This window comes from Coregonus clupeaformis, unplaced genomic scaffold (assembly GCF_020615455.1).
Source record: "Coregonus clupeaformis isolate EN_2021a unplaced genomic scaffold, ASM2061545v1 scaf0902, whole genome shotgun sequence".
NCBI classification, from domain to species: Eukaryota; Metazoa; Chordata; class Actinopteri; order Salmoniformes; family Salmonidae; genus Coregonus; species Coregonus clupeaformis.
In genome coordinates this window covers 139832-211920 of record NW_025534356.1, presented here as the reverse complement: position 1 = coordinate 211920, position 72089 = coordinate 139832, and the positions used below count along the sequence as shown (strand labels likewise).

Genomic DNA, 72089 nt, shown 5'->3' with positions numbered 1-72089 from the left:
TAGACTAGGTCCACACTGCTCCTACACGGTGTACCAATACCTAATGTAGATGGACCTTCAGAAACAATTCATACCCCTAGACTAGGTCCATACTGCTCCTACACGGTGTACCAATACCTAATGTATATGGACCTTCAGAAACAATTCATACCCCTAGACTAGGTCCATACTGCTCCTACACGGTGTACCAATACCTAATGTAGATGGACCTTCAGAAACAATTCAGACCCCTAGACTAGGTCCATACTGCTCCTACACGGTGTACCAATACCTAATGTATATGGACCTTCAGAAACAATTCATACCCCTAGACTAGGTCCATACTGCTCCTACACGGTGTACCAATACCTAATGTAGATGGACCTTCAGAAACAATTCATACCCCTAGACTAGGTCCACACTGCTCCTACACGGTGTACCAATACCTAATGTAGATGGACCTTCAGAAACAATTCATACCCCTAGACTAGGTCCACACTGCTCCTACACGGTGTACCAATACCTAATGTAGATGGATAGGACCTTCAGAAACAATTCATACCCCTAGACTAGGTCCACACTGCTCCTACACGGTGTACCAATACCTAATGTAGATGGACCTTCAGAAACAATTCATACCCCTAGACTAGGTCCATACTGCTCCTACACGGTGTACCAATACCTAATGTAGATGGACCTTCAGAAACAATTCATACCCCTAGACTAGGTCCATACTGCTCCTACACGGTGTACCAATACCTAATGTAGATGGACCTTCAGAAACAATTCATACCCCTAGACTAGGTCCACACTGCTCCTACACGGTGTACCAATACCTAATGTATGATGGACCTTCAGAAACAATTCATACCCCTAGACTAGGTCCACACTGCTCCTACACGGTGTACCAATACCTAATGTAGATGGATAGGACCTTCAGAAACAATTCATACCCCTAGACTAGGTCCATACTGCTCCTACACGGTGTACCAATACCTAATGTAGATGGATAGGACCTTCAGAAACAATTCATACCCCTAGACTAGGTCCATACTGCTCCTACACGGTGTACCAATACCTAATGTAGATGGATACCTTCAGAAACAATTCATACCCCTAGACTAGGTCCATACTGCTCCTACACGGTGTACCAATACCTAATGTAGATGGACCTTCAGAAACAATTCATACCCCTAGACTAGGTCCATACTGCTCCTACACGGTGTACCAATACCTAATGTAGATGGAACCTTCAGAAACAATTCATACCCCTAGACTAGGTCCATACTGCTCCTACACGGTGTACCAATACCTAATGTAGATGGACCTTCAGAAACAATTCATACCCCTAGACTAGGTCCACACTGCTCCTACACGGTGTACCAATACCTAATGTAGATGGACCTTCAGAAACAATTCATACCCCTAGACTAGGTCCACACTGCTCCTACACGGTGTACCAATACCTAATGTAGATGGACCTTCAGAAACAATTCATACCCCTAGACTAGGTCCACACTGCTCCTACACGGTGTACCAATACCTAATGTAGATGGACCTTCAGAAACAATTCAGACCCCTAGACTAGGTCCATACTGCTCCTACACGGTGTACCAATACCTAATGTATATGGACCTTCAGAAACAATTCATACCCCTAGACTAGGTCCATACTGCTCCTACACGGTGTACCAATACCTAATGTAGATGGACCTTCAGAAACAATTCATACCCCTAGACTAGGTCCACACTGCTCCTACACGGTGTACCAATACCTAATGTAGATGGACCTTCAGAAACAATTCATACCCCTAGACTAGGTCCACACTGCTCCTACACGGTGTACCAATACCTAATGTAGATGGATAGACCTTCAGAAACAATTCATACCCCTAGACTAGGTCCATACTGCTCCTACACGGTGTACCAATACCTAATGTAGATGGACCTTCAGAAACAATTCATACCCCTAGACTAGGTCCATACTGCTCCTACACGGTGTACCAATACCTAATGTAGATGGATCCTTCAGAAACAATTCATACCCCTAGACTAGGTCCATACTGCTCCTACACGGTGTACCAATACCTAATGTAGATGGACCTTCAGAAACAATTCATACCCCTAGACTAGGTCCATACTGCTCCTACACGGTGTACCAATACCTAATGTAGATGGATCCTTCAGAAACAATTCATACCCCTAGACTAGGTCCATACTGCTCCTACACGGTGTACCAATACCTAATGTAGATGGGACCTTCAGAAACAATTCATACCCCTAGACTAGGTCCATACTGCTCCTACACGGTGTACCAATACCTAATGTAGATGGACCTTCAGAAACAATTCATACCCCTAGACTAGGTCCACACTGCTCCTACACGGTGTACCAATACCTAATGTAGATGGACCTTCAGAAACAATTCATACCCCTAGACTAGGTCCACACTGCTCCTACACGGTGTACCAATACCTAATGTAGATGGACCTTCAGAAACAATTCATACCCCTAGACTAGGTCCACACTGCTCCTACACGGTGTACCAATACCTAATGTATATGGACCTTCAGAAACAATTCATACCCCTAGACTAGGTCCATACTGCTCCTACACGGTGTACCAATACCTAATGTAGATGGACCTTCAGAAACAATTCATACCCCTAGACTAGGTCCACACTGCTCCTACACGGTGTACCAATACCTAATGTAGATGGACCTTCAGAAACAATTCATACCCCTAGACTAGGTCCATACTGCTCCTACACGGTGTACCAATACCTAATGTAGATGGATCCTTCAGAAACAATTCATACCCCTAGACTAGGTCCATACTGCTCCTACACGGTGTACCAATACCTAATGTAGATGGATCCTTCAGAAACAATTCATACCCCTAGACTAGGTCCACACTGCTCCTACACGGTGTACCAATACCTAATGTAGATGGACCTTCAGAAACAATTCATACCCCTAGACTAGGTCCATACTGCTCCTACACGGTGTACCAATACCTAATGTAGATGGACCTTCAGAAACAATTCATACCCCTAGACTAGGTCCATACTGCTCCTACACGGTGTACCAATACCTAATGTAGATGGAACCTTCAGAAACAATTCATACCCCTAGACTAGGTCCACACTGCTCCTACACGGTGTACCAATACCTAATGTAGATGGACCTTCAGAAACAATTCATACCCCTAGACTAGGTCCATACTGCTCCTACACGGTGTACCAATACCTAATGTAGATGGACCTTCAGAAACAATTCATACCCCTAGACTAGGTCCATACTGCTCCTACACGGTGTACCAATACCTAATGTAGATGGGACCTTCAGAAACAATTCATACCCCTAGACTAGGTCCACACTGCTCCTACACGGTGTACCAATACCTAATGTAGATGGATAGGACCTTCAGAAACAATTCATACCCCTAGACTAGGTCCATACTGCTCCTACACGGTGTACCAATACCTAATGTAGACGGACCTTCAGAAACAATTCATACCCCTAGACTAGGTCCATACTGCTCCTACACGGTGTACCAATACCTAATGTAGATGGACCTTCAGAAACAATTCATACCCCTAGACTAGGTCCATACTGCTCCTACACGGTGTACCAATACCTAATGTAGATGGACCTTCAGAAACAATTCATACCCCTAGACTAGGTCCATACTGCTCCTACACGGTGTACCAATACCTAAATGTAGATGGACCTTCAGAAACAATTCATACCCCTAGACTAGGTCCACACTGCTCCTACACGGTGTACCAATACCTAATGTAGATGGACCTTCAGAAACAATTCATACCCCTAGACTAGGTCCATACTGCTCCTACACGGTGTACCAATACCTAATGTAGATGGACCTTCAGAAACAATTCATACCCCTAGACTAGGTCCATACTGCTCCTACACGGTGTACCAATACCTAATGTAGATGGATACCTTCAGAAACAATTCATACCCCTAGACTAGGTCCATACTGCTCCTACACGGTGTACCAATACCTAATGTAGATGGACCTTCAGAAACAATTCATACCCCTAGACTAGGTCCATACTGCTCCTACACGGTGTACCAATACCTAATGTAGATGGACCTTCAGAAACAATTCATACCCCTAGACTAGGTCCATACTGCTCCTACACGGTGTACCAATACCTAATGTAGATGGACCTTCAGAAACAATTCATACCCCTAGACTAGGTCCATACTGCTCCTACACGGTGTACCAATACCTAATGTAGATGGACCTTCAGAAACAATTCATACCCCTAGACTAGGTCCATACTGCTCCTACACGGTGTACCAATACCTAATGTAGATGGATCCTTCAGAAACAATTCATACCCCTAGACTAGGTCCACACTGCTCCTACACGGTGTACCAATACCTAATGTAGGACGGACCTTCAGAAACAATTCATACCCCTAGACTAGGTCCATACTGCTCCTACACGGTGTACCAATACCTAATGTAGATGGATCCTTCAGAAACAATTCATACCCCTAGACTAGGTCCATACTGCTCCTACACGGTGTACCAATACCTAATGTAGATGGATGACCTTCAGAAACAATTCATACCCCTAGACTAGGTCCATACTGCTCCTACACGGTGTACCAATACCTAATGTAGATGGACCTTCAGAAACAATTCATACCCCTAGACTAGGTCCATACTGCTCCTACACGGTGTACCAATACCTAATGTAGATGGATAGGACCTTCAGAAACAATTCATACCCCTAGACTAGGTCCATACTGCTCCTACACGGTGTACCAATACCTAATGTAGATGGACCTTCAGAAACAATTCATACCCCTAGACTAGGTCCATACTGCTCCTACACGGTGTACCAATACCTAATGTAGATGGACCTTCAGAAACAATTCATACCCCTAGACTAGGTCCATACTGCTCCTACACGGTGTACCAATACCTAATGTAGATGGACCTTCAGAAACAATTCATACCCCTAGACTAGGTCCATACTGCTCCTACACGGTGTACCAATACCTAATGTATATGGACCTTCAGAAACAATTCATACCCCTAGACTAGGTCCATACTGCTCCTACACGGTGTACCAATACCTAATGTAGATGGACCTTCAGAAACAATTCATACCCCTAGACTAGGTCCACACTGCTCCTACACGGTGTACCAATACCTAATGTAGATGGACCTTCAGAAACAATTCATACCCCTAGACTAGGTCCACACTGCTCCTACACGGTGTACCAATACCTAATGTAGATGGATCCTTCAGAAACAATTCATACCCCTAGACTAGGTCCATACTGCTCCTACACGGTGTACCAATACCTAATGTAGATGGACCTTCAGAAACAATTCATACCCCTAGACTAGGTCCATACTGCTCCTACACGGTGTACCAATACCTAATGTAGATGGACCTTCAGAAACAATTCATACCCCTAGACTAGGTCCATACTGCTCCTACACGGTGTACCAATACCTAATGTAGATGGACCTTCAGAAACAATTCATACCCCTAGACTAGGTCCATACTGCTCCTACACGGTGTACCAATACCTAATGTAGATGGACCTTCAGAAACAATTCATACCCCTAGACTAGGTCCATACTGCTCCTACACGGTGTACCAATACCTAATGTAGATGGATGACCTTCAGAAACAATTCATACCCCTAGACTAGGTCCATACTGCTCCTACACGGTGTACCAATACCTAATGTAGATGACCTTCAGAAACAATTCATACCCCTAGACTAGGTCCAAACTGCTCCTACACGGTGTACCAATACCTAATGTAGATGGATCCTTCAGAAACAATTCATACCCCTAGACTAGGTCCACACTGCTCCTACACGGTGTACCAATACCTAATGTAGATGGACCTTCAGAAACAATTCATACCCCTAGACTAGGTCCACACTGCTCCTACACGGTGTACCAATACCTAATGTAGATGGACCTTCAGAAACAATTCATACCCCTAGACTAGGTCCACACTGCTCCTACACGGTGTACCAATACCTAATGTATATGGACCTTCAGAAACAATTCATACCCCTAGACTAGGTCCATACTGCTCCTACACGGTGTACCAATACCTAATGTAGATGGACCTTCAGAAACAATTCATACCCCTAGACTAGGTCCACACTGCTCCTACACGGTGTACCAATACCTAATGTAGATGGACCTTCAGAAACAATTCATACCCCTAGACTAGGTCCATACTGCTCCTACACGGTGTACCAATACCTAATGTAGATGGACCTTCAGAAACAATTCATACCCCTAGACTAGGTCCATACTGCTCCTACACGGTGTACCAATACCTAATGTAGATGGACCTTCAGAAACAATTCATACCCCTAGACTAGGTCCACACTGCTCCTACACGGTGTACCAATACCTAATGTAGATGGACCTTCAGAAACAATTCATACCCCTAGACTAGGTCCATACTGCTCCTACACGGTGTACCAATACCTAATGTAGATGGACCTTCAGAAACAATTCATACCCCTAGACTAGGTCCATACTGCTCCTACACGGTGTACCAATACCTAATGTAGATGGATCCTTCAGAAACAATTCATACCCCTAGACTAGGTCCACACTGCTCCTACACGGTGTACCAATACCTAATGTAGATGGACCTTCAGAAACAATTCATACCCCTAGACTAGGTCCATACTGCTCCTACACGGTGTACCAATACCTAATGTAGATGGACCTTCAGAAACAATTCATACCCCTAGACTAGGTCCATACTGCTCCTACACGGTGTACCAATACCTAATGTAGATGGACCTTCAGAAACAATTCATACCCCTAGACTAGGTCCACACTGCTCCTACACGGTGTACCAATACCTAATGTAGATGTATAGGACCTTCAGAAACAATTCATACCCCTAGACTAGGTCCATACTGCTCCTACACGGTGTACCAATACCTAATGTAGACGGACCTTCAGAAACAATTCATACCCCTAGACTAGGTCCATACTGCTCCTACACGGTGTACCAATACCTAATGTAGATGGACCTTCAGAAACAATTCATACCCCTAGACTAGGTCCACACTGCTCCTACACGGTGTACCAATACCTAATGTAGATGGACCTTCAGAAACAATTCATACCCCTAGACTAGGTCCATACTGCTCCTACACGGTGTACCAATACCTAATGTATATGGATAGGACCTTCAGAAACATTTCATACCCCTAGACTAGGTCCACACTGCTCCTACACGGTGTACCAATACCTAATGTATATGGACAGGACCTTCAGAAACAATTCATACCCCTAGACTAGGTCCATACTGCTCCTACACGGTGTACCAATACCTAATGTAGATGGACCTTCAGAAACAATTCATACCCCTAGACTAGGTCCATACTGCTCCTACACGGTGTACCAATACCTAATGTAGATGGATAGGACCTTCAGAAACAATTCATACCCCTAGACTAGGTCCATACTGCTCCTACACGGTGTACCAATACCTAATGTAGATGGACCTTCAGAAACAATTCATACCCCTAGACTAGGTCCATACTGCTCCTACACGGTGTACCAATACCTAATGTAGATGGACCTTCAGAAACAATTCATACCCCTAGACTAGGTCCATACTGCTCCTACACGGTGTACCAATACCTAATGTAGATGTACCTTCAGAAACAATTCATACCCCTAGACTAGGTCCACACTGCTCCTACACGGTGTACCAATACCTAATGTAGATGGATAGGACCTTCAGAAACAATTCATACCCCTAGACTAGGTCCATACTGCTCCTACACGGTGTACCAATACCTAATGTAGATGGACCTTCAGAAACAATTCATACCCCTAGACTAGGTCCACACTGCTCCTACACGGTGTACCAATACCTAATGTAGATGGACCTTCAGAAACAATTCATACCCCTAGACTAGGTCCATACTGCTCCTACACGGTGTACCAATACCTAATGTAGATGGATACCTTCAGAAACAATTCATACCCCTAGACTAGGTCCATACTGCTCCTACACGGTGTACCAATACCTAATGTATATGGACCTTCAGAAACAATTCATACCCCTAGACTAGGTCCATACTGCTCCTACACGGTGTACCAATACCTAATGTAGATGGATAGGACCTTCAGAAACAATTCATACCCCTAGACTAGGTCCATTCTGCTCCTACACGGTGAACCAATACCTAATGTAGATGTACCTTCAGAAACAATTCATACCCCTAGACTAGGTCCAAACTGCTCCTACACGGTGTACCAATACCTAATGTAGATGGACCTTCAGAAACAATTCATACCCCTAGACTAGGTCCACACTGCTCCTACACGGTGTACCAATACCTAATGTAGATGGACCTTCAGAAACAATTCATACCCCTAGACTAGGTCCACACTGCTCCTACACGGTGTACCAATACCTAATGTAGATGGACCTTCAGAAACAATTCATACCCCTAGACTAGGTCCACACTGCTCCTACACGGTGTACCAATACCTAATGTAGATGGACCTTCAGAAACAATTCATACCCCTAGACTAGGTCCACACTGCTCCTACACGGTGTACCAATACCTAATGTAGATGGACCTTCAGAAACAATTCATACCCCTAGACTAGGTCCACACTGCTCCTACACGGTGTACCAATACCTAATGTAGATGGACCTTCAGAAACAATTCATACCCCTAGACTAGGTCCATACTGCTCCTACACGGTGTACCAATACCTAATGTAGACGGACCTTCAGAAACAATTCATACCCCTAGACTAGGTCCATACTGCTCCTACACGGTGTACCAATACCTAATGTAGATGGATCCTTCAGAAACAATTCATACCCCTAGACTAGGTCCACACTGCTCCTACACGGTGTACCAATACCTAATGTATGATGGACCTTCAGAAACAATTCATACCCCTAGACTAGGTCCATACTGCTCCTACACGGTGTACCAATACCTAATGTAGATGGACCTTCAGAAACAATTCATACCCCTAGACTAGGTCCACACTGCTCCTACACGGTGTACCAATACCTAATGTATATGGATAGGACCTTCAGAAACATTTCATACCCCTAGACTAGGTCCATACTGCTCCTACACGGTGTACCAATACCTAATGTAGATGGACCTTCAGAAACAATTCATACCCCTAGACTAGGTCCATACTGCTCCTACACGGTGTAATACCTAATGTAGATGGATAGGACCTTCAGAAACAATTCATACCCCTAGACTAGGTCCATACTGCTCCTACACGGTGTACCAATACCTAATGTAGATGGACCTTCAGAAACAATTCATACCCCTAGACTAGGTCCATACTGCTCCTACACGGTGTACCAATACCTAATGTAGATGGACCTTCAGAAACAATTCAGACCCCTAGACTAGGTCCATACTGCTCCTACACGGTGTACCAATACCTAATGTATATGGACCTTCAGAAACAATTCATACCCCTAGACTAGGTCCATACTGCTCCTACACGGTGTACCAATACCTAATGTAGATGGACCTTCAGAAACAATTCATACCCCTAGACTAGGTCCACACTGCTCCTACACGGTGTACCAATACCTAATGTAGATGGATAGGACCTTCATAAACAATTCAGACCCCTAGACTAGGTCCATACTGCTCCTACACGGTGTACCAATACCTAATGTAGATGGACCTTCAGAAACAATTCATACCCCTAGACTAGGTCCACACTGCTCCTACACGGTGTACCAATACCTAATGTATATGGATAGGACCTTCAGAAACATTTCATACCCCTAGACTAGGTCCACACTGCTCCTACACGGTGTACCAATACCTAATGTATATGGACAGGACCTTCAGAAACAATTCATACCCCTAGACTAGGTCCATACTGCTCCTACACGGTGTACCAATACCCTAATGTAGATGGACCTTCAGAAACAATTCATACCCCTAGACTAGGTCCATACTGCTCCTACACGGTGTACCAATACCTAATGTAGATGGATAGGACCTTCAGAAACAATTCATACCCCTAGACAAGGTCCATACTGCTCCTACACGGTGTACCAATACCTAATGTAGATGGACCTTCAGAAACAATTCATACCCCTAGACTAGGTCCACACTGCTCCTACACGGTGTACCAATACCTAATGTAAATGGACCTTCAGAAACAATTCATACCCCTAGACTAGGTCCACACTGCTCCTACACGGTGTACCAATACCTAATGTAGATGGACCTTCAGAAACAATTCATACCCCTAGACTAGGTCCATACTGCTCCTACACGGTGTACCAATACCTAATGTAGACGGACCTTCAGAAACAATTCATACCCCTAGACTAGGTCCATACTGCTCCTACACGGTGTACCAATACCTAATGTAGATGGACCTTCAGAAACAATTCATACCCCTAGACTAGGTCCATACTGCTCCTACACGGTGTACCAATACCTAATGTAGATGGACCTTCAGAATTAATTCATACCCCTAGACTAGGTCCATACTGCTCCTACACGGTGTACCAATACCTAATGTAGATGGACCTTCAGAAACAATTCATACCCCTAGACTAGGTCCGTACTGCTCCTACACGGTGTACCAATACCTAATGTAGATGGACCTTCAGAAACAATTCATACCCCTAGACTAGGTCCATACTGCTCCTACACGGTGTACCAATACCTAATGTAGATGGACCTTCAGAAACAATTCATACCCCTAGACTAGGTCCATACTGCTCCTACACGGTGTACCAATACCTAATGTAGATGGACCTTCAGAAACAATTCATACCCCTAGACTAGGTCCATACTGCTCCTACACGGTGTACCAATACCTAATGTAGATGGACCTTCAGAATTAATTCATACCCCTAGACTAGGTCCATACTGCTCCTACACGGTGTACCAATACCCTAATGTAGATGGACCTTCAGAAACAATTCAGACCCTTTTGACTTCTTCCACATTTTGTTGTTACAGCCCGAATTCAAAATATATGAAAAACATTTTTTCCCCCCTCACCCATCTACACACAATACCCCATAATGAAAAAGTGAAAACATATATTATTTAGCTTGATGAATACTACACAGATTATCTCAATGAAACAAAACGACTCAGTTCAAGGGGTTTCAAGGTTATAATTAATAAATGCCCATTATATTCATCCATTTAATAATGTACATTTCGCAATATCCAAATCATAAATCCATCCACATTTTTGTTGTTGTTGAAAAATCCTAATCATGTATGCAATCAAATGTATTTATCAATATCCAAATCATATATCAAGTCAAATTCAAACGGTTTCAAAGTTAGAATCAAGAAAGGGTAAATTCCATCCATCTATATAATAATTTACATTTTCCAATATCCAAACAACACTTAAGGCCAATATCCATAATAAAACAACATTTAAGGGTTTGTATCCAATCACCAAGTTCATAATCAAAATAAAACACACTTATTTATCTGAATTTAGGTATGACTATGTCTCGATATGACAAACAAATGTAGGCCTATTTTTGAGCAGCTTTCATTTATACAATTTGGTTTTGTGTGGCATAAACAAAGACATACATTCAGTCAAAAGTCGGAACACAGCCTCTCCATTCTCTCATGTGATTTCAGGTCCTCTGACTGGGAAAATGTCTTTCCACAATGAGAGCAGTGGTATGTCTTCTCCTCCTGTGTATGTATTCTTTCATGCTTATTCAGATCTCTTAACCGGTTAAATGTCTTTCCATACAGAGAGCCGTGGTAGATTGTCCTGTGTGTGTCCTGTCATTAAACTGGCTTCCAGTTGAGGCTCGGATCTACTACAAGACCATGGTGCTTGCCTACAGAGCTGTGAGGGGAACGGCACCTCCTTACCTTCAGGCTCTGATCAGACCCTACACCCAAACGCACTACGTTCATCCACCTCTGGCCTGCTAGCCCCCCTACCTCTACGGAAGCACAGTTCCCGCTCAGCCCATTCAAAGCTATTCGTTTCTCTGGCACCCCAATGGTGGAACAAGCTCCCCCATGACGCCAGGACAGCGGAGTCACTGACCACCTTCCGGAGACACTTGAAACCCTACCTCTTTAAGGAATACCTGGAATAGTATAAAAGTAATCCTTTTACCCCACCCCCCCCTCCCCATTAAAAAAATAAAGTGGTTGTCCCACTGGCTATCATAAGTTGAATGCACCAATTTGTAAGTCGCTCTGGATAAGAGCGTCTGCTAAATGACGTAAATGTAATGTGATTTTAGGTGCTGTAACTGGGTGAAACGCATCACACTGGGAGCAGTGGTAGGGCTTTTCTCCTGTGTCCTCTTGTGTAATTTTTAAATGGTCTAACTGGTTAAAACTCTTTCCACATTAGGAGCAATGGTAAGGCTTCTCACCAGAGCAATGTTCCCTCAAAAAAATGTAGGCACTGAGCAAATTTGAGGTCTGCTGAGTACAAACTTTAACATTGTGAGAATTCTGTGCAACTTCCGGCGCGCGTTTACTGTGAACACTGAGGCTGTATCCGCTTTAAGTTCCAGTTTTAACAGTGGTCAAGTGGGCTACTGTGGCTATTTGATCATAATGTAGGCCAACCTGAGTGGCCTACCATCAAAAACAATTGGCCTACCAAAAACAGCCAACAAGTGCTCAGCATATGTGGGAACTCCTTCAAGACTGTTGGAAAATCATTCCAGGTGAAGCTGGTTGTGAGAATGCCAAGAGTGTGCAAAGCTGTCATCAAGGCAAAGGGTGGCTACTTTGAAGAATCTCAAATATAAAATATATTTTGATTTGTTTAACACTTTCTTTGGTTACTACATGATTCCATATGTGTTATTTCATAGTTTTGATGTCTTCACTATTATTCTACAATGTATAAAATAGTAAAAATAAAGAAAAAGCCTGGAATGAGTAGGTGTGTCCAAACTATTGACTGGTACTGTGCTCACGGCCGGTCCTGTCTTTTCAGTGCAATAGAATCCTCCTCCGATGCTCTCTGCCTAAAACAAAATCACAGACTAAGTATTGCATAGTTCGATTGTTCTGGTATGTTGCATTGAAAGGGGCTAATATTAGGTTGATTTAATCACAATCCCCACAGTAGAGGGAAACGTTGATAGTGTTAACTAACGGGCCAAAGTAAAAAGTTCAGTGAAGTTCAATCTCGTGCATCTCTACGTGAGCTGCTATTTATTATGCGCTGCAGTACTGGGAAAGCTGCACAGCTTAGAGAGAACTGAGTGTAATTTGTTTATGGATTTTGATGTTTGCTTGGACTTATTGTCTTGCTGGAAGATCCACTTGAGGCCAACTTTCAGCCTCCTGGCAGAGGCAAACAGGTGTTTTGGCTAAAATGTTCTGGTACTTGGTAGAGTTGATGATGCCATTGACCTTAACAAGGGCCCCAGGACCAGTGGAAGCAGAATAGCCCCATAACATCAAAGATCTACCACCATATTTGACAGTAGGTTTGGGGTTCTTTTCTGCTTCTGCATCCTTATTTTGATGCCAAAACGCACTACCGTCATCCAACAAATTGTAAACGAATGGAGTTTGCTAAACGGCATTGGCACTTGGATTAGAATCGGTGGCGTGGTCTGATGACATGAAAATAGAGCTCTTTGGCCACGCCCATGAGAGGTTAAGCTTAGAATAAAGAAAATACACATTCCCACATTCTACTCATCCATTTATAATTAACATTTGAAAATATCCAAATCATATCAAATGAACACATAAGGGTTCATAATTGTGTTCCATCAATATATGATTTCATTTAAACAATATGATTTAATGTGGCATAAATAAAACACACATTTCACAACACAGCCTCTATTCTGTCATGTGATTTCAGGTCCTCTGACTGGGAAAATGTCTTTCCACAACTGGAGCAGTCTTAAGGTTTCTCTGCTGTATGTGTTTTTTATGCTCTTTCAGGTTCCCTAACTGACCTATACTGTTTCCACACTGGGAGCAGTGGACGGTCTTATCCTCACCTGAGTGTGTGTATTCTCTCATGTTTTTTCAGGTTCCCTAACAGGGTAAATGTCTTTTGACACTGAGAGAGCAGTGGTAGGTTTTTTTTGTGTGTGTGACCTCTCGTGATATTTCAGGCCTCTTAACTGGGTAAATGTCTTTCCACACAGGGAGCATTGGTAAGGCTTTTCTCCTGTGTGTTTCTTCTTATGCTCATTTAGGTTCCCTAACTTGGTAAAATCCTTTCCGCACAAGGAGCAATGGTAAGGTTTCTCCCCTGTGTGTGTCCTCTCGTGCTCCTTCAGGTCCCCTAACCACCTAAATTGATTTCCACAATGAGAACAGAGGTAAGGCTTCTCTCCAGAGTGTATTCTCTTATGTTTGTTCAGGTTCGCTAAGTGGGGAAAACTCCTTCCACACTGAGAGCAGTGGTAGGTTTTTTCTCCTGTGTGTATTCCTGTGTGTATTCCTGTGTGTATTCCTTCATGCCTTTTCAGACTTCCTGAATGTGTAAAACTCTTTCCACACTGGGAACATTGGAAAGGTTTTTCTCCTGTGTGTATTCTCTCGTGTTTTTTCAGATACCCTAACTGGGTAAAACTCTTTCCACACTGAGAGCAGTGGTAGGGTTTTTCTCCTGTATGTATTCCTTCATGCCTTTTCATACTTCCTAAATGTGTAAAACTCTTTCCACACTGGGAACATTGGAAGAGCTTTTCTCCTGTGTGTGTTTTCTCATGCTCTTTGAGCGTACATAACCACTTAAAACTCATTCCACACTGGGAGCAGTTGTGCTGTGTTGCTGGTTTGGGAATCTCTGGATTTGGATTCCCTGAAGGACTCTTCCCGCTGTCAGAGTGAGAGTCTGGTTTCTCTCCTGCCAAAGATAAACAGATTATTTTATTAAAACAGAGAGACCTGAATGAAACCTATACATGATTAAACTGTTTTTCCTATGAGGTTTAATCCAAACTATTGACCTCCTCCTTAGGACCATCTGGCAGAACATGTTCTATAAATTAAGATTGGAGACTGTGCCAGACACATGCTGGAACCGACCCTATGAACTACGCTCTAACTATGGATCTAACGGGACTGCCCCGGGAGGAGCTCACTTCAGATCGGTACTTTATGCATCCAAGTTTGATTTTGACCTCTCCGGCATGCTATTAATAAACAATGATTCCATTTAAGATCGACTTTGAGTGTGTCCCCTGTGTAGAATTTCCACGACAATTTGGCGTCAACAAACAGAATGATTGATTCTGCCTGCGGAGCTTTCCAGTGGGGGTCTGCGAGGTTTGTTTATGAAGCGTGAGGAAAATTCCCATCTGACCAAAAGACGACGAGACCCGCCCAGACCCTTACTGTGAGCGGCCCAGGAGGAGGCACATCATCCGCGAACAATTGAGGGATTGCAACTGATTTCAGTAAGTTAATTTAAATGAATTTGTAGTTAAAAAATAAAAATGAATGATAAAACCAATAACATGAACACATAAAAAGGTACCCATAGAGAGAGGTGTCTACGTGGTCTGCAGCCACTAACACTAACACATAATATAGTCTTATAGAGAGAAGTGTCTACGTGGTCTGCAGCCACTAACACTAACACATAATATAGTCTTATAGAGAGAAGTGTCTATGTGGTCTGCAGCCACTAACAATAACACATAATATAGTCTTATAGAGAGAAGAGTCTACGTGGTCTGAAGCCACCAACAATAACACATAATATAGTCTTATAGAGAGAAGTGTCTACGTGATCTGCAGCCACTAACAATAACACATAATATAGTCTTATAGAGAGAAGAGTCTACGTGGTCTGAAGCCACCAACAATAACACATAATATAGTCTTATAGAGAGAAGTGTCTACGTGGTCTGCAGCCACTAACACTAACACATAATATAGTCTTATAGAGAGAAGTGTCTACGTGGTCTGCAGCCACTAACACTAACACATAATATAGTCTTATAGAGAGAAGTGTCTACGTGGTCTGCAGCCACTAACAATAACACATAATATAGTCTTATAGAGAGAAGTGTCTACGTGGTCTGCAGCCACTAACAACATTATAAAATCAATACAATTAAGGCGAGTAATGCATAAAAAGGTGTCCATAGTCTTATAGAGAGAAGGCGATTCACTAGTCTTATGAGAAGACTAGAGCAAGGGTGTAACGGTACCATGGAAAGCTCCGCGGACAGCTGTCTTTAGGCATTTATAAAGAGAAGTGTCTACGTGGTCTGCAGCCACTACTAATAGCATAAGGAGTTATTATATATGTACAGTTGAAGTCAGAAGTTTACATACACCTTAGCCAAATACATTTAAACTCAGTTTTTCACAATTCCTGACATTTAATCCTAGTAAACATTCCCCGTCTTAGGTCAGTTAGGATCACCACTTTATTTTAAGAATGTGAAGTGAAAGAACAATAGTAGAGAGAATGATTTATTTTAGCTTTTATTTATTTCATCACATTCCCAGTGGGTCAGAAGTTTACATACACTCAATTAGTATTTGGTAGCATTGCCTTTACATTGTTTAACTTGGGTCAAACATTTCGGGTAGCCTTCCACAAGCTTCCCACAATAAGTTGGGTGAATTTTGGCCCATTCCTCCTGACAGAGCTGGTGTAACTGAGTCAGGTTTGTAGGCCTCCTTGCTCGCACACGCTTTTTCAGTTCTGCCCACAAATGTTCTATAAGATTGAGGTCAGGGCCTTGTGATGGCCACTCCAATACCTTGACTTTGTTGTCCTTAAGCCATTTTGCCACAACTTTGGAAGTATGCTTGGGTCATTGTCCATTTGGAAGACCCGTTTGCGACCAAGCTTTAACTTCCTGACCGATGTCTTGAGATGTTGCTTCAATATGTCCACATAATTTTCCTTCCTCATGATGCCATCTATTTTGTGAAGTCCACCAGTCCCTCCTGCAGCAAAGCACCCCCACAGCATGATGCTGCCACCCCTGTGCTTCACGGTTGGGATGGTGTTCTTCGGCTTGCAAGTAACCCCCTTTTTCCTCCAAACATAACGATGGTCATTATGGCCAAACAGTTCTATTTATGTTTCATCAGACCAGAGGACATTACCCCAAAAAGTACAATCTTTGTCCCCATGTGCAGTTGCAAACCGTAGTCTGGCTTTTTTATGGCGGTTTTGGAGCAGTGGCTTCTTCCTTGCTGAGCGGCCTTTCGGTTCATGTCGATAGAGGACTTGTTTTACTGTGGATATAGATACTTTTGTACCTGCTTCTTCCAGCATCTTCACAAGGTCCTTTGCTGTTGTTCTGGGATTGATTTGCACTTTTCATACCAAAGTACGTTCGTCTCTAGGAGACAGAACGAGTCTCCTTCCTGAGCAGTATGACGGCTGTGTGGTCCCATGGTGTTTATACTTTCGTACTATTGTTTGTACAGATGAACCTGGTATCTTCAGGCATTTGGAAATTGCTCCCAATGATGAATCAGACTTGTGGAGGTCTACAATTTCTTTTCTGAGCTTTTGGCTGATTTCTTTTTGATTTTCCCATGATGTCAAGCAAAGAGGCACTGAGTTTGAAGGTAGGCCTTGAAAAACATCCACAGGTACACCTCCAATTGACTAAAATGATGTCAATTAGCCTATCAGAAGCGTCTAAAGCCATGACATCATTTTCTGAAATTTCCCAAGCTGTTTAAAGGCACAGTCAACTTAGTGTATGTACACTTCTGACCCACTGGAATTGTGATACAGTGAATTATAAGTGAAATAATCTTTCTGTAAACAATTGTTGGAAAAAAGGACTTGTGTCATGCACAAAGTAGATGTCCTAACCGACTTGGCAAAACTATAGTTTGTTAACAAGACATTTGTGGAGTGGTTGAGTTTTAATGACTCCAAACTAAGTGTATGTAAACTTCCGACTTCAACTGTATGTGAAAGATACATATGGTGCATCTGAAGTAAGGACAGAGAATCGTTGAAGATGCACCGAATGTGTTTGGGAATAGTACTAAGTGAATGTGGATGTGAGAGTTGTGTAAGTGTGTGAAGGACATGTTAAGCTGATTGAAATGTGGATGTTATGGGTAATTTTCTAGTACATATGCTATGACGTGATAAGGGTAAAACATAGTAAACATGATTGATACTTTGTAATCCAGATGCATGCCTGGATAGTGACTATAGTCAATACAGTGTGTAACTGTTCTTTAGTGTGTGTATGAATATCATTTTGAAGAAAGTGTCTGAGTCACGCCACCAATATGATAGGATGGGTGGCAGGTAGCTTAGTGGGTAAGAGCGTTGTGCCAGTAACCGAAAGGTCGCTGGTTCTAATCCCAGAGCCGACTAGGTGAAAAATCTGTCGATGTGCCCTTAAGCAAGGCACTTAACCCTTGGATAACCTCTGGATAAGAGCGTCTGCTAAATGACAAAAATGTAAAATTAAATAAGACTCATCTAGAGAAGCGCACGTAGCCCTTGTAAGGACAATATGTGTGGTACTTGGCCCTTGTAAGGAAACTATGCATGATACTTGGACTTTGGAAGATGGTGGTGGCGTGATGTACATATTTACATTTTAGTCATTTAGCAGACGCTCTTATCCAGAGCGACTTACAGTTAGTGAATGCATACATGTTTTTTTTTTTTTTTATACTGGCCCCCTTGGGAAACGAACCCACATCCCTGCCGGCCAAACCCTCCCCTTTCCTCATATAAGGGACTAACTGTGCAGGATGTATAAACATTACTATGTGTCTGTATGAAAGGAGAGCTCGTAGTCAAAGCAACCAGATGTTCCATGGAGCGGCTCGTAGTCAAAGCAAACAGATGTTCCATGGAGCAGCTCGTAGTCAAAGCAAACCAGATGCTCCATGGAGCAGCTCGTAGTCAAAGCAACCAGATGTTCCATAGAGCAGCTCGTAGTCAAAGCAAACCAGATGCTCCATGGAGCGGCTCGTAGTCAAAGCAAACCAGATGTTCCATGGAGCGGCTCGTAGTCAAAGCAACCAGATGCTCCATGGAGCGGCTCGTAGTCAAAGCAACCAGATGCTCCATGGAGCGGCTCGTAGTCAAAGCAACCAGATGCTCCATGGAGCAGCTCGTAGTCAAAGCAACCAGATGTTCCATGGAGCGGCTCGTAGTCAAAGCAAACCAGATGTTCCATAGAGCAGCTCGTAGTCAAAGCAAACCAGATGCTCCATGGAGCGGCTCGTAGTCAAAGCAAACCAGATGTTCCATGGAGCAGCTCGTAGTCAAAGCAAACCAGATGCTCCATGGAGCAGCTCGTAGTCAACGCAAACCAGATGTTCCATGGAGCGGCTCGTAGTCAAAGCAAACCAGATGTTCCATAGAGCAGCTCGTAGTCAAAGCAAACCAGATGCTCCATGGAGCGGCTCGTAGTCAAAGCAAACCAGATGTTCCATGGAGCAGCTCGTAGTCAAAGCAAACCAGATGCTCCATGGAGCAGCTCGTAGTCAAAGCAAACCAGATGTTCCATGGAGCAGCTCGTAGTCAAAGCAAACCAGATGCTCCATGGAGCAGCTCGTAGTCAAAGCAAACCAGATGCTCCATAGAGCAGCTCGTAGTCAAAGCAAACCAGATGCTCCATGGAGCGGCTCGTAGTCAAAGCAAACCAGATGCACCATGGAGCAGCTCGTAGTCAAAGCAAACCAGATGCTCCATGGAGCAGCTCGTAGTCAAAGCAACCAGATGCTTCATGGAGCAGCTCGTAGTCAAAGCAAACCAGATGCTCCATGGAGCAGCTCGTAGTCAAAGCAAACCAGATGCTCCATGGAGCAGCTCGTAGTCAAAGCAAACCAGATGCTCCATGGAGCAGCTCGTAGTCAAAGCAACCAGATGTTCCATAGAGCAGCTCGTAGTCAAAGCAAACCAGATGCTCCATGGAGCGGCTCGTAGTCAAAGCAACCAGATGCTCCATGGAGCGGCTTTGTTGCGCTATAATAAAGTATATTCTTGAATTCACAAGCTCTGGGTTTTTTTTAGATACTTTTGAGTTAAATATTTCTACCACCATGTTAAGCTGATTGAACTGTGGACAATAAGAGATGGAAATTGAGCTTTTTAAAACGTACTGAGTGAATGAGAGCTGTCAGGGGGAATGTAAACTGAGTTTTCCAGTTCTGCGTGAGATGAGTTTCCCCCCCCCATCTATAACGTTGTCTAGGGGGGGTTTCCGTCCACCACCGCCCATCGTAGTCTGGGACTACTAGTAACAGCACGAGGTGTTATTGAACACGGGGGGTGTTTGTTTTATATGTATAGGAAGCAGCGGTCTGGGACTACTAGTAACAGCACGAGGTGTTATTGAACACGGGGGGTGTTTGTTTTATATGTATAGGAAGCAGCGGTCTATAGGCATTTCTGGGAATTGGTAAATGTGGTCCGGGACCACTGTACCATAGTGTCTGGGAGACTACAGTGGAACCCGTTGAAGATACATATAGGATGCACATGGAGTGGTGTGGATGTGAATACCTAAGATACATATAGGATGGACATGGAGTGGTGTGGATGGGAATACCTAAGATACATATAGGATGGACATGGAGTGGTGTGGATGGGAATACCTAAGTATAGAAGCGGCAAGACTAGAGGGGCTATAGAGCCTATATAGAATATGGAACTGTGGTGACTACAGAGACTACAGAGGAACCGTTGAAGATACATATATAGGATGGATAGGATGCACATGGAGTGGTGTGGATGTGACCTACCTAAGTATAAATGCAAATGTATTTGTGGCCGGAGTCAAAGTAAAAAGGAGTCCTGAGCGAAAGGGACCAATGCCGGCCCGGAGTAGAGGCCCAGAAGTAGAAGGAAGGAGTGCCCTGCTGGGGCCCTGGGTTGTGTCCGGTTAAGTGATGAACTTTGCTATAGCATTGATAAGAAAAAGGCCTTTTAAAGACTATGACCAACAATGTGCCCTGGACCAAATTTGGGAGATCTCAGAAAAACAGAGAGGCTCATGACTATCTTTTGGCAGGTCAAGGGGGCACTTGTGCAATCATTGGCGATGAATGATAAATATGACTGATCTCGCCACTGTTGCTAAGAATAATTCCACACAACCAGAGCGGACGCTTGCAATGTGTATATGTTGTGTATGTGTGTGTATTTTTAATACATTCATAGAAGTATAACCTTTATTATGATAGAATTACCGTACTAATTAGATTGTATAACCCAGAATGAAGGGTTTGAAATGATGAAGTGTCTTTAAGTGTTGATTTCATAACACTTTGCCCTATTTCTTTGCAGTATTATTTTAGTGCCTTGTAGCAAACAGGATGCATGTTTTGGAATATTGTTATCTGAACAGGCTTCCTTCCTGTCACTCTGTCATTTAGGTTGTTATTCCAACGATGGGAGGCAATAAAACTAAAGGATTTACCTGAATTGGTTGAGACCAGAGGGACCTCAAGAGTTAACCAACCCTGAGAGCTCATTCTTTTATACTTTAGCAATGAAGCTAGGTAAGTTGGAAGCTTGTGTAGCAAGGCTTTGTAAATAAAAAGGGAGTAATGAAGTGACCTACGGGACTTTAAATGAGGACCAGCCGACCTTTTGATACAGGATGCAGTGGTGAGTATCAGAACTGTCACCAGTGATAAAACAAATGGCGCCACGGTAGACGGCAACCAAAGGTGTAAGAGCAGTGGCTTCGGCAGTCTAGTAAATGATGTCACCATAGTCAAGAACTGGCAGGAAAGTTGTTGGTACAATCTGCTTCCTGCTGTTTTGGGAGACGCAAGATCTATAAAAAAAAAAGAGGCCCACTTTAAATCTGAGCTTTTTAACTAGCTCATCCGTATGTTTTTTTAAAACATAAAGTCTTTGTCAATCCAAATGCCCAGATATTTATAGGTGGAAATGGGAGAACCATCCAATGAATAAATACACTGCTCAAAAAAATAAAGGGAACACTTAAACAACACAATGTAACTCCAAGTCAATCACACTTCTGTGAAATCAAACTGTCCACTTAGGAAGCAACACTGATTACACTCTTACACCTTTGGTTGCCGTCTACCGTGGCGCCATTTGTTTTATCACTGGTGACAGTTCTGATACTCACCACTGCATCCTGTATCAAAAGATTGGCTGGTCCTCATTAAAGTCCCGTAGGTCACTTCAACACTGATTGACAATAAATGTCACATGCTATTGTGCAAATGGAATAGACAACAGGTGGAAATTATAGGCAATTAGCAAGACACCCCCAATAAAGAAGTGGTCCTGCAGGTGGTGACCACAGACAACTTCTCAGTTCCTATGCTTCCTGGCTGATGTTTTGGTCACTTTTGAATGCTGGCGGTGCTTTCACTCTAGTGGTAGCATGAGACGGAGTCTACAACCCACACAAGTGGCTCAGGTAGTGCAGCTCATCCAGGATGGCACATCAATGAGAGTCTGTCAGCATAGTGTCCAGAGCATGGAGGCACTACCAGGAGACAGGCCAGTACATCAGGAGACGTGGAGGAGGCCGTAGGAGAGCAACAACCCAGCAGCAGGACCGCTACCTCCGCCTTTGTGAAAGGAGGAGCAGGAGGAGCACTGCCAGAGCCCTGCAAAATGACCTCCAGCAGGCCACAAATGTGCATGTGTCTGCTCAAACGGTCAGAAACAGACTCCATGAGGGTGGTATGAGGGCCCGACGTCCACAGGTGGGGGTTGTGCTTAGAGCCCAACACCGTGCAGGACGTTTGGCATTTGCCAGAGAACACCAAGAATGGCAAATTCGCCACTGGAGCCCTGTGCTCTTCACAGATGAAAGCAGGTTGACACTGAGCACGTGACAGACGTGACAGAGTCTGGAGACGCCGTGGAGAACGTTCTGCTGCCTGCAGCATCCTCCAGCATGACCGGTTTGGCGGTGGGTCAGTCATGGTGTGTGGTGGCATTTCTTTGGGGGGCCGCACAGCCCTCCATGTGCTCGCCAGAGGTAGCCTGACTGCCATTAGGTACCGAGATGAGATCCTCAGACCCCTTGTGAGACCATATGCTGGTGCGGTTGGCCCTGGGTTCCTCCTAATGCAAGACAATGCTAGACCTCATGTGGCTGGAGTGTGTCAGCAGTTCCTGCAAGCGGAAGGCATTGATGCTATGTACTGGCCCGCCCGTTCCCCAGACCTGAATCTAATTGAGTACATCTGGGACATCATGTCTCGCTCCATCCACCAACGCCACGTTGCACCACAGACTGTCCAGGAGTTGGCGGATGCTTTAGTCCAGGTCTGGGAGGAGATCCCTCAGGAGACCATCCGCCACCTCATCAGGAGCATGCCCAGGCGTTGTAGGGAGGTCATACAGGCACGTGGAGGCCACACACACTACTGAGCCTCATTTTGACTTGTTTTAAGGACATTACATCAAAGTTGGATCAGCCTGTAGTGTGGTTTTCCACTTTAATTTTGAGGGTGACTCCAAATCAAGACCTCCATGGGTTGATACATTTGATTTCCATTGATAATCTGTGTGATTTTGTTGTCAGCACATTCAACTATGTAAAAAAAAAAAAAAAAAAAGTATTTAATAAGATTATTTCATTCATTCAGATCTAGGATGTGTTATTTTAGTGATCCCTTTATTTTTTTGAGCAGTGTATATACAGTGGGGAGAACAAGTATTTGATACACTGCCGATTTTGCAGGTTTTCCTACTTACAAAGCATGTAGAGGTCTGTAATTTTTATCATAGGTACACTTCAACTGTGAGAGACTGAATCTAAAACAAAAATCCAGATAATCACATTGTATGATTTTTAAGTAATTAATTTGCATTTTATTGCATGACATGAGTATTTGATCACCTACCAACCAGTAAGAATTCCGGCTCTCACAGACCTGTTAGTTTTTCTTTAAGAAGCCCTCCTGTTCTCCACTCATTACCTGTATTAACTGCACCTGTTTGAACTCGTTACCTGTATAAAAGACACCTGTCCACACACTCAATCAAACAGACTCCAACCTCTCCACAATGGCCAAGACCAGAGAGCTGTGTAAGGACATCAGGGATAAAATTGTATACCTGCACAAGGCTGGGATGGGCTACAGGACAATAGGCAAGCAGCTTGGTGAGAAGGCAACAACTGTTGGCGCAATTATTAGAAAATGGAAGAAGTTCAAGATGACGGTCAATCACCCTCGGTCTGGGGCTCCATGCAAGATCTCACCTCGTGGGGCATCAATGATCATGAGGAAGGTGAGGGATCAGCCCAGAACTACACAGCAGGACCTGGTCAATGACCTGAAGAGAGCTGGGACCACAGTCTCAAAGAAAACCATTAGTAACACACTACGCCGTCATGGATTAAAATCCTGCAGCACACGCAAGGTCCCCCTGCTCAAGCCAGCGCATGTCCAAGCCCGTCTGAAGTTTGCCAATGACCATATGGATGATCCAGAGGAGGAATGGGAGAAGGTCATGTGGTCTGATGAGACAGAAATATAGCTTTTTGGTCTAAACTCCACTCGCCGTGTTTGGAGGAAGAAGAAGGATGACTACAACCCCAAGAACACCATCCCAACCGTGAAGCATGGAGTTGGAAACATCATTCTTTGGGGATGCTTTTCTGCAAAGGGGACAGGACGACTGCACCGTATTGAGGGGAGGATGGATGGGGCCATGTATCGCGAGATCTTGGCCAACAACCTCCTTCCCTCAGTAAGAGCATTGAAGATGGGTCGTGGCTGGGTCTTCCAGCATGACAACGACCCGAAATACACAGCCAGGGAAACTAAGGAGTGGCTCCATAAGAAGCATCTCAAGGTCCTGGAGTGGCCTAGCCAGTCTCCAGACCTGAACCCAATAGAAAATCTTTGGAGGTAGCTGAAAGTCCGTATTGCCCAGCGACAGCCCCGAAACCTGAAGGATCTGGAGAAGGTCTGTATGGAGGAGTGGGCCAAAATCCCTGCTGCAGTGTGTGCAAACCTGGTCAAGACCTACAGGAAACGTATGATCTCTGTAATTGCAAACAAAGGTTTCTGTACCAAATATTAAGTTCTGCTTTTCTGATGTATCAAATACTTATGTCATGCAATAAAATGCAAATTAATTACTTAAAAATCATACAATGTGATTTTCTGGATTTTTGTTTTAGATTCCGTCTCTCACAGTTGAAGTGTACCTATGATAAAAATTACAGACCTCTACATGCTTTGTAAGTAGGAAAACCTACAAAATCGGCAGTGTATCAAATACTTGTTCTCCCCACTGTATATATATATATATATATATAGAGAGAGAGAGAGAGAGAGAGAGAGAGACTGATAAAGAGAGTGAGAGTGAGACTGATAAAGGGAGAGAGAGAGAGACAGAGAGAGAGAGAGAGACAGAGAGAGACTGATAAAGAGAGAGACTGATAAAGAGAGAGTGAGACTAATAAAGGGAGAGAGACAGAAAGAGAGAGAGAGACAGAGAGAGACTGATTGAAGAGCGAGACTGATAAAGAGAGAGAGATAGAGGAGATAGTCCATCTGAAACATTCTTGATGTATTTAGTCCGTATTAAGTTAACATTTTAAACCAACCTTTCTGTAAGGTAACGAGGTCAGATTGCAGCTCTATCATAGTCTGGTCAACAGTTGGGGCAATGGCCTTGGGAAAGTATTCAGACCCCTTCCCTTTTTCCACATGTTGTTACACTACAGCCTTATTCTAAAATGGATTCAATAAATTAAAAAATCCTCAGCAATCTACACACAATTCCCCATAATGACAAAGCGAAAACAGATTTTAAAAACAGAAATACCTTATTTACATAAGTATTCAGACCCTTTGCTATGAGACTCGAAATTGAGCTCAGTTGCATCCTGTTTCCATTGATCATCCTGGGAGAACCTTCCAGAAGGCCAACCATCTCTGCAGCACTCCACCAATCAGGCCTTTATGGTAGAGTGGCCAGACGGAAGCCACTCCTCAGTAAAAAGGCACATGACAGCCCACTTGGAGTTTGCCAAAAGGCACCTAAAGGACTCTCAGACCATGAGAAACAAGATTCTCTGGTCTGATGAAACCAAGATTGAACTCTTTGGCCTGAACGCCAAGCGTCACGTCTGGAGGAAATCTGGCACCATCCCTATGGTAAAGCAAGGTGGAAGCATCATGCTGTGGGGATGTTTTTCAGCGGCAGGGACTGGGGGACTAGTCAGGATCCAGCGAAAGATCAATGGAGCAAAGTACAGAGAGATCCTTGATGAAAACCTGCTCCAGAGTGCTCAGGACCTCAGACTGGGGTGAAGGTTCACCTTCCAACAGGACAACGACCCTAAGCACACAGCTAAGACAACGCAGGAGTGTCATCGGGACACGTCTCAATGTCCTTGAGTGGTCCAGTCTGAGCCCGGAATTGAACCTGATTGAAAGTTTCTGGAGAGACCTGAAAAAAGCTGTGCATCTATGCTCCCCATCCAAGCTGACAGAGCTTGAGAGGATCTGCAGAGAAGAATGGGAGAAACTCCACAAATACAGGTGTGTCAAGCTTGTAGCGTCATACCCAATTAGACTCTAAATGAGTAAAGGGTCCGAATACTTATGTAAATGTCATATTTCCGTTTTTTTATAAATTAGCAAAAATGTCTAAAAACTGAATGCACTGTACATCACTGAGCCATCACAATGAGCCATCACTGCAAAGAGCCATCACAATGAGCCATCACAATGAGCCATCACTGCAATGAGAAATGGGACATGAAGTACGTACTTGGAGGAGAGGCAACAGAGAACATGGAGGAGACACGCAACAGAGAACATTTAGTATGTACTGACAACAGAGAACATTTAGTATGTACTGACAACAGAGAACATTTAGTATGTACTGACAACAGAGAACATTTAGTATGTACTGACAACAGAGAACATTTAGTATGTACTGACAACAGAGAACATTTAGTATGTACTGACAACAGAGAACATGGAGGAGAGACACGCAACAGAGAACATTTAGTATGTACTGACAACAGAGAACATTTAGTATGTACTGACAACAGAGAACATTTAGTATGTACTGACAACAGAGAACATTTAGTATGTACTGACAACAGAGAACATTTAGTATGTACTGACAACAGAGAACATTTAGTATGTACTGACAACAGAGAACATTTAGTATGTACTGACAACAGAGAACATCTTAGTATGTACTGACAACAGAGAACATTTAGTATGTACTGACAACAGAGAACATTTAGTATGTACTGACAACAGAGAACATTTAGTATGTACTGACAACAGAGAACATTTAGTATGTACTGACAACAGAGAACATTTAGTATGTACTGACAACAGAGAACATGGAGGAGAGACACGCAACAGAGAACATTTAGTATGTACTGACAACAGAGAACATTTAGTATGTACTGACAACAGAGATAATTTAGTATGTACTGACAACAGAGAACATTTAGTATGTACTGACAACAGAGAACATTTAGTATGTACTGACAACAGAGAACATTTAGTATGTACTGACAACAGAGAACATTTAGTATGTACTGACAACAGAGAACATTTAGTATGTACTGACAACAGAGATAATTTAGTATGTACTGACAACAGAGAACATTTAGTATGTACTGACAACAGAGAACATTTAGTATGTACTGACAACAGAGAACATTTAGTATGTACTGACAACAGAGAACATTTAGTATGTACTGACAACAGAGAACATTTAGTATGTACTGACAACAGAGAACATTTAGTATGTACTGACAACAGAGAACATGGAGGAGAGACACGCAACAGAGAACATTTAGTATGTACTGACAACAGAGAACATTTAGTATGTACTGACAACAGAGATCATTTAGTATGTACTGACAACAGAGAACATTTAGTATGTACTGACAACAGAGAACATTTAGTATGTACTGACAACAGAGAACATTTAGTATGTACTGACAACAGAGTACATGGAGGAGAGACACGCAACAGAGAACATTTAGTATGTACTGACAACAGAGAACATTTAGTATGTACTGACAACAGAGAATATTTAGTATGTACTGACAACAGAGAACATTTAGTATGTACTGACAACAGAGAACATTTAGTATGTACTGACAACAGAGAACATTTAGTATGTACTGACAACAGAGAACATTTAGTATGTACTGACAACAGAGAACATGGAGGAGAGACACGCAACAGAGAACATTTAGTATGTACTGACAACAGAGAACATTTAGTATGTACTGACAACAGAGAACATTTAGTATGTACTGACAACAGAGAACATTTAGTATGTACTGACAACAGAGAACATGGAGGAGAGACACGCAACAGAGAACATTTAGTATGTACTGAAAACAGAGAACATTTAGTATGTACTGACAACAGAGAACATGGAGGAGAGACACGCAACAGAGAACATTTAGTATGTACTGACAACAGAGAACATTTAGTATGTACTGACAACAGAGAACATTTAGTATGTACTGACAACAGAGAACATTTAGTATGTACTGACAACAGAGAACATTTAGTATGTACTGACAACAGAGAACATTTAGTATGTACGACAACAGAGAACATTTAGTATGTACTGACAACAGAGAACATTTAGTATGTACTGACAACAGAGAACATTTAGTATGTACTGACAACAGAGAACATAAAGGAGAGACACGCAACAGAGAACATTTAGTATGAACTGACAACAGAGAACATTTAGTATGTACTGACAACAGAGAACATTTAGTATGTACTGACAACAGAGAACATTTAGTATGTACTGACAACAGAGAACATTTAGTATGTACTGACAACAGAGAACATTTAGTATGTACTGACAACAGAGAACATTTAGTATGTACTGACAACAGAGAACATTTAGTATGTACTGACAACATAGAACATTTAGTATGTACTGACAACAGAGAACATTTAGTATGTACTGACAACAGAGAACATTTAGTATGTACTGACAACAGAGAACATGGAGGAGAGACACGCAACAGAGAACATTTAGTATGTACTGACAACAGAGAACATTTAGCATGTACTGACAACAGAGAACATGGAGGAGAGACGCAACAGAGAACATTTAGTATCTACTGACAACAGAGATCATTTAGTATGTACTGACAACAGAGAACATTTAGTATGTACTGACAACAGAGAACATTTAGTATGTACTGACAACAGAGAACATTTAGTATGTACTGACAACAGAGAACATTTAGTATGTACTGACAACAGAGAACATTTAGTATGTACTGACAACAGAGAACATTTAGTATGTACTGACAACAGAGAACATTTAGTATGTACTGACAACAGAGAACATTTAGTATGTACTGACAACAGAGAACATTTAGTATGTACTGACAACAGAGAACATTTAGTATGTACTGACAACAGAGAACATTTAGTATGTACTGACAACAGAGAACATTTAGTATGTACTGACAACAGAGAACATTTAGTATGTACTGACAACAGAGAACATTTAGTATGTACTGACAACAGAGAACATTTAGTATGTACTGACAACAGAGAACATTTAGTATGTACTGACAACAGAGAACATTTAGTATGTACTGACAACAGAGAACATGGAGGAGAGACACGCAACAGAGAACATTTAGTATGTACTGACAACAGAGAACATTTAGTATGTACTGACAACAGAGAACATGGAGGAGAGACGCAACAAGATTAGTATCTACTGACAACAGAGATCATTTAGTATGTACTGACAACAGAGAACATTTAGTATGTACTGACAACAGAGAACATTTAGTATGTACTGACAACAGAGAACATTTAGTATGTACTGACAACAGAGAACATTTAGTATGTACTGACAACAGAGAACATTTAGTATGTACTGACAACAGAGAACATTTAGTATGTACTGACAACAGAGAACATTTAGTATGTACTGACAACAGAGAACATGGAGGCATTAATACCATCATTGCTGAGTGGGGGACAGCATTAAGGTGACCACTGTCTGGTAGGGGGTTCCACTAGTTACCACAGCCACAAAGTCAAATTAACGAAAACAACAAAAAATATATATTTTAAGGTTAATTTAAGGTTAGGCATAAGGTTAGCTGTGTGGTTAAGGTTAGGTTTAAAATCACATTTCAAGAAGATACATTTGAGAAACGCTTAGACTTTGTGGCTGTGGTAACTAGTGACGACCGGTAGGTAGCCGGGACAGTGGTAGATTGAACTAGAGGTCATACACAGAACCACATCTGAATTGTGAATTCAGATCAATAAATTGCACTTTAAACATGAAGAGAAATTGTACATTTGTCACATAATAATAATAATAAGCCATTTAGCAGACGCTTTTATCCAACGCGACGTACAGTCATGTGCCCATACAATTTTACGTATGGGTGGTCCCGGGGATTGAACCCACTACCCTGGCGGCGTTACAAGCGCCGTGCTCTACCAATTGAGCTACAGAGGACCACATCCCTGGTTTAACAATACATGGGGAATATTTAAACTGAACGTCTAGAATCTGAACAATATGGAACGTTCTGAAAGTTGGCCCAACTCTGCATAATAATAATGTATTACATTCCTATAGCGCTTTTCATAACAGTCTCATGTCTCAGGTTCAGCCTAATGGAACTACCTCCATGTTGAGGATATTTATAAGTTATATTCTCCAAGAATCAATGGCTAGGCCCAGAGCCATATATTAAAACGATACATTATTTCAACAAGTGCAGTTTGTGACCCTGCTTTTAAGACAGTACTCACTGGTGTTAATCAGATCTTCAGTCTCCTCTTCCTCTCCTTCTTCTTCCTCCTCCTCCTCCTCCTCCTCCTCTTCATCTCCCAAAACGTCTTCCTCCTCTTTTCTTAAGATATAATATTCTGGAGAGGAAGAGGAGGGTATCTCTTCTTTCACTATAACACCCTCCTCTTCTTCTTTCAATGTTATAGCCTCCTCTTCCTCCTTTTTCATTCTGAAAGCTTCTACCTCCTCCTCTTCCACTGTGACAGCCTCTATCCCCTCTTCCTCTTTCACTCTAAAGTGTTCTTTCTCTTCTGTCACTGGAACATCCTCTGCATCTTTCTCATTTTTCATTCCGAAAGCATCCTCCTGTTCTTCTTTTACGACAATGTTCAGCCCCAGAGCTTCTTTCTCCGTCCAGCAGACCTCCTCTTCTTTAGCAGGAGGAGAGTAGCTTGGTGAGCTCATGGTCGGGGATGTTAGCTAGATTGCTAGTTACGATTAACGAGTAGCCTGGTGCTAAGCTAACATAGCAAGCCAGCTAGCTACCTGACTAACAACGTAAATGTTAACTTAAATGGGGCAACTAGCTACACGAAAGAAGTTTAAAACACAGAAGGCGTCTACAGAGCTCCAATGTTTGGGCTACGTTGGCTAGCACGCCACCGAGGTGACTGACTAGACCACTGTGAAACGATAAAGTTTACCTAAATACTTCCGGGTCACGGATTTTTAGAATCCCTTCAGCATAAGAGTCCTGTCCTGTATACTTTCTAAATGAATAATTAGGGAGAAAATGATGGGAAATTATATGTGATTTATTTGTTTATTGTTATATTTTTTTAAAATCTAAATGGTCAATATTTGTTTATTTTGTGTGTGTACTCCTATCATTTACTTAGTCTCCTGAGTGGCGCAGTGGTCTAAGGCACTGCATCGCAGTGCTAACTGTGCCACTAGAGATCCTGGTTCGAATCCAGGCTCTGTCGTAGCCGGCTGCGACTGGGAGACTCATGGGCGGCGCTTTATTGGCCTAGCGTTGTCCAGGGTAGGGGAGGGAATGGCCGGCAGGGATGTAGCTCAGTTGATAGAGCATGGCGTTTGCAACGCCAGGGTTGTGGGTTCGTTTCCCACGGGGGACCAGTTTGAAAAAAAAAAAGACTAAAAAAAAAAAAGACTAAAAAAAATATATATATGTATTCACTAACTGTAAGTCGCTCTGGATAAGAGCGTCTGCTAAATGACTAAAATGTAAATGTAAATTTATTGCACCGTACATAATCACCTGGACGTTGTGTCAGTAAAAGGTGGTACCATTCTGCTCGGCAGCATGTATGGCTTCCAAATCCACAGAGTTTACACACAGAGGGGCGTCGCTGCTCATTAAAGAGTGGCCAATCAACTTAAATCAAATATATATATATTAATATTGGCCATAAATATTACACGCTAAAAGTCACAAAGTCAGAAGGCCCGCCTACTCGTGTGATGACACTTAAACCAATTTAACTGTTCTCGGAAAATGACCAATCAGATGAGGGAGTGTGATGACGCGTATGCCGACCGGCTTGCAGGGCAGACAAGAGACGTGCATTTCTTTTATCTATTGATCCATCAATGATGTGGTTATTTAATAACTAAATAATACAACCAACCGTTCTAAATGTAAAGTGGTAATCAGATATTTATTATAGCCTTGTAGTTGCAAGAGGTCAAAACATTTAATAATAATAATAATAATAATTGATTGGAATTACCTGGCACTTTTCTAGAAGTTCCAATCAATTATGATTAAATGTTTTGACCTCTTCCATAGCTTGAAGACCATGCTTTAGTACAGAGACGGAAACTGGTACAAAATACAAAAAAGGTTGACTGCAAGGCTATAATAAGACATCGCCCACGTTATCTGCTTTCCTGGTTTTAAGGTAAATATGAAAAAGTATACAGCAAATAGGGGTGGCAATACAGTCTGCTACCGTTCTCAATGGTTTCCCATCTAGCTTCCATCTAGCTTAATGTAACCAGTTACTGCTCAGTGGGGACCTTGGTCAGAGCAACACAACGGGAGGGTTAAGGTAAATATGAAAAAGTATTCAGTATAGCAAATAGGGGTGGCAGTACAGTCTGCTACCGTCCTCAATGGTTTCCCATCTAGCTTCCATCTAGCTTAATGTAACCAGTTACTGCTCAGTGGGGACCTTGGTCAGAGCAACACAACGGGAGGGTTAAGGTAAATATGAAAAAGTATACAGTCTAGCAAATAGGGCTGGCAGTACAGTCTGCTACCGTTCTCAATAGTTTTCCATCTAGCTTGTCTATACCTGGTGGTTTATCATTATTGATAGATAACAAGTTTTCCACCTCTCCCACGCTAACTTGACCAAATTCAAAACAGCAATCCTTCTCTTTCATTAATTGATCTTTTATACAAAAAAATATGATGGTTCACTGTTCAATGTTGTCATTTCACTTCTGAGTGTTTCCACTTTACTAGTGAAATAGTCATGGAAATGAATGGCCATATCAAAAGGTTTTCTTTTAAATGACTCATCAACTTCAATGAACGATGGAGATTAACTGGGTTTTCTGCCCCTCATATCATTTAAGGTACTCCAAAAGAATATATGTGTTTTATTTAATTTATCTTGGTTTGGTAATATAATTTATTGTTATTTTTGTAAAGTTCAGTCACTAAATGTCTAAATTGACAGTATGTCAACTAATCAGCTGAGCAGCCCGACTTGTCTAAATTGACAGTATGTATAATCAACCAATCAGCTGAGCAGCCCGACTTGTCTAAATTGACAGTATGTATAATCAACCAATCAGCTGAGCAACCCGACTTGTTTGCCCTCTCTTTTGCGTATTCATTTTATTTTATAAGTCAATTAAAGACAGATTCCTATTTACAATGACGGCCTACATTAAACCATACATTTGTTCAATTCATCATCAATCTAAAGGGCTCTAACAGTTTTCAGTTAACGTCTTAACAGCTGCTTGTCAACAATTGGCAAGAATAGTTTTACAAATACTTCCAGTGCTGCATCTGGATTCACTTCCTCATACACATCAGACCAACATACATGTTTTACAGCTTCAACAAAAGAGTCCTGAGAAAACATTTTTTTATAAGATCTCTTATAAATTACTTTACTGGCCACAATGTTATGGTCACTACAGCCAATGGGAACTGATATTGTTATGGTCACTACAGCCAATGGGAACTGATATTGTTATGGTCACTACCAGCCAATGGGAACTGATATTGCTTTGGAGCAAAAGCTAAAAGTAGCTAGCTAGCTGGTAAATGAGTATTTTCCCCAAAGCCCCATTGGGCAAGACCGCTAATACATCCTCCTCTCACACAAAGGCTCAAAATGCTTCTAGCTGCTCCTATTTTAATCTCTAAATTCTTCTAGCTGCTCCTATTTTAATCTCTAAATGCTTCTAGCTGCTCCTATTTTAATCTCTAAATGCTTCTAGCTGCTTCTATTTTAATCTCTAAATAGACCGCTAATACATCCTCCTCTCACACAAAGGCTCAAAATGCTTCTAGCTGCTCCTATTTTAATCTCTAAATGCTTCTAGCTGCTCCTATTTTAATCTCTAAATGGGTCGTTACTATGTGGCAGGGTCGTCTCTCTATCTCCTTTTCGGAAAAGCTCCATCACCGAGTTTCTCCTCGCCGCAGTATTAGCCGGCTAGCCTAACTTTAGCTTGGCTTGCTAACCTCTCTAGCCAAAATTGACGAGGACGCGTGTGGGGCGTTGCGCATGCAAATAGCGCGCATATGAGAACCAATCCAAAAAAAAGTTGGCGTCGCTCAGGGTCGCTAAGAATTTGAGCTAACCTCAACCTTTGAAAAGCCAGAAGTTACCAGTGACCCTGGTGTAGTCATATAGGGAGTGCGTCAGCAGCATTAGATAAGATAATGAGCAATACTTCCTCTTGAAGAGGACAGCTAATGGCGAACCAGTCAATGTTCAGGGTCACCCAGAAAAATAGACCTCTCTGTTAACATCACACGCACTATCCAAGCATTGCACACACATGATCCAAATACTGACTGTTAGCTCTTGGTGGCCCTTTAGCAACACCCCAAAAGAAGAGGCTTTAGATGAGGCAGGTAATAGTAATATAGTAATATGCCACTTAGCAGACGCTTTTATCCAAAGCGACTTACAGTCATGTGTGCGTAAATTTTTTGTGTATGGGTGGTCCCGGGGATCGAACCCACTACCCTGGCGTTACAAGCGCCGTGCTCTACCAGCTGAGCTGCAGAGGACCACAGGTGACCTTGCAACCACAACACTAACAACATTTGACATGAGATCCTCTCTAAGCTTTCCAGGAATATGGCTCTGAACGTATACAGCAACACCTCCCCTACAGGCATTCCTGTCTTTTCTGTAGATGTTATATCCTTATACAGCAACACCTCCCCTACAGGCATTCCTGTCTTTTCTGTAGATTGTTATATCGTTGTATTGCTACCACTGTATCGTCAAAGGAATTATCTAAGTGAGTTTCAGAGGTGGCCAGTATATGAATGCTATCCGATGTTAGCAAGTTATTGATTTCATTAACCTTTCTAAGGCTACATATATTAAATATGGGCTGTTATTAGCCCTGTCCCGGGTAGCTTGCCGGAGAATAGTCAATGAGGCCCTTGTGAGTGTCAGTTGGTGTGTGTGTGTGTGTGTGATGTTGGGCTGAAGCTACTGACCCAGAAGTTGATGGAAAAGTTATTTTTTCCCAGACCAAAAGTTTATTTTTTAATTTATTTAACTAAACAGCTAACCATATTGTATTGATACGTACTAAGAGAAGCAAGTTTGATTATTCAGATTTTTGTATGAGAATAAAATAAAATAAACATAGCCTACTACACATCTGCATTCATTCAGTCAAACAAACAGATCATATCTAAATAAGCATTTAGCTCTATAACATTACCATACATAATTATATAACCCTTCTCCACATTACAATCAGCATCTGTACTTTTGGGAACATTATATCTGTAATTTTTCATCTCAACAACTTATGAACATTTTCAGAACAACGTCATCACATTTTTATACACCTTTAGCTTGAAGACTAGAACACAAATTAACTCAATGAAACACAACTAAATTCATGAGGTTAAGGTTAAGGTTATAATAAAAAAAATACACATTCTATTCATCCACTTAATCATTTATATTTTAAAATATCCAAATCATATGACGAACATCTAAAGGTTCATAATTGTATCCAATCAATCCAAATCAATAATCAAAGCAAAATACACATTTAAAAATGTTAATCTTATTTGATCATGTCAGAAGAGGAAAAAACTAAAACAAAAGTGGGCCTATTTTAATGATTTCATATAAACAATATGATGTAATGTGGCATAAACAAAAACACAAATTCTCAGTCAAAAACATAAGTCAGAACACAGCCTCTCTATCCTCTCATGTGACTTCAGATCCTCTGTCCGGGAAAATGTATTTCCAAAATTAGGTTCCCTAACTGACTGAAACACTTTCCGCACTGGGAGCAGTGGTAGGCCTTATCCTCCCCTCTGTGTATTCTCTCATGCGTTTTCAGGCTCCCTAACCGGGTGTATTCATTCCGCCGATTCAGTTGCACAACGGAATTTCTGCAGCTGTTTGGAGTTTCTATTGGACAAATCCCCATCCCCGTTTTGTTCCGTTTGCTTCCGTTTTAAGATACGTTTTGCAGCAGAATTACTGTAATGAATACACCCCAGGGGGTTGGAATCGAAATTCCATTCTGAAAAGAACCCCCAAGAAGTTGGTTCCGTTCCACTGTTCCGAGCCAATGATGTGTTCCCTGGATGACTGACAGGGGACGCTGTATTGAAGCCACCCGGCAGCCATCTTGGAACTCCTCCATCATTGGAAGCTATAGAAATGGATTTATTACGTCTTTACACCTTTATTCTATATCAGACACCTTAATGCATACTTATATACTTGTAGTGGTCCTCTGTAGCTCAGCTGGTAGAGCACGGTGCTTGTAACGCCAAGGTAGTGGGTTCGATCCCCGGGACCACCCATACACAAAAAAAATGTATGCACGCATGACTGTAAGTCGCTTTGGATAAAAGCGTCTGCTAAATGGCATATTATCTTTATTATCTTTATAAATTACTGTGGTCCTCTGTAGCTCAATTGGTAGAGCATTGCGCTTGTAACGCCAGGGTAGTGGGTTCGGGACCATCCATACATAAAAAATGTATGCACACAACTGTAAGTCGCTTTGGATAAAAGCGTCTGCTAAATGGCATATTATTATTATTATTATTATTATGTGAGGTAAACATAAAAATAAAACATGAAAAATATATAACATCTTCCTTAAAGTATAATCTTTTTTAGTACTAATATTACTGTCTCCACTACAAAAAATACTTAAAATACATTTAATTGAAATACTGTAGAATTCCATTAATTCCAATGGAGGACTGCTCCTACTGGGGAGTGTCAATATGGCCGACTGGTAGCTTCAAAGCCTCTAAATACATAGCATCAGCAATCCAGGGTTTATATACGTCATTGGTTCAGACCAGCAAAATAAAGTTCTGAACCGGTTCAAACCCCAAATAACAATACATAGCGTCAGCAATCCAGGGTTTATATACGTCATTGGTTCAGACCAGCAAAATAAAGTTCTGAACCGGTTCAAACCCCAAATAACAATACATAGCATCAGCAATCCAGGGTTTATATACGTCATTGGTTCAGACCAGCAAAATAAAGTTCTGAACCGGTTCAAACCCAAATAAGGTACCGGTACATATCGTTCCTTTCTTCGCAAACGGCCACACTGGCAAAGATTTTCAGCTCGTAGGCGGACACTGGAAGATGTTTCTGAGTGAGAGCTTTGCATAGGCGCTTCGTTGGCATTTCTGTGAGACTGTAAGAAAATGCCTGGAACTTAAAAGTAACTGCCCAGTGTTTCTAGATTTCTATTAATTGTGACCTATAATTACTTACAATATGAGTGAAATTGGTTTTCCTTCCAAAAAATGGTCATTTAGGTATGTTAAAAAGCAGCTTTTCTGTGTTGGAATGGTGTGGGCGTATACCGGTCATGAAAAATATTAACGAGAGTAGACCGCTGATTGGCCAGCGCATCCTCCTCTATACCGCTGATTGGCCAGCTCATCCTCCTCTAGACCGCTGATTGGCCAGCTCATCCTCCTCTAGACCGCTGATTGGCCAGCTCATCCTCCTCTAGTCCGCTGATTGGCCAGCTCATCCTCCTCTAGACCGCTGATTGGCCAGCTCATCCTCCTCTAGACCGCTGATTGGCCAGCGCATCCTCCTCTAGTCCGCTGATTGGCCAGCGCATCCTCCTCTAGACCGCTGATTGGCCAGCGCATCCTCCTCTAGTCCGCTGATTGGCCAGCTCATCCTCCTCTAGTCCGCTGATTGGCCAGCTCATCCTCCTCTAGACCGCTGATTGGCCAGCTCATCCTCCTCTAGACCGCTGATTGGCCAGCTCATCCTCCTCTATGAGGAAATAGGAAGCATTTTTGAAACAGTCTGTTTTAGATACAAGTTTGAGATTGGGTTTTATTAAGTGTTTTTTCTCCAATTGATGCTTTGGCCACATACGAGTATAGGATGAGTCAATAACATTATTTGGGTATGAGTTAACAGAATATTAACATTTTAAAATGAGATTTTCACTAGGCAATTACTTTTAAAATAACATAATTAACCAGTTCCCAAGCTTTTAAAATAAAGGTTCTGTTCCAGACCAGTAGAGATCACTTTCGTTACCGGTTCTGTTTCTGTTCCTCAAATGTTTTGTTATTTTCCGGTTTTAGGTCCGGTTCCACACTGGGCGCACTGGAAAGAGTGTGTGTATTCTCTCATGCCTTTTCAGGTTCCCTAACTGGGTAAAACTCTTTCCACACTGGGAACATTAGAAAGGTTTCTCTCCTGTGTGTATTATTTTATGTTCTTTCAGGTTCCCTAACCGTGTAAAACTATTTCCACACTAGGAGCATTGGAAGGTTTCTCTCCTCTTTGTGTTCTCTCATGCCTTTTCAGGTTCCCTAACAGTGCAAAACCCTTTCCACAATGCGAGCATTGGAAAGGCTTCTCTCCCGTGTGTGTTCTCTCATGCCTTTTCAGGGTCCCTAACTGGGTAAAACTCTTTCCACACTGGGAGCATTGGAAAGGCTTCTCTCCTGTGTGTATTATTTTATGTTCTTTCAGGTTCCCTAACCGTGTAAAACTATTTCCACACTGGGAGCATTGGAAGGGGTTCTCTCCTGTGTGTGTTCTCTCATGCCTTTTCAGGTTCCCTAACAGTGTAAAACCCTTTCCGCAATGCGAGCATTGGAAAGGTTTCTCTCCCATGTGTGTTCTCTCATGCCTTTTCAGGGTCCCTAACTGGGTAAAACTATTTCCACACTGGGAGCATTGGAAAGGCTTCTCTCCTGTGTGTGTTCTCTCATGCTTTTTCAGGTTCCATAACAGGGTGAAACTCTTATTACACTGGGAGCAGGAGTGTGGTCTCGCTGGTTTGGGCGTCTCTGGGTCTCGTTCCCCTGAAGGACCTTTTCCACTGTTAGAGTGAGAGTCTGGTCTCTCTCCTGCCAAAGACAAACAGAGTATTTAGTTAAACAGAGAGACCTAAATGAAATCTCCATATGATAAAACAGTCTTCCTATGAGGTTTAATCCAGACTTGCTGGAACCAACTGCAAAATACACAGGGCAATTCAAATATTGATAGGGAAACTAGTTGCTGAGGAAGTGGCTGTTGTTCTGGATGGTGATAGATTGTGCTGGTATTGTAGTCTGTTTTTGAATTGATTTGGTCTTGTCAATGTTATGTGCAGGGCTCCCTTGTGAAAGAGACCCTGGTCTCAATGGTGACTTCCTGTTTCAATAAAAGTACAACAACAATAAGGATCCCTCATTAGAAAACTGTTCCTTTGGATTCTGGATGCTGATTGGTTGATAGCCGTTAGTTATTCACAATAGTCAACGGGTAATGCATATGTTAACCGTCCCAACACTCCTTCCATCTTCTTTGTAAGTCTTGGTTCCAGCGGTTGTCAGTCGGATCCCTGCAAGGTTTTGTATATATGACCTATTATAGGAATATCCTTGTCTGACTCAAATAGGATTACCTCAAGACTTTTCCGATGTCCAAAAGATTTAAAATCGACATTTTCCTGATATGAAACCTTTAAGTTGCATGTATTAAAAAAATATCTACATTGGTCAGTTCAAAGTTGCTTTTTAATTCTGTCATGGTCCTCTGTAGCTCAGCTGGTAGAGCACGGCGCTTGTAACGCCAAGGTAGTGGGTTCAATCCCCGGGACCACCCATACACAAAAATTTATGCACGCATGACTGTAAGTCGCTTTGGATAAAAGCGTCTGCTAAATGGCATATTATTATTATTATTAAATGCATTTCCTGTTACCAAGTCATTTACGGTTTTCTATGCCTTTAGTTTTCCATGTGTGGACCAATTTATCAGTGAATTCTGAAAAGCTCTCCAAGGATTGTTCCATAAGGTTGTGTTTCTTTAGAGTCATATTGGTTCTTGTAGAATACGTTTCATTGTCTTCCATATTGTTATAGTGTTCTTAACTATGAAGTTGCTAATGTTCTTAGCTTTATGAATATATACAAGCAGTTTAGTTTATTAGCAGAAATAGAAAGACAGTTTGTAACAGTAAAAAAAAAACTACAACAGTATGTGCAGGAGGGGGAAAAAAAGCCCCGAAGGGCTGGTCTAGTTTACAGTGGGGGAAAAAGCCCTGAAGGTCTAGTTTATTTATTTCAATTGACTGATTTCCTTATTTACATTTACATTTTAGTCATTTAGCAGACGCTCTTATCCAGAGCGACTTACAGGAGCATTTAGGGTTAAGTGCCTTGCTTAAGGGCACATCGACAGATTTTTTTCACCTTATATTAACTGTAACTCAGTAAAATCTTTGTAATTGTTGAATTTATCTTTTCGTTCAGTGTATTATTTATTCTCCTGACTCTTTAAGAAGCCCTCCTGTTCTCCACTCATTACCTGTATTAACTGCACCTGTTTGAACTCGTTACCTGTATAAAAGACACCTGTCCACACACTCAATCAAACAGACTCCAACCTCTCCACAATGACCAAGACCAGAGAGCTGTGTAAGGACATCAGGGATAAAATTGTAGACCTGCACAAGGCTTGGATGGGCTACAGGACAAGAGGCAAGCAGCTTGGTGAGAAGGCAACAACTGTTGGTGCAATTATTAGAAAATGGAAGAAGTTCAAGATGACGGTCAATTACCCTCGGTCTGGGGCTCCATGCATGATCTCACCTTGTGGGGCATCAATGATCATGAGGAAGGTGAGGGATCAGCCTAGCACTACACGGCAGGACCTGGTCAATGACCTGAAGAGAGCTGGGACCACAGTCTCAAAGAAAACCATTAGTAACACACTACGCCGTCATGGATTAAAATCCTGCAGCGCATGCAAGGTCCCCCTGCTCAAATACTTTTTTTCCCCACTGTATATATATATTTAATATGTAAAATATATATACAGTGGGGAAAAAAAGTATTTAGTCAGCCACCAATTGTGCAAGTTCTCCCACTTAAAAAGATGAGAGAGGCCTGTAATTTTCATCATAGGTACACGTCAACTATGACAGACAAATTGAGGAAAAAAAATCCAGAAAATCACATTGTAGGATTTTTAATGAATTTATTAGCAAATTATGGTGGAAAATAAGTATTTGGTCACCTACAAACAAGCAAGATTTCTGGCTCTCACAGACCTGTAACTTCTTCTTTAAGAGGCTCCTCTGTCCTCCACTCGTTACCTGTATTAATGGCACCTGTTTGAACTTGTTATCAGTATAAAAGACACCTGTCCACAACCTCAAACAGTCACACTCCAAACTCCACTATGGCCAAGACCAAAGAGCTGTCAAAGGACACCAGAAACCATATTGTAGACCTGCACCAGGCTGGGAAGACTGAATCTGCAATAAGTAAGCAGCTTGGTTTGAAGAAATCAACTGTGGGAGCAATTATTAGGAAATGGAAGACATACAAGACCACTGATAATCTCCCTCGATCTGGGGCTCCACGCAAGATCTCACCCCGTGGGGTTAAAATGATCACAAGAACGGTGAGCAAAAATCCCAGAACCACATGGGGGGACCTAGTAAATGACCTGCAGAGAGCTGGGACCAAAGTAACAAAGCCTACCATCAGTAACACACTATGCCGCCAGGGACTCAAATCCTGCAGTGCCAGACGTGTCCCCCTGCTTAAGCCAGTACATGTCCAGGCCCGTCTGAAGTTTGCTAGAGTGCATTTGCATGATCCAGAAGAGGATTGGGAGAATGTCAGATGAAACCAAAATATAACTTTTTGGTAAAAACTCAACTCGTCGTGTTTGGAGGACAAAGAATGCTGAGTTGCATCCAAAGAACACCATACCTACTGTGAAGCATGGGGGTGGAAACATCATGCTTTGGGGCTGTTTTTCTGCAAAGGGACCAGGACGACTGATCCGTGTAAAGGAAAGAATGAATGGGGCCATGTATCGTGAGATTTTGAGTGAAAATCTCCTTCCATCAGCAAGGGCATTGAAGATGAAACGTGGCTGGGTCTTTCAGCATGACATTTATGATCCCAAACACACCGCCCGGGCAACGAAGGAGTGGCTTCGTAAGAAGCATTTCAAGGTCCTGGAGTGGCCTAGCCAGTCTCCAGATCTCAACCCCATAGAAAATCTTTGGAGGGAGTTGAAAGTCCGTGTTGCCCAGTGACAGCCCCAAAACATCACTGCTCTAGAGGAGATCTGCATGGAGGAATGGGCCAAAATACCAGCAACAGTGTGTGAAAACTTTGTGAAGACTTACAGAAAACGTTTGACCTGTGTCATTGCCAACAAAGGGTATATAACAAAGTATTGAGAAACTTTTGTTATTGACCAAATACTTATTTTCCACCATAATTTGCAAATAAATTCATAAAAAATCCTACAATGTGATTTTCTGGATTTTTTTTTATCTCATTTTGTCTGTCATAGTTGACGTGTACCTATGATGAAAATTACAGGCCTCTCTCATCTTTTTAAGTGGGAGAACTTGCACAATTGGTGGCTGACTAAATACTTTTTTTCCACCACTGTAACCTGGTAAATATATATATTTCATATGTAAAATATATATAACCTGGTAAATATATATATATATATATAATATATAAAATACAGTGGGGGAAAAAAGTTCTCCCACTTAAAAAGATGAGAGAGGCCTGTAATTTTCATCATAGGTACACGTCAACTATGACAGACAAAATGAGAGAGAAAAAATCCAGAAATCACATTGTAGGATTTGTTATGAATTTATTTGCAAATTATGGTAGAAAATAAGTATTTGGTCTAACAAAAGTTGCTCAATACTTTGTTATATACCCTTTGTTGGCAATGACACAGGTCAAACGTTTTCTGTAAGTCTTCCCAACGTTTTCACACACTGTTGCTGGTATTTTGGCCCATTCCTCCATGCAGATCTCCTCTAGAGCAGTGATGTTTTGGGGCTGTCACTGGGCAACACGGACTTTCAACTCCCTCCAAAGATTTTCTATGGGGTTGAGATCTGGAGACTGGCTAGGCCACTCCAGGACCTTGAAATGCTTCTTACGAAGCCACTCCTTCGTTGCCCGGGCGGTGTGTTTGGGATCATAAATGTCATGCTGAAAGACCCAGCCACGTTTCATCTTCAATGCCCTTGCTGATGGAAGGAGATTTTCACTCAAAATCTCACGATACATGGCCCCATTCATTCTTTCCTTTACACGGATCAGTCGTCCTGGTCCCTTTGCAGAAAAACAGCCCCAAAGCATGATGTTTCCACCCCCATGCTTCACAGTAGGTATGGTGTTCTTTGGATGCAACTCAGCATTCTTTGTCCTCCAAACACGACGAGTTGAGTTTTTACCAAAAAGTTATATTTTGGTTTCATCTGACATTCTCCCAATCCTCTTCTGGATCATGCAAATCCACTCTAGCAAACTTCAGACGGGCCTGGACATGTACTGGCTTAAGCAGGGGGACACGTCTGGCACTGCAGGATTTGAGTCCCTGGCGGCGTAGTGTGTTACTGATGGTAGGCTTTGTTACTTTGGTCCCAGCTCTCTGCAGGTCATTCACTAGGTCCCACCGTGTGGTTCTGGGATTTTTGCTCACCGTTCTTGTGATCATTTTGACCCCACAGGGTGAGATCTTGCGTGGAGCCCCAGATCGAGGGAGATTATCAGTGGTCTTGTATGTCTTCCATTTCCTAATAATTGCTCCCACAGTTGATTTCTTCAAACCAAGCTGCTTACCTATTGCTGATTCAGTCTTCCCAGCCGGGTGCAGGTCTACAATGTTGTTTCTGGTGTCCTTTGACAGCTCTTTGGTCTTGGCCATAGTGGAGTTTGGAGTGTGACTGTTTGAGGTTGTGGACAGGTGTCTTTTATACTGATAACAAGTTGAAACAGGTGCCATTAATACAGGTAACGAGTGGAGGACAGAGGAGCCTCTTAAAGAAGAAGTTACAGGTCTGTGAGAGCCAGACATGTTGCTTGTTTGTAGGTGACCAAATACTTATTTTCCACCATAATTTGCAAATAAATTCATAAAAAATCCTACAATGTGATTTTCTGGATTTTTTTTCTCTCCATTTGTCTGTCATAGTTGACGTGTACCTATGATGAAAATTACAGGCCTCTCTCATCTTTTTAAGTGGGAGAACTTGCACAATTGGTGGCGGACTAAATACTTGTTTTCCCCCACTGTAACCTGGTAAATATATATATTTAATATGTAAAATATATATAACCTGGTAAATATATATATATATTTAATATGTAAAATATATATAACCTGGTAAATATATATATATTTAATATGTAAAATAAAATAGTTTAGTTTTTTGGTTATTCATTGTTAAGCCTACAACATGTTTAAACGTTCAGTCTGGTAGATACCAGACTAATTACCATTAGTGATATGATACAGCTTTCAGTGTGGTAGATACCATTAGTGATATGATACAGCTTTCAGTGTGGTAGATACCATTAGTGATAGGATACAGCTTTCAGTCTGGTAGATACCATTAGTGATATGATACAGCTTTCAGTCTGGTAGATACCATTAGTGATATGATACAGCTTTCAGTCTGGTAGATACCATTAGTGATATGATCCAGCTTTCAGTCTGGTAGATACCATTAGTGATATGATCCAGCTTTCAGTCTGGTAGATACCATTAGTGATATGATCCAGCTTTCAGTCTGGTAGATACCATTAGTGATATGATCCAGCTTTCAGTCTGGTAGATACCATTAGTGATATGATACAGCTTTCAGTCTGGTAGATACCATTTGGTTTCCAAGATGGCGTAGTAGTGCAGTTGTGTTTTTATCGTCTGTCTGTAAATAGCCTGTAAATACCCTATTTTTTCGTACATATTTCCCTATCAGACTTTTCATCCTTCTACAAGATATACTTTCCTGCAACCCGCCTCACTCAATGTGGAAAGGATTCTATTATTGATTTACCTTTATCTAGAATCTAGAATCTCCAGTTGAAACTAGCTAGCCAGCTAACTAGCTACTTGCTATTTGCTATTAGCCACAGCTAGCGGTGTTTCACCCAGAACATTGGATTTTTTTCTGCGGGATTAATTTTAATCACTGGACATTGATCACCGGACATTCGGCCAGTCTGCACAGCGCGTTATCGACCCAGAACATATCAGTTTTTCCGCCGGAATCACTGAATCACTGGACCTTTAACTCCGGATTCATCGCTACCAGCTAGCTACCACCAGCCAGCTACAACAAAACGGACGCTGTGGTCTGGCTAATCATCCTGAGCTAGGCCCATCGCCCATCTCCCGGCTATCTACCTCTCTGTCAACCGGACGGGACCACCTAGTGTTGACACGGAGCCCCGCCGATCCTACACGACTGGTCTGCCGACGAAATCGTCTGATGTGGTTACAACGTTAACCACGAAGATTCCATCCATCTGATAGCTCTGGCCCGCTAGCACACGCTAGCCGTGGCCTCTTACTCACTAAACTGAACTAGCTACTGAACTAGCTACTTGCTATTAGCCACAGCTAGCGGTGTTTCACCCAGGACATTGGATTTTTTTCTGCGGGATTAATTTTAATCACTGGACATTGATCACCGGATATTCGGCCAGTCTGCACAGCGCGTTATCGACCCAGAACATATGTGTTTTTCCGCCGGAATCACTGAATCACTGGACCTTTAACTCCGGATTTCATCGCTACCAGCTAGCTACCACCAGCCAGCTACAACAAAACGGACGCTGTGGTCTGGCTAATCATCCTGAGCTAGGCCCATCGCCCATCTCCCGGCTATCTACCTCTCTGTCAACCGGACGGGACCACCTAGTGTTGACACGGAGCCCCGCCGATCCTACACGACTGGTCTGCCGACGAAATCGTCTGATGTGGTTACGACGTTAACCACGAAGATTCCATCCATCTGCTAGCCCTGGCCCGCTAGCACACGCTAGCCGTGGCCTCTTACTAGTGCTTCACCACCGGACCTTATGATAACTCAGCTATACAGCTGATATCTGCTGGACTGTTCCTTTTTACGGTACTACATCCTGTTTATGTTTAGCCTCAGCCCAAACATGGTTAGTTTATTGTTGTTTCGGTTATTTCTAATTGTACTATATCACTGTAGACCCCCCAGCCTAGCTAAACCTGCCTTAGATAGCTCCTTTGCACCTCCCCCTATACACGCGTAGACCGACTCAATTGATGACTCTAGCGATGCTATCTCTTTCATTGTTACCCAACGCTTAGGGTTACCTCCACTTTACTCATATCCTTCCATATCCTTGTCTGTACATAATGCCCTGAATCTTTTCTATAACACCCGGAAATCTGCCCCCTTTATTCTATGTACCCAACGCACTAGAAGACCAGTTCTTAAAGCCTTTAGCCGTATCCTTATTCTAGTCCTCCTCTGTTCCTCTGGTGATGTAGAGGCTAACCCAGGCCCTGCAGCCCTCAGTATCACTCCTACTCCCCAGGCGCTATCATTTGATGACTTCTGTAATCGCAAAAGTCTTGGTTTCTTGCACATAAATATCAGAAGTCTACTTCCTAAGTTTGAGTTATTCACTGCGTTAGCACACTCTGCCAACCCTGATGTTCTAGCAGTGTCTGAATCCTGGCTCAGGAAGGCCACCAAAAATTCTGAAATTTCCATCCCCAACTATAACATTTTCCGTCTAGATAGAACTGCCAAAGGGGGGTGGAGTTGCAATCTACTGTAGAGATAGCCTGCAGAGCTCTATCATACTATCCAGGTCTGTGCCCAAACAGTTTGAGCTTCTACTTCTAAAAATCCACCTTTCCAGAAATAAGTCTCTCACTGTTGCCGCTTGCTACAGACCCCCCTCAGCCCCCAGCTGTGCCCTGGACACCATATGTGAATTGATTGCCCCCCATTTATCCTCTGAGTTTGTACTGCTTGGTGACCTAAATTGGGATATGCTTAATACCCCAGCCATCCTACAATCCAAGTTAGATGCCCTCAACCTCACGCAAATTATCAACGAACCTACCAGGTACAACCCTAAATCCGTAAACATGGGTACCCTCATAGATATCATCCTGACTATCATACCCTCTAAATACACCTCAGCTGTCTTCAACCAGGATCTCAGCGATCACTGCCTTATTGCCTGCGTCCGTAACGGGTCCGCGGTCAAACGACCACCCCTCATCACTGTCAAACGCTCCCTAAAACACTTTAGCGAGGAGGCCTTCCTAATTGACCTGGCCCAGGTATCCTGGATGGATATAGATCTCATTCCGTCAGTAGAGGATGCCTGGTTGTTCCTTAAAAGTAATTTCCTCTCAATCTTAAATAAACATGCCCCATTCAAAAAATACAGAACTAAGAACCGATATAGCCCCTGGTTCTCCTCAGACTTGACTGCCCTTGACCAGCACAAAAACATCCTGTGGCGTACAGCATTAGCATCAAATAGCACCCGCGATATGCAACTTTTCAGGGAAGTTAGGAACCAATATACACAAGCAGTCAGGAAAGCAAAGGCTAAATTTTTCAAACAGAAATTTGCATCCTGTAGCACTAACTCCAAAAAGTTTTGGGACACTGTAAAGTCCATGGAGAATAAGAGCACTTCCTCCCAGCTGCCCACTGCACTGAGGCTAGGAAACACTATCACCACCGATAAATCTACAATAATCGAGAATTTCAACAAGCATTTTGCTACAGCTGGCCATGCTTTCCATCTGGCCACCACTAACCCGGCCACCAACTCTGCACCCTCTGCTGCAACTTGCCCATGCCCCTCCCGCTTCTCCTTCACACAAATTCAGACAGCTGATGTTTTGAAAGCGCTGCAAAATCTGGACCCCTACAAATCAGCTGGGCTAGACAATCTGGACCCTTTCTTTCTAAAACTAGCCGCCGAAATTGTCGCTACCCCTATTACTAGTCTGTTCAACCTCTCTTTCATAACGTCTGAGATCCCCAGAGATTGGAAAGCTGCCGCGGTCATCCCCCTCTTCAAAGGGGGTGACACTCTAGATCCAAATTGCTACAGACCTATATCCATCCTGCCCTGCCTTTCGAAAGTATTCGAAAGCCAAGTTAACAAACAGATAATCGACCATTTCGAATACCACCGTACCTTCTCCGCTATGCAATCTGGTTTCCGAGCTGGTCACGGGTGCACTTCAGCCACGCTCAAGGTCCTAAACGATATTATAACCGCGATTGATAATAGACAGTACTGTGCAGCCGTCTTCATCGACCTGGCCAAGGCTTTCGACTCTGTCAACCACCGCATTCTTATTGGCAGACTAAATAGCCTTGGTTTCTCAAATGACTGCCTCGCCTGGTTCACCAACTACTTCTCAGATAGAGTTCAGTGTGTCAAATCGGAGGGCCTGTTGTCTGGACCTATGGCAGTCTCTATGGGGGTGCCACAGGGTTCAATTCTTGGGCCGACACTTTTCTCCGTGTATATCAATGATGTCGCTCTTGCTGCTGGTGACTCTCAGATCCACCTCTACGCAGACGACACCATTTTGTATACATCTGGCCCTTCATTGGACACTGTGTTAACAAACCTCCAAATGAGCTTCAATGCCATACAACAATCCTTCAGTAGCCTCCAACTGCTCTTAAACACTAGTAAAACTAAATGCATGCTTTTCAATCGAACGCTGCTGGCACCCGCCCACCCGACTAGAATCACCACTCTCGACGGGTCTGACCTAGAGTATGTGGACAACTACAAATACCTAGGTGTCTGGTTAGACTGTAAACTCAACTTCCAGACTCACATAAAGAATCTCCAATCCAAAGTTAAATCTAGAATCGGCTTCCTATTTCGCAACAAAGCCTCCTTCACTCATGCTGCCAAACATGCCCTCGTAAAACTGACTATCCTACCGATCCTTGACTTCGGCGATGTCATTTACAAAATAGCCTCCAACACTCTACTCAGCAAATTGGATGTAGTCTATCACAGTGCCATCCGTTTTGTCTCCAAAGCCCCATACACTACCCACCACTGTGACCTGTACGCTCTTGTTGGCTGGTCCTCACTACATGTTCGTCGTCAAACCCACTGGCTCCAGGCCATCTATAAATCACTGCTAGGCAAATCCCCGCCTTATCTTAGCTCATTGGTCACCATAGCAGCACCCACCCGTAGTCTGCGCTCCAGCAGGTATATCTCACTGGTCATTCCCAAAGCCAACACCTCCTTTGGCCGCCATTCCTTCCAGTTCTCTGCTGCCAATGACTGGAACGAATTGCAAAAATCTCTGAAGCTGGAGACTCTTATCTCCCTCAATAACTTTAAGCATTAGGTGTCAGAGCACCTTACCGATCACTGCACCTGTACACAGCCCATCTGAAATTAGCCCACCCAACTACCTCATCCCTATATTGTTATTTATTTTGCTCTTTTGCACCCCAGTATCTCTATTTGCACATAATCTCTTGCACATCTAGCATTCCAGTGTTAATACTATTGTAATTATTCTGCACTATAGCCTATTTATTGCCTTACCTCCATAACTTGCTACATTTGCACACACTGTATATATATTTTCTGTTGTATTTCTGACTTTATGTTTTTTACCCCATATGTAACTCTGTGTTGTTTTTTTATTGCACTACTATGCTTTATCTTGGCCAGGTCGCAGTTGTAAATGAGAACCTGTTCTCAACTGGCTTACCTGGTTAAATAAAGGTGAAATCAAAAAATAAAAAAAAGTGATATGATACAGCTTTCAGTCTGGTAGATACCATTAGTGACATGATACAGCTTTCAGTCTGGTAGATACCATTAGTGACATGATACAGCTTTCAGTCTGGTAGATGCCATTAGTGATATGATACAGCTTTCAGTCTGGTAGATGCCATTAGTGATATGATACAGCTTTCAGTCTGGTAGATACCATTAGTGATATGATACAGCTTTCAGTCTGGTAGATACCATTAGTGATATGATACAGCTTTCAGTCTGGTAGATACCATTAGTGATACGATACAGCTTTCAGTCTGGTAGATACCATTAGTGATACGATACAGCTTTCAGTCTGGTAGATACCGTTAGTGATACGATACAGCTTTCAGTCTGGTAGATACCGTTAGTGATACGATACAGCTTTCAGTCTGGTAGATACCGTTAGTGATACGATACAGCTTTCAGTCTGGTAGATACCGTTAGTGATACGATACAGCTTTCAGTCTGGTAGATACCGTTAGTGATACGATACAGCTTTCAGTCTGGTAGATACCGTTAGTGATACGATACAGCTTTCAGTCTGGTAGATACCATTAGTGATACGATACAGCTTTCAGTCTGGTAGATACCATTAGTGATACGATACAGCTTTCAGTCTGGTAGATACCATTAGTGATACGATACAGCTTTCAGTCTGCTAGATACCGTTAGTGATACGATACAGCTTTCAGTCTGCTAGATACCGTTAGTGATACGATACAGCTTTCAGTCTGGTAGATGCCATTAGTGATACGATACAGCTTTCAGTCTGGTAGATACCATTAGTGATACGATACAGCTTTCAGTCTGGTAGATACCATTAGTGACATGATACAGCTTTCAGTCTGGTAGATACTATTAGTGATACGATACAGCTTTCAGTCTGGTAGATACCATTAGTGACACGATACAGCTTTCAGTCTGGTAGATACCATTAGTGACACGATACAGCTTTCAGTCTGGTAGATACCATTAGTGATACGATACAGATTTCAGTCTGGTAGATACCATTAGTGATATGATACAGCTTTCAGTCTGGTAGATACCATTATTGATATGATACAGCTTTCAGTGTGGTACAGTGCCTTGCAAAAGTATTCAACCCCCTTGGCGTTTTTCCTATTTTGTTGCATTACAACCTGTAATTTAAATGGATTTTTATTTGGATTTCATGTAATGGACATACACAAAATAGTCCAAATTCACAAAAAAGTGAAAGGAAAAAAATAACTTGTTTAAAACAATTCTACAAAATAAATAATGGAAAAGTGGCGTGCGCACATGTATTCACCCCCTTTGCTATGAAGCCCCTAAATAAGATATGTTGTAACCAATTACCTTCAGAAATCACATAATTAGTTAAAGTCCACCTGTGTGCAATCTAAGTGTCACATGATCTGTCACATGATCTCAGTATATATACACCTGTTCTGAAAGGCCTCAGAGTCTGCAACACCACTAAGCAAGGGGCACCACCAAGCAAGCGGCACCATGAAGACCAAGGAGCTCTCCAAACAGGTCAGGGACAAAGTTGTGGATAAGTACAGATCAGGGTTGGGTTATAAAAAAATATCAGAAACTTTGAACATCCCACAGAGCACCATTAAATCCATTATTAAAAAATGGAAAAGAATATGGCACCACAACAAAGCTGCCAAGAAAGGGCCGCCCACCAAATCTCACGGACCAGGAAAGGAGGGAATTAATCAGAGAGGCAACAAAGAGACCAAAGATAACCCTGAAGGAGCTGCAAAGCTCCACAGCGGAGATTGGAGTATCTGTCCATAGGACCAATTTAAGCCGTACACTCCACAGAGCTGGGCTTTACGGAAGAGTGTACAGAAAAGACATTGCTTAAAGAAAAAAAATAGCAAACACGTTTGGTGTTCGCCAAAAGGCATGTGGGAGACTCCCCAAACATATGGAAGAAGGTACTCTGGTCAGATGAGACAAAAATTGAGCTTTTTGGCCATCAAGGAAAACACTATGTCTGGCGCAAACCCAACACCTCTCATAACCCCGAGAACACCATCCCCACAGTGAAGCATGGTGGTGGCAGCATCATGCTGTGGGGATGTTTTTCATCGGCAGGGACTGGGAAATTGGTTAGAATTGAAGGAATGATGGATGGCACTAAATACAGGGAAATTCTTGAGGGAAACCTGTTTCAGTCTTCCAGAGATTTGAGACTGGGACAAAGGTTCACCTTCCAGCAGGAGAATGACCCTAAGCATACTGCTAAAGCAACACTCGAGTGGTTTAAGGGGAAACATTTAAAAGTCTACTCAAAGCCCAGACCTCAATCCAATTGAGAATCTGTGGTATGACTTAAAGATTGCTGTACACCAGCAGAACCCATCCAACTTGAAGGAGCTGGAGCAGTTTTGCCTTGAAGAATGGGCAAAAATCCCAGTGGCTAGATGTGCCAAGTTTATAGAGACATACCCCAAGAGACTTGCGAAACACATATTGATAGTCCCGGACCAGGCCAAAAAGAAGGCGATATAGAGGCCGGCGCGGGGGCACCATGATGAGGCTAGAGTGAATAAATCACCTCTACCCTCTGTTCTATTGGCGAATGTGCAAATCACTGGAGAATAAACCGGACGAGGTCCGTTTGAGACTATTCTATCAATGGGACATTAAGAACTGTAATATGCTTCTGGGAGCTGAACAAGGACAAGGATAATATACATCTAGCTGGTTTTTCTATTTCGGCAGAACGGCAGAGTCAGGTAAGATTGGGGGGGGGTATGTCTTTGTCAACAACAGCAGCCATCTCTAATATTAAGGAAGTCTCGAGGTTCTGCTCGCCTGAGTTGAATACCTCATTTTAAGTGTAGACCATTAACTATATATAGACTATTATTTATCAATATCAATATAATCAATAAATTATCAATTTACCAAGAGAGTTTATCTGTATTGATATTCGTAGCCGTCCATTTACCACCACAAACTCATTCTGGCACTAAAACCAACTCAACCAGCTGTATAAGGCCATAAGCAAACAAAGCAAATGCTCATCCAGAGGCGGAGCTACTAGTGGTGATGTAAACGCAGGAAAACTGGAATCAATGCTCATCCAGAGGCGGCGCTACTAGCGGTGATGTTAACGCGGGAACACTGGAACCAATGCTCATCCAGAGGCGGAGCTACTAGCGGTGATGTTAACGCAGGAAAACTGGAACCAATGCTCATCCAGAGGCGGAGCTACTAGTGGTGATGTTAACGCAGGAACACTGGAACCAATGCTCATCCAGAGGCGGAGCTACTAGCGGTGATGTTAACGCAGGAACACTGGAACCAATGCTCATCCAGAGGCGGAGCTACTAGCGGTGATGTTAACGCAGGAAAACTGGAACAAATGCTCATCCAGAGGCGGCGCTACTAGCGGTGATGTTAACGCAGGAAAACTGGAATCAATTTGAAGTCATTTCTCCCTGTGCAACTAGAGGGGAATAAAACTCTAGATCACCTTTACTCCACACACAGAGACACATACAAAGCTCTCCCTCACCCTCCATTTGGCAAATCTGACCATAACTCTTTCCTCCTGACTCCTGCTTACAAGTAAAAACTCAAACAGGAAAGTACCAGGTCAATACGGAAGAGGTCCGATAAAGCGGATGCTAAGCTACAGGACTGTTTCTCTAGCAACAGACTGGAATATGTTCAGGGATTCATCTGATGGCATTGAGGATGCTAAGCTACATGACTGTTTCTCTAGCAACAGACTGGAATATGTTCAGGGATTCATCTGATGACATTGAGGATGCTAAGCTACAGGACTGTTTCTCTAGCAACAGACTGGAATATGTTTCCGGGATTCATCTGATGACATTGAGGATGCTAAGCTACGGGACTGTTTCTCTAGCAACAGACTGGAATATGTTCAGGGATTCATCTGATGACATTGAGGATGCTAAGCTACAGGACTGTTTCTCTAGCAACAGACTGGAATATGTTTCCGGGATTCATCTGATGACATTGAGGATGCTAAGCTACAGGACTGTTTCTCTAGCAACAGACTGGAATATGTTCAGGGATTCATCTGATGACATTGAGGAGTTTACCTCATCAGTCAACGGCTTCATCAATAAGTGCAATCGGCGACGTCCTCGCCCCAGTACGTACATACCTATATATTTGTGACTGCTCAACAAAAATATATTGGTCTAACAACAGCCTATCGACCAAACAATCGACCAGTCGACTAAATGGGGTCAGCCCTAACAGCCATTGATTCTTGAAGAATCAAACTTATAAATGCCTCATATGTTTCAACTGTACTACTCCATCACAAACCAAAATATAAGCTTGTATAACGCCACTGGTTGTAAACAAACACTGTATAGCTTCAAAACCAGGTTAAAACTATGATTTTGACCTTATGGATGGCCAGTCCTTGTATTCATAGTGTAGTGAATTCCAGGGGGTAGCCCTGAGCTGGACTATGGGGGCCTTTCAGAACAGGTGTATATATTATGAGATCATGTGACACTTAGATTGCACACATGTGGACTTTAACTAATTATGTGACTTCTGAAGGTAATTGGTTGCACCAGATCTTATTTAGGGGCTTCATAGCAAAGGGGGTGAAAACATATGCACGCACCACTTTTCCGTTATTAATTTTATAGAATTTCTTGAAACAAGTTATTTTTTTCATTTCACTTCACCAATTTTGACTATTTTGTGTATGTCCATTAATCAATCTGGTTAGAACTATAATTTTGACCTTATGGACGGCCAGTCCTTGTATTCACAGTGTAGTGTATTCCAGGGGTAGCCCTGAGCTGGACTCAAACCTGGGTCCAGAGACTATCAAGCCAACACCTTATAACTGTTATACTAAGATGTCTGAACTTTTTGATGAGGTCGCTAGGTTTTGGGTTAAGGTTGCTACAATCGCTTTCTCTATGAATTTGAGAGTGGTTACATTTCTCCAACCCCCATCCCTCAGCTGTTTACCAAACCAAGTCTCTGGGCAGCCATTTTGTTGCTGTTTAAAACCTAGGTTGTCCCTTTAAAAAAGCCACATCAATCAATCCACCAATCTGCAGTTCAAACAATAACAAAGCTGTCATTCTGCCACTGTTTTGGTAATAAGATGAGGATGGGACTGGAGAAATGTAACTACTCTCAAATCATAGACAGACCTATGGATGCAAGGACTGACCATCCATGATATCAACATTATAGTTTTAACCATGTTGAGGCTATACAGTGTTGGTTTACATTGTTTCTAAACATTGGAGTAAAAAAAGCTTATTTTGGGATCTGATGGGGTACGACAGTTGAACTAAGCTCAGGAGGCATATGTTATATTCTGTAGCGCAGTTGGTAGAGAATGGCGCTTGCAACGCCAGGGTTGTGGGTTCGATTCCCACGTGGGGTCAGTATGAAAATGTATGCACTCACTAACTGTAAGTCGCTCTGGATAAGAGCGTCTGCTAAATGACTAAAATGTAAAGAATCAATGGATATTTTTAAATAATATAAAAGTCCAAATATGGATGTAGCAACTACAGATTTCACCTTTAACACCACACATCAGCTCAACAACTGCAGAGTTTGTGCCTCTGTTTAAGACAGTACTTACTAGTGTTAATCAGGGCCCGGTTTCTCAAAAGCATATTTCTGCTAAGTTCATCATTAGAACCATTGGATGCCTTAAGATGCCTTTGGGAAACCGGATCCAGATATCCAGTTTCCTCCTCTTCTTCCTCCTCCTTTTTCGATGTGACAGTCATCTCCTCCTCCTCTTCTTTCACTCCAAAAACTGCATCCTCCTCTTCTTTCACTGTAACATCTTCCTCCTCTTTCACTCTGAACGCGTCTTCCTCTTCTTTCACTGTAACATCCTCCTCCTCTTTCACTCTGAACGCGTCTTCCTCTTCTTTCACTGTAACATCCTCCTCCTCTTTCACTCTGAACGCGTCTTCCTCTTCTTTCACTGTAACATCCTCCTCCTCTTTCACTCTGAACGCGTCTTCCTCCTCCTCTTTCACTCTGAACGCGTCTTTCTCTTCTTCTTTCACGGTAACAGCTTCACCCTCTACTTGTTTTTGTATTGTAACATCCTCCTCTTCCTCCTCCTCTTTCACTAGAGCTTCTTTCTCCGTCCAGCAGACCTCCTCTTCTTTAGCAGGAGGAGAGTAGCTTAGTGAGCTCATGGTCGGGGATGTTAGCTAGCTAGGCTAGGGCTAACTTAACCAGCCAGCTAGCTGACCAATAACAACAACACCGTAAATATGAAATTAAATGGGATAACTAACTAGACGACAGAAGTGGGTTCAAAACACAGTGGCTAATATACACGAAAGCGTCTAAAGAGCTTTATTGGTTCGGCTATTTTGTATAGCAAGCTACCGAGGTGTCTGACTAACTGTTGCTGCTGTTGAAAGAAGTGTCCCGTCCACTAGATTATACGTCACACTAGCAGCATAGCCTTAAAGTCCCACATCGCCATCTACTGACTGGAGTGGGTAACGAAGTTGAGTAAAATGTAGATTTTATTTTCAGACAAAAAGTTAAAGGGAAGGAAGCATTAGTTTTTACTCACCAGTGTAACAACACAGTGTGGTTAAATACTTAGTAACTTCATTGTAGTCAGGATTGGGTTACCTATTAAGTACAAACAGTTATGTTTTTTCATTATTACATATGTATTAACTTATTTCCGGATATCTTCTAAACTACCCACAATGCATTATTTTGCAACGTCATATTTATCTACTCTGTGCTGCCGAATTTGTATGCTAGCTCGGTACCTACCTCTCATGCTCTTCTCAGACTGTGTGGCCAAATATTTTTTATAACTAACCCAAGATAGACCAGAGCCTGTCATTTCCAATGGGAGCAAATTAATCCTAGTGGGCAGAACAAGCAAGGAGGTGGGCAGAGCCAAGCAGGAGCAAGAGAGGTCCTATTGGCCCGTTCTAGCATTTATTTGCATATTTTCGTTAGGGAACGCCTACTGTGTGAAGTGCACATGTGCAATAACAAAAAAAATAGTAGAGTTAATCAATAGTTTTTACATGAGTGGAAACGCCAACAGGATGCTTCACATTTATAAATAAATCCATTATTTATTTTACACAGGTCTAAAGAAGCATGATATGAAGAAAATGTAGTCTATTTCAGAAGAACAGAATAGCAGACTCTGAGTTGTCCTTAAGTTAGGTCCTGATCAAATCAAATCAAATATTTATTGGTCACATACACATATTTAGCAGATGTTATTGCGGGTGTAGGGGAATGCTTGTGTTCCTAGCTCCAACAGTGCAGTAGTATCTAACAATTCACAACAATACACACCTAATCTAAAAGTAAAATAATGGAATTAAGAAATATATAAATATTAGGACTGTGATGAGTGTGATGGAAGGAGGAAGGCGCAGGAGGGTAATCAGCGAATACAGAGTTTATTCCTTCGTTACACAAACTACGCTGGAATAGCGACAAACGAAACAGGCACAGGGGAAACATCTACCCTGGCAACACACTGTAACGGTATCTCCATACAATACACAGGCACAGGGGGAAAATCTACCCTGGCAACAAAATGGTACGAGTATCTCCACCGAGCTCCACTACTCTCACAAACAAACAACCACCCACAAGGACAAGGGGGGCAGAGGGAACACTTATACACGGTCTAATGAGGGGATACGAACCAGGTGTGTGTGATTGACAAGACAAGACAAATGTGATGATAATTGGGGCGGCAGTGGTTAGTAAGCCGGTGACGACGAACGCCGAAGCCTGCCCGAACAAGGAGGGGAGGCAGCCTCGGCGGAAGTCGTGACAATGACGAACAATGTCGGAGTGACATTGACTAAAATACAGTAGAATAGAATACAGTATATACATATGAAAATGAGTAAAGCAGTATGTAAACATTATTAAAGTGACTAGTCAGAAGACACGGTATAGTAGTGGTGTTTTATTAACTAGGCTCTGTGTCCCTGTCAGAAGACATGGTATACAGTGGGGAAAAAAGTATTTAGTCAGCCACCAATTGTGCAAGTTCTCCCACTTAAAAAGATGAGAGAGGCCTGTAATTTTCATCATAGGTACACGTCAACTATGACAGACAAATGGAGAGAAAAAAAATCCAGAAAATCACATTGTAGGATTTTTAATGAATTTATTTGTAAATTATGGTGGAAAATAAGTATTTGGTCACCTACAAACAAGCAAGATTTCTGGCTCTCACAGACCTGTAACTTATTCTTTAAGAGGCTCCTCTGTCCTCCACTCGTTACCTGTATTAATGGCACCTGTTTGAACTTGTTAATAAAAGACACCTGTCCACAACCTCAAACAGTCACACTCCAAACTCCACTATGGCCAAGAACAAAGAGCTGTCAAAGGACACCAGAAACAAAATTGTAGACCTGCACCAGGCTGGGAAGACTGAATCTGCAATAGGTAAGCAGCTTGGTTTGAAGAAATCAACTGTGGGAGCAATTATTAGGAAATGGAAGACATACAAGACCACTGATAATCTCCCTCGATCTGGGGCTCCACGCAAGATCTCACCCCGTGGGGTCAAAATGATCACAAGAACGGTGAGCAAAAATCCCAGAACCACACAGGGGGACCTAGTGAATGACCTGCAGAGAGCTGGGACCAAAGTAACAAAGCCTACCATCAGTAACACACTACGCTGCCAGGGACTCAAATCCTGCAGTGCCAGACGTGTCCCCCTGCTTAAGCCAGTACATGTCCAGGCCCGTCTGAAGTTTGCTAGAGTGCATTTGGATGATCCAGAAGAGGATTGGGAGAATGTCAGATGAAACCAAAATATAACTTTTTGGTAAAAACTCAACTCGTCGTGTTTGGAGGACAAAGAATGCTGAGTTGCATCCAAAGAACACCATACCTACTGTGAAGCATGGGGGTGGAAACATCATGCTTTGGGGCTGTTTTTTCTGCAAAGGGACCAGGACGACTGATCCGTGTAAAGGAAAGAATGAATGGGGCCATGTATCGTGAGATTTTGAGTGAAAACCTCCTTCCACCAGCAAGGGCATTGAAGATGAAACGTGGCTGGGTCTTTCAGCATGACAATGATCCCAAACACACCGTCCGGGCAACGAAGGAGTGGCTTCGTAAGAAGCATTTCAAGGTCCTGGAGTGGCCTAGCCAGTCTCCAGATCTCAACCCCATAGAAAATCTTTGGAGGGAGTTGAAAGTCTGTGTTGCCCGGCGACAGCCCCAAAACATCACTGCTCTAGAGGAGATCTGCATGGAGGAATGGGCCAAAATACAGTGTGTGAAAACCTTGTGAAGACTTACAGAAAACGTTTGACCTGTGTCATTGCCAACAAAGGGTATATAACAAAGTATTGAGAAACTTTTGTTATTGACCAAATACTTATTTTCCACCATAATTTGCAAATAAATTCATAAAAAATCCTACAATGTGATTTTCTGGATTTTCTTTTCTCATTTTGTCTGTCATAGTTGACGTGTACCTAGGATGAAAATTACAGGCCTCTCTCATCTTTTTAAGTGGGAGAACATGCACAATTGGTGGCTGACTAAATACTTTTTTTCCCCACTGTAGTAGTGATGTATTAACTAGGCTCTGTGTCCCTGTCAGAAGACATGGTATAGTAGTAGTGATGTATTAACTAGGCTCTGTGTCCCTGTCAGAAGACATGGTATAGTAGTGATGTATTAACTAGGCTCTGTGTCCCTGTCAGAAGACATGGTATAGTAGTGGTGATGTATTAACTAGGCTCTGTGTCCCTGTCAGAAGACATGGTATAGTAGTAGTGATGTATTAACTAGGCTCTGTGTCCCTGTCAAAAGACATGGTATAGTAGTGATGTATTAACTAGGCTCTGTGTCCCTGTCAGAAGACATGGTATAGTAGTAGTGATGTATTAACTAGGCTCTGTGTCCCTGTCAGAAGACATGGTATAGTAGTAGTGGTGTATTAACTAGGCTCTGTGTCCCTGTCAGAAGACATGGTATAGTAGTGATGTATTAACTAGGCTCTGTGTCCCTGTCAGAAGACATGGTATAGTAGTAGTGATGTATTAACTAGGCTCTGTGTCCCTGTCAGAAGACATGGTATAGTAGTGATGTATTAACTAGGCTCTGTGTCCCTGTCAGAAGACATGGTATAGTAGTGATGTATTAACTAGGCTCTACGTACCTGTCAGAAGACATGGTATAGTAGTAGTGATGTATTAACTAGGCTCTGTGTCCCTGTCAGAAGACATGGTATAGTAGTGATGTATTAACTAGGCTCTGTGTCCCTGTCAGAAGACATGGTATAGTAGTGATGTATTAACTAGGCTCTGTGTCCCTGTCAGAAGACATGGTATAGTAGTGGTGTATTAACTAGGCTCTGTGTCCCTGTCAGAAGACATGGTATAGTAGTGGTGTTTTATTAACTAGGCTCTGTGTCCCATGGTACAAACATTATTTTTCACAGACAACAGCACAAAAGGCAAGAAGGTAGAGACAACAATACATCACGCGAAGCAGCCACAACAGTCAGTAAGAGTGTCCATGATTGAGTCTTTGAATGAAGAGATGGAGATAAAACTGTCCAGTTTGAGTGTTTTTTTGCAGCTCGTTCCAGTCGCTAGCTGCAGCGAACTGAAAAGAGGAGCGACCCAGGGATGTGTGTGCTTTGGGGACCTTTAACAGAATGTGACTGGCAGATCGGGTGTTGTATGTGGAGGATGAGGGCTGCAGTAGGTATCTCAGATAGGGGGGGAGGAGTGAGGGCTAAGAGGGTTTTGTAAATAAGCATCAATCACTGGGTCAAACAGACATGTCAGCTGACCAGGAGACGAGCCACACCACCTCACCACCTCCAAGACTGTCTGGATGGTTAGATACAGGCAGGGTTGGGGAGGCACACCACCTCACCACCTCCAAGACTGTCTGGATGGTTAGATACAGGCAGGGTTGGGGAGGCACACCACCTCACCACCTCCAAGACTGTCTGGATGGTTAGATACAGGCAGGGTTGGGGAGCCATACCACCTCACCACCTCCAAGACTGTCTGGATGGTTAGATACAGGCAGGGTTGGGGAGCCACACCACCTCACCACCTCCAAGACTGTCTGGATGGTTAGATACAGGCAGGGTTGGGGAGCCATACCACCTCACCACCTCCAAGACTGTCTGGATGGTTAGATACAGGCAGGGTTGGGGAGCCACACCACCTCACCACCTCCAAGACTGTCTGGATGGTTAGATACAGGCAGGGTTGGGGAGGCACACCACCTCACCACCTCCAAGACTGTCTGGATGGTTAGATACAGGCAGGGTTGGGGAGCCATACCACCTCACCACCTCCAAGACTGTCTGGATGGTTAGATACAGGCAGGGTTGGGGAGCCACACCACCTCACCACCTCCAAGACTGTCTGGATGGTTAGATACAGGCAGGGATGGGGAGGCTACGACATGTAATACGTTACACCGTTTTATTTCCGACTAAGAAACGTTTTGGAACAGAATCGGCGTAATGAATATGCCCCAGTGGAATATAAACTATTGCAACAGCTTGTCACGGAATCAGCGTTCGTCGTCCCCGGAGTACTAGCTGCCACCGATCTATGTTTCGGTGTTTGACTTGTTTTCAGCTGCCCAATTCCAGCCCAAAAGTCTGAGTTCCTCCAATCTCCCATGGGCAGCTGTTGCAATAGTTTATTTTTCCCTGCAATCAACATTTGAGTTATTTAAGATTAGAGTTAGCATTTGGGTTAGCAGTGTGGTTAAAGTTAGGGTTATTTAAGGTAAGGTTTAGGCATTAGGGTTAGCAGTGTGGTTAAAGTTAAATCTGATTTTATGACTGTGGTACTAACCTGTGCCTCTTGTAATCTAAAAGTAATCTGTAATCAGATTGATCCATTCATCCTTCCATCCCTCCTCAGCCTTCCTCTCCTCTGTAGACCCAGTGAGGCTGGAGCTCAGTCAGAGAGCTGTTGAGGGACTGGTTAGGAAGAACACTTCTACAGCCAGAGAGGTGTTGAGGGACTGGTTAGGAAGAACACTTCTACAGCCAGAGAGGTGTTGAGGGACTGGTTAGGAAGAACACTTCTACAGCCAGAGAGGTGTTGAGGGACTGGTTAGGAAGAACTCTTCTACATCCAGAGAGGTGTTGAGGGACTGGTTAGGAAGAACACTTCTACAGCCAGAGAGGTGTTGAGGGACTGGTTAGGAAGAACACTTCTACAGCCAGAGAGGTGTTGAGGGACTGGTTAGGAAGAACACTTCTACAGTCAGAGAGGTGTTGAGGGACTGGTTAGGAAGAACACTTCTACAGCCAGAGAGGTGTTGAGGGACTGGTTAGGAAGAACACTTCTACAGCCAGAGAGGTGTTGAGGGACTGGTTAGGAAGAACACTTCTACATCCAGAGAGGTGTTGAGGGACTGGTTAGGAAGAACACTTCTACAGCCAGAGAGGTGTTGAGGGACTGGTTAGGAAGAACACTTCTACAGCCAGAGAGGTGTTGAGGGACTGGTTAGGAAGAACACTTCTACAGCCAGAGAGGTGTTGAGGGACTGGTTAGGAAGAACACTTCTACAGCCAGAGAGGTGTTGAGGGACTGGTTAGGAAGAACACTTCTACAGCCAGAGAGCTGTTGAGGGACCGGTTAGGAAGAGAGAGCAATGGTAAGGTTTCTCTCCTGTGGGTCTTATCTGGGTCAGAGCAGTGGTAAGGTTTCTCTCCTGTGGGTCTTATCTGGTGTCCTGTGTGATTTTACGTATAAACCCTCTAATTCGGTTCTCTCTCTCTCTCTGTCTGTCTCTCTCTCTCTCTCTCTTTGACTTATTGTTGATTTCAACATTTTTCATTTTCAACAAAAAATGTACCGGACTGTTTGAAAAGAGATAATAAACGTACATACCGTGCACAATTTTTATTTGTTCATTGGTTTTGCAAGAGTCTATTGATTGGTCCGTTCATTGGATTAATTTGTTTTACAATATGTTCAAATAAAATCAAGCTTTATTTATAAAGCACATTTCAGACATGGATGCAACACAATGTGCTTCACAGAAGAAGAAAAACTAATAAAAACTATGAAAATAAACACTGAAATATTTACTAGACAACAAACAGAAGAGGATAAAAAAACTAAAGAATATCAATAAAAGCTGAAAGACTAAAGAGCATCTAAGGAAATAACATTGGTTAAAATAGTAAGAATATGATGTAATATCCAGCCCAAAATATAAGCTAGTTTTACTACACTGTTTATAAACAATATAATTGTACATAAATTGTAAGTTAGTTGCATAAATAATTATGATGACTAAATGTTACATTACATTTAAGTATTATGAAATATGAAATATCAAAATCGAATGTACACCCCTTTGTTAATATGTATTGGCAATAATTTACTTAATGGTGAGGCATTGAATAATTAAAAATGTATATTTTGTCAGGCTGGATGTTTGAAATATGAGTAGGTGAGTTGAGTCATGCTTCTTCAGTAGTGGAATAAAGACAAGTAGCACTTGAATGTTGTAAAGAAATACTGGAGTGATGTAAGATTGTTAATAAAACTGATTATAGACCAATTTATTATACTGGGTCCATGTTTATAGACTGCAAGTACGTTGACATTAAGTTGTTGTCAAGTCGTTGAAACCACAACAATTTGTAAAAACCAGCTAGCTACATTTTGAAGTGTTGCATTTGATTCAAGTGTAACGCAACAATTTTTTTTGTTATTCACATTTTGTTGATCACATAAATAGTACATTTTCAATTCAGAGCCTGGATTTTTCCCCTGATGAGGCTAATATCCATATCACGCTGAAATCAATAGAACAGGGCAAACGTTTAGGGTTCTACATTGTGACATTATTAATTAAAATACTCCTACTAAAAATGTTAAAAACATTCTACATTGTGACATTATTTCATTGATATCATGAAACAACTCCTTCATGTATGTATTTTCTGATGTTTAATCAGAGATCTTTTACCAGAGTATCTCTTCCCACATTGATCACAGCTACAAGGCTTCTCTCCTGTGTGTGTTCTCTGGTGTATAGTCAGCTGGCTAGAAGTAACAAAACTCCTCCCACATTGATCACAGCTGTAAGGTTTCTCTCCTGTGTGTATTCTCTGGTGTGATTGTAATGTATAAAATTTTGAAAAGGTCTTCCCACAGTCAGAGCAGCTATAAGGTTTCTCTCCAGTGTGAATTCTCTGGTGTGATTGCAATGTAGATGATTTTGAAAAGGTCTTCCCACAGTCAGAGCAGCTATAAGGTTTCTCTCCAGTGTGAATTCTCTGGTGTGTTTTCAGGCTGCTTGTATCATTAAAACTCTTCCCACACTGATTACAGTCATAAGGTTTTTCTCCAGTGTGAATTCTCTGGTGTCTTTTCAGGCTACTTGTATCATTAAAACTCTTCCCACACTGATCACAGCTATAAGGTTTCTCTCCAGTGTGAATTCTCTGGTGTATTTTTAGTGAATCTGATCTTGAGTAACTCTTGCCACAGTCAAAGCAGTGGTGAGGTTTCTCTCCTGTGTGTGTTCTCTGGTGTATAGTCAGATCGCTAGATTTAGAAAAACTCTTCCCACATTGATCACAGCTATAAGGTTTCTCTCCTGTATGGATTCTCATATGTTTTTTAAGTTCTGCTGAAGAGGTGAATCTCTTCCCACAGTCAGAGCAGCAGTGAGAATTCTCTCCTGTGTGTATTCTTAGGTGTAGTTGTAGTGAATCTGATCTTGAATAACTCTTCCCACAGTCAGAGCAGCAGTGAGATTTCTTCCCTGTGGGTCTCCGCTCTGGTTTCTTGAGGTGTTCTGATGTGGAGAGACTCTTCTCTGCCTCCTCAGCTTCATGATGTTGTTGAGGCTCCCCAGAGGATCCACAATAGTCACGTCTCTCTCCTGTGTGAACAACAAAGTCAGACAGATGGTTAAAGGCCCACAACAGCAGAAATCCACTTTTTATTTAAGCTAAAAAGGTAATGCCCATTATGTTGTACAACAATTTACGTCTGTAATGAATGTTTTAATACTTTTAAAAATGTATTTGACACTTGTCTTACTATGACAGTCAGTGATAAACAACAGTGATATTTAGTCTTATTTTTTAACAGTAAAGTTGATGATTCTGGGCTATAAATAAGTTATTACAGTTGCTGAAACCCTAAGCAGTGGCCAGATGACTTTTGGTCACCAGTATACGACCCTTTCTCTTTGCTGGATATTGGTTGTGAACTGGAACACTATGTCGTATACGATCCAGAGCATCCCAAACATGCTCAATGGGTGACATGTCTGGTGAGTATGCAGGCCATGGAAGAACTGGGACAAATAATTTTTTAAATGTTGTAGGCGGTTTATGGTAGAGAAATTAACATTACATTCTCTGGCAACAGCTCTGGTGGACATTCCTGTAGTCAGCATGCCAATTGCACGCTCCCTCAAAACTTGAGACAATCTGTGGCATTGTGTTGTGTGACAAAACTGCACATTTTAGAGTGGCCATTTATTGTCCCGAGTACAAGGTGCACCTGTGTAATGATCATGGTGTTTAATCAGCTTCTTGATATGCCACACCTGTCAGGTGGATGGATTATCTTGGCAAAGGAGAAATGCTCACTAACAGGGATGTAAACAAATTTGGGCACAACATTTTAGAGAAATAAGGTTTATGTGCATATGGAACATTTCTGAGATATTTTATTTCAGCTCCTGAAACATGGGACCAACACTTTACATGTTGTGTTTATATTTTAGTTCAGTATATTTGTCCAGCCTTTGCTGATCTGCCAGCAGATGTGCATAATATGTTGCGATCCTAATCAAAAAGTTTATATTTTTGTTCATGCAATTTGGCTGCAGAAACTCCTTCATGCTAATAACCACTACTTATGGATGTAGTACATCTGCATGGAGCAACAATGGTGAGGGAAGATTTTAGTTTTTCACAACATATTCTCAGGGAAAACTCAGGGGAGTTCTCAGAGGCTGCCAGCAAAAATAGCCTCCATTTACAGGTTGGTTTATGACTGCATTTCCCACTACTTTTGGATTATAATTGTAAGGCTCATTTGAATGTCCTGCTTAATATAATGTTTGTGCCATCGTCTCAAATCAACTGCTTTATACCTTAAAAAACATTTAAACTTCAACCGTTAAAATGCTCTTTGGCTAGCTTTGCTACCAGCTTGTCAATGAGCGTTAGCATTCAAGCTAACAAGAGCTGCATCCAAAATAGGTATTTTGCAACTATCACAACCAAATATCTTATCAAGCAATAATCAAAACAACAATTGTAAGCCTATGAGAACCCCAAAAGTGTTTTTGTTTAGAAGTAATAACCTGGTAAATCTAGACTGTTGAATTACATTTAACATTTTAGTCATTTAGCAGACACTCTTATCCAGAGCGACTTACAGTTAATGAGTACATACATTTTTTCATACTGGTCCCCCGTGGGAATCAAACCCACAACCCTGGCGTTGCAAGTGCCATGCTCTACCAACTGAGCTACACAGGACTATGAGATGGTGTACATCAGTTGTTTCCCCCCACGGTGGCCGTTGTACTTGTTTAAGACGTGACTCTGAGTCATCAGGTTGCCATGCGCTGCATGGGGTGTTTTAGTTTCACTCTGGGTTGAGTAGACAAACAGAGAGGGGACAGAGTCTCTCCTATTTCAGTGGCTGATAATACAGGGGGCGATCCAGGATTGGTCCATCCATTTTAGTTCTAAACTAATGAAATATACTGAAAAAGAAAAGAAAAAGTCCTGGTGTTTTCTGGGTACTATTTAATGAAGCTGCCAGTTGAGGACCTGTGAGGCGCCTGTTTCTCAAACTAGACACTAATGTATTTGTCCTCTTGCTCAGTTGTGCACCGGGGCCTCCCACTCCTCTTTCTATTCTGGTTAGAGCCAGTTTGCGCTGTTCTGTGAAGGGAGTAGTACACAGCGTTGTACGAGATCTTCAGTTTCTTGGCAATTTCTCGCATGGAATAGCCTTCATTTCTCAGAACAAGAATAGACTGACGAGTTTCAGAAGAAAGTTCTTCGTTTCTGGCCATTTTGAGCCTGTAATCGAACCCACAATTGCTGATGCTCCAGATACTCAACTAGTCTCAAGAAGGCCAGTTTTATTGCTTCTTTAATCAGCACAACAGTTTTCAGCTGTGCTAACATATTTGCAAAAGTGTTTTCTAATGATCAATTAGCCTTTTAAAATGATAAACTTGGATTAGCAAACACAACGTGCCATTGGAACACAGGACTGTGTCACGCCCTGGCCGTGAGAGGCCTGTTGTCTTTAGTTGGTTTGGTCAGGGCGTGAGTTTCTATGTTATATATTCTATGTTTACGTTCTAGTTTGTCTATTTCTATGTTTCAGTTCTAGGTTGTGTGTCTATGTTTGGCCGGGTGTGATTCCCAATCAGAGGCAGCTGTCGCTCGTTGTCTCTGATTGGGGATCATCCTTAAGTAGCCTGGTTGCCTACCTTAGTTGTGGGATCTTGTTCCTGTTAGTCTGGTATGTGTATAGCCTTTTGGACTTCACGTTACGTTGTTTCTTGTTTTGTTGAACGTTTATTTAGTTAATAAACATGTACGCTTTTCACGCTGCACCTTGGTCCGACCCGTCTCTCAACGATCGTGACAGAAGATCCCACCACAAAAGGACCAAGCAGCGTGCCCAGAAGGAGCAAATGCCTGGTACTCAACGGGAGGCTACGTTAGTAGATGTCCTCCTCGGTTGGGGGAGAATCACCGAGGAGGAGGCCGTCCGTTACGGTAAGGCAATGAAGGAGGAAGCCCGGGTAGGAGAGGATCAACGGCGACATCAACGAAGCCGGCCGAAGAGGAAGCCCAAGAAGCAGCCCCAAGAAAATGTTGAGGGGGGGCTCACGGGGTGGACGACGAGGCAGCAGGAGGCCGGGAAAGTGCTGACTAGTGAGGAGGAGGCCGCTATTCTAGAGGTCCTCCAAGACCTGCGGATCGAGAGAGAGGAGCCCAGACCACTGCACACGGTGGGGTTCCAGTTGGAGTCGCTATGACCATGGGAACAGGAATGGGAACAGTTTTACACTGAGGAGTCGGAGGATGACGACGACGATGAGTTTCTGTTCCCTAACTCGTGGGGGATCCGCCGGAGGAGTCCTCACTGGAGGAGGATTGGATGCGAAGAGAGAGGGACTGGAACAGTCGTACATATTCAACGCCAGTTCCCAGCCCGGTATGTCCTGTGCCTGCTTCTCGCACCAAACCAGTAGTGCGTGTTCCCAGTCCGGCACGGCCCGTTCCAGGACAGGAACACGCACCTAAAATGGAGTCAGCAGGTACAACCGGTCCGTCCGGATCTTGGGAGGAACGTATCCAACGGCGGGCGAGCAGGATCCAGGCACTCGGCAACCAGTGGTGCGTGTCGCCAGCCCGGTACGCTCCGTACCTGCTCCCCACACCAAACCAGTGGTGCGCGTATCCAGTCCGGCCCGGACCGTTCCTGCTCCTCGTACCAGACCTGTGGTGCTTGTCCCCAGTCCGGCCCGGCCCGTTCCTGCTCCTCGCACCAGACCTGTGGTGCGTGTCCCCAGTCCGGCCCGGCCTGTTCCACCGGTGCCTGCAACGGTCAGCGGCTCCACTCTGGAGTCAGAGCAGTCCGCTCCACCAGGGTCCAGACAGGGCTTGGTGCATCGTGGGGGGATTGCCGATCCAGGCCCAGATGTCAGACCCTCTCCAGGTTCGGGGTCTCCCACACCAGGGTCCAGACAGGGCTTGGTGCATCGTGGGAGGAAGGAGAGGGGAAGCATCGCGCCGAGGTCCAGACCAGACCAGGGGCGCAATGGGGAGGCAGAGAGGTGGAGGGCGTCACGCCCGGAGCCGGATACGCTTCCGAGGCTGAAAGCCCACCCGGACCCTCCCCTAATGAGTCAGGTTGGTGCGGCCGGAGTACACACCTTTGGGGGGGGGGGGTACTGTCACGCGACTGACGAGTTTCAGAAGAAAGTTCTTCGTTTCTGGCCATTTTGAGCCTGTAATCGAACCCACAATTGCTGATGCTCCAGATACTCAACTAGTCTCAAGAAGGCCAGTTTTATTGCTTCTTTAATCAGCACAACAGTTTTCAGCTGTGCTAACATATTTGCAAAAGTGTTTTCTAATGATCAATTAGCCTTTTAAAATGATAAACTTGGATTAGCAAACACAACGTGCCATTGGAACACAGGACTGTGTCACGCCCTGGCCGTGAGAGGCCTGTTGTCTTTAGTTGGTTTGGTCAGGGCGTGAGTTTCTATGTTATATATTCTATGTTTACGTTCTAGTTAGTCTAGTTCTATGTTTCAGTTCTAGGTTGTGTGTCTATGTTTGGCCGGGTGTGATTCCCAATCAGAGGCAGCTGTCGCTCGTTGTCTCTGATTGGGGATCATCCTTAAGTAGCCTGGTTGCCTACCTTAGCTGTGGGATCTTGTTCCTGTTAGTCTGGTATGTGTATAGCCCTTTGGACTTCACGTTACGTTGTTTCTTGTTTTGTTGAACTTTTATTTAGTTAATAAACATGTACGCTTTTCACGCTGCACCTTGGTCCGACCCGTCTCTCAACGATCGTGACAGACTGATGGTTGCTGATAATGGGCCTCTGTACGCCTATGTAGATATTCCATTTAAAAAAATCAGCCGTTTCCAGCTACAATAGCCATTTCCAACATTAACAATGTCTACACTGTATTTCTGATCAATTTGATGTTATTTTAATGGACAAAAAAAAAGGCTTTTCTTTCGAAAACAAGGAAATTTCTAAGTGACCCCAAACTTTTGAACGGTGGTGTATATATACATATCTAGCTGGTTTTTCTATTCATCAGCGGGAAACAGAACGGCAGAGTATATATACACATCTAGCTGGTTTTTCTATTCATCGGCGGGAAACAGAACGGCAGAGTATATATACACATCTAGCTGGTTTTTCTATTCATCGGCGGGAAACAGAACGGCAGAGTATATATACACATCTAGCTGGTTTTTCTATTCATCGGCGGAAACAGAACGGCAGAGTATATATACACATCTAGCTGGTTTTTCTATTCATCGGCGGGAAACAGAACGGCAGAGTATATATACACATCTAGCTGGTTTTTCTATTCATCGGCGGGAAACAGAACGGCAGAGTATATATACACATCTAGCTGGTTTTTCTATTCATCGGCGGGAAACAGAACGGCAGAGTATATATACACATCTAGCTGGTTTTTCTATTCATCGTCGGGAAACAGAACGGCAGAGTATATATACACATCTAGCTGGTTTTTCTATTCATCGGCGGGAAACAGAACGGCAGAGTATATATACACATCTAGCTGGTTTTTCTATTCATCGGCGGGAAACAGAACGGCAGAGTATATATACACATCTAGCTGGTTTTTCTATTCATCGGCGGGAAACAGAACGGCAGAGTATATATACACATCTAGCTGGTTTTTCTATTCATCGGCGGGAAACAGAACGGCAGAGTATATATACACATCTAGCTGGTTTTTCTATTCATCGGCGGGAAACAGAACGGCAGAGTATATATACACATCTAGCTGGTTTTTCTATTCATCGGCGGGAAACAGAACGGCAGAGTATATATACACATCTAGCTGGTTTTTCTATTCATCGGCGGGAAACAGAACGGCAGAGTATATATACACATCTAGCTGGTTTTTCTATTCATCGGCGGGAAACAGAACGGCAGAGTATATATACACATCTAGCTGGTTTTTCTATTCATCGGCGGAAACAGAACGGCAGAGTATATATACACATCTAGCTGGTTTTTCTATTCATCGGCGGGAAACAGAACGGCAGAGTATATATACACATCTAGCTGGTTTTTCTATTCATCGGCGGGAAACAGAACGGCAGAGTATATATACACATCTAGCTGGTTTTTCTATATATACACATCTAGCTGGTTTTTCTATATATACACATCTAGCTGGTTTTTCTATTCAGAGTCCGATAAGATCAGGGGGGACTAGAGGGGATCTAGATCACTTTTACTAAAACACACAAACTCATTCTGGCACTAAAGATCTATTGGCGAATCACTGGAGAATAAACCGGACGAGGTCCGTTTGAGACTATTCTATCAACGGGACATTAAAGAACTGTAATATACTATGCTTCTGGGAGTCATGGCTGAACAGGGACAAGGATAATATACATCTAGCTGGTTTTTCTATGCTTCGGCAGTCCGGTAAGATTGGGGGGGCACTAAAACCGCCCTCAACCAGCTGTATAAGGCCATAAGCAAACAAACAAATGCTCATCCAGAGGCGGCGCTACTAGCGGTGATTTTAACGCAGGAAAACTGGAATCAATTTGAAGTCATTTCTCCCTGTGCAACTAGAGGGGAATAAAACTCTAGATCACCTTTACTCCACACACAGAGACACATACAAAGCTCTCCCTCACCCTCCATTTGGCAAATCTGACCATACCTCTTTCCTCCTGACTCCTGCTTACAAGTAAAAACTCAAACAGGAAAGTACCAGGTCAATACGGAAGAGGTCGGATAAAGTGGATGCTAAGCTACCGGACTGTTTCTCTAGCAACAGACTGGAATATGTTCCGGGATTCATCTGATGACATTGAGGATGCTAAGCTACAGGACTGTTTCTCTAGCAACAGACTGGAATATGTTCCGGGATTCATCTGATGACATTGAGGATGCTAAGCTACAGGACTGTTTCTCTAGCAACAGACTGGAATATGTTCAGGGATTCATCCGATGGCATTGAGGAGTTTACCTCATCAGTCAACGGCTTCATTAATAAGTGCATCGACGACATCCTCGCCACAGTGACCGTACGTACATATGTATATATTTCCAACTGTTCGACCCAAAATAATCTTGGTCTAACAACAGCCTATCGACCAAACAATCGACAGCCATTGATTCTTGAAGAATCAAACTTATAAATGCCTCATATGTTTCAACTGTCTTACCCCATCAGAAACCAAAACATGAG

At 42.7% G+C, this 72089-nt stretch overlaps 1 protein-coding gene and 1 pseudogene across 1 annotated transcript; both read right to left on the bottom strand.

Annotated features, from left to right (window-relative positions):
* Positions 1-13757: 13757 nt before the first annotated feature.
* Positions 13758-31385, bottom strand: LOC121556405 (zinc finger protein 135-like). The gene is made up of 2 exons (XM_045217060.1): positions 30742-31385; positions 13758-14875 (listed from the first exon to the last, which is right to left on the bottom strand). The coding sequence occupies exons 1-2, from the start codon at positions 31184-31186 to the stop codon at positions 14037-14039; spliced, it is 1284 nt and encodes a 427-aa protein (XP_045072995.1). The 5' UTR covers positions 31187-31385; the 3' UTR covers positions 13758-14036.
* Positions 31386-38862: 7477 nt separating this feature from the next.
* On the bottom strand, positions 38863-64791 carry LOC123485940 (annotated as a pseudogene).
* Positions 64792-72089: the final 7298 nt, after the last annotated feature.

Bases quoted from the DNA above. Each gene is read 5' to 3' on its own strand.
- LOC121556405 (XM_045217060.1), bottom strand. From the start codon at position 31,186: ATGAGCTCACCAAGCTACTCTCCTCCTGCTAAAGAAGAGGAGGTCTGC. The intron at 14,876-30,741 runs GTGAGTACTGTC...TATCTTTGGCAG, and splicing joins TGAAGATCTGATTAACACCA to GAGAGAAACCAGACTCTCAC.